The sequence below is a fragment of the Eucyclogobius newberryi genome, unplaced genomic scaffold, assembly GCF_026437365.1.
Source record: "Eucyclogobius newberryi isolate DKJ021-1_F unplaced genomic scaffold, fEucNew1.0.hap1 SCAF_12, whole genome shotgun sequence".
NCBI classification, from domain to species: domain Eukaryota; kingdom Metazoa; phylum Chordata; class Actinopteri; order Gobiiformes; family Gobiidae; genus Eucyclogobius; species Eucyclogobius newberryi.
Window position 1 is genome coordinate 6,146,799 of NW_027315746.1, and position 72,089 is coordinate 6,218,887.

Consider the following 72,089-nt stretch of genomic DNA (forward strand, 5'->3'; position numbering starts at 1 on the left):
TCATGAGGCGGGGTCATGAGGCGGGGTCATGAGGCGGGGTCATGAGGCGGGGTCATGAGGCGGGGTCATGAGGCGGGGTTATGAGGCGGAGTCATGAGGAGGAGTCATGAGGCGGGGTCATGAGGCGGGGTCATGAGGCGGGGTCATGAGGCGGGGTCATGAGGCGGGGTCATGAGGCGGGGTCATGAGGCGGAGTCATGAGGAGGAGTCATGAGGCGGGGTCATGAGGCGGGGTCATGAGGCGGGGTTATGAGGTGGAGTCATGAGGAGGAGTCATGAGGCGGGGTCATGAGGCGGGGTCATGAGGCGGGGTCATGAGGCGGGGTCATGAGGCGGGGTCATGAGGCGGGGTCATGAGGCGGGGTCATGAGCCTGTTGTCGGGTAATAGAGCGATGATTAAGCTCACGCTGTGTTTCCGCGTAAACGCGTCTCTAGCTCCACAAGACACAAATAAAGATAACCGGAGGAGGCGGGGCATCCATTCTGCTGTCAGAAAATCACAACGTTTTGACTTCCCTCAGATTGTCATTTTCAATCTGAGGGAAAAAGTTTGAGCAGCTGCTTTTGTATTCTCCTGAGCTCTGATTGGTCCTGCCCCAAAGGGAGGAGCCTGAACGTTTCAGTCTCACAGCTTGATCTGGTTCAGGCCGACTGAGGTGAGCTCTAGCCGCCTCCCCCTCAGAGCTTCAGGGGCCTCATTAGTATTGGACCGGACTGATTTCTTCAGGTTTTCTGAGGCTGTTGTAGACTGAGGGATGATTGTATGTCATTATACTTGATCGGCGATTTAAAAAAGGCTTTTCTTTGCCTCCTTCACACCTCCTTCTTCTCCTTCTCCCCGTGTGAACCTCACCTCACCTCAAACGTGCACTTCCTGACTGAAACCAGCTCGATAAAGTGCTTTGTAATGTAACGCTCAGGGCGGCGCACGTCTCATTCGCACATCTCATTACGTGAACAGCAAGCAACAGCAATTAGCCAACAAGCTGTTAAATTGTTAGAAATAGACCACCTCGAATTGTAGAAAAAGAGGGACATGGAGGACGGACTTTTATTTTAACTTATAGATAATTACAGTGCCATATGTTGATGTTGCGTGGAGCGACACATTACAAGAAAATACACCTCAAAAGTCACAAAAATGTCACGTTTTCTAAAGTAAATTCTCTAAATAAGTGGCACGACGGATGGGGATCCAAACATCTGCAGGAGAAAGGTGGTCAGTGGAAGTTCAAATGTTCCTCGAGGTCATTTGACGTACTAAATGACCGGTGAGTAATCAAGTGTCAAACGTGTTTCTGAAATGTTCCGTCTGAAACACCGTGTCCCCGTCTCTGTGTCCCCGTCTCTGTGTCCCCGTCTCTGTGTCCCCGTCTCTGTGTCCACGTCTCTGTGTCCCCGTCTCTGTGTCCCCGTCTCTGTGTCCACGTCTCTGTGTCCACGTCTCTGTGTCCACGTCTCTGTGTCCACGTCGTCTCCGTGTCCACGTCTCTGTCAAACTGAAATAACCCCGAGTGATGAGAAGCCTCAGCCCCCGTATTGTTAGAGACCGAGCTGGAGCCGTGACACGGATCAGGCAGCTAGCGATAGCATCTGGAAATAGAAGTCACATTTCTGCACAATTTTGGAGCTCACAACCTGTGGCCGGAGCCGGTGATCTGGAGGAGATAAAGTGAGACGTGCGACAGCTGCTCCTCACAGGCAAAACACTGAACACAAATAAGAGATAATAAGATAATAAGACTTTTCATCAGTATAAAACATGAAGAAGGACATGTGGTCAGTCCTCGTCCTCCAGAGACAACAGCCTCACATGAAAGCAGAGCATGAATAATAACTTCAAACTAACGTAAACTCTGAACTGTCATAACTGCAGCAACAGCAATTAAGTCAATATGTGTAATATTGTATAAGATAAGATAAGCCTTTATTTGTCCCACAATGGGGAAATTCCAGTGTTGCAACACAAAGTAGGTACAGAAGTGAATAATAAAAGAATAACAGATAACTTAATGTAAAAAACGTATAAAAAACACTCGGCACGTCTCACCATCGTCACGTCTCACCATCGGCACGTCTCACCATCGGCACGTCTCACCATCGGCACGTCTCACCATCGTCACGTCTCACCATCGGCACGTCTCACCATCGTCACGTCTCACCATCGTCACGTCTCACCATCGGCACGTCTCACCATCGGCACGTCTCACCATCGTCACGTCTCACCATCAGCACGTCTCACCATCGTCACGTCTCACCATCAGCACGTCTCACCATCAGCACGTCTCACCATCAGCACGTCTCACCATCAGCACGTCTCACCATCAGCACGTCTCACCATCAGCACGTCTCACCATCGTCACGTCTCACCATCAGCACGTCTCACCATCGTCACGTCTCACCATCGTCACGTCTCACCATCGTCACGTCTCACCATCGGCACGTCTCACCATCGTCACGTCTCACCATCAGCACGTCTCACCATCGTCACGTCTCACCATCAGCACGTCTCACCATCGTCACGTCTCACCATCAGCACGTCTCACCATCAGCACGTCTCACCATCAGCACGTCTCACCATCAGCACGTCTCACCATCAGCACGTCTCACCATCAGCACGTCTCACCATCAGCACGTCTCACCATCGTCACGTCTCACCATCAGCACGTCTCACCATCGTCACGTCTCACCATCGTCACGTCTCACCATCGTCACGTCTCACCATCAGCACGTCTCACCATCAGCACGTCTCACCATCGTCACGTCTCACCATCGTCACGTCTCACCATCAGCACGTCTCACCATCGTCACGTCTCACCATCAGCACGTCTCACCATCAGCACGTCTCACCATCAGCACGTCTCACCATCGTCACGTCTCACCATCGTCACGTCTCACCATCAGCACGTCTCACCATCGTCACGTCTCACCATCAGCACGTCTCACCATCGTCACGTCTCACCATCGTCACGTCTCACCATCGTCACGTCTCACCATCAGCACGTCTCACCATCGTCACGTCTCACCATCAGCACGTCTCACCATCGTCACGTCTCACCATCGTCACGTCTCACCATCGTCACGTCTCACCATCAGCACGTCTCACCATCAGCACGTCTCACCATCAGCACGTCTCACCATCAGCACGTCTCACCATCAGCACGTCTCACCATCACCATGTGTCTGTGGCGCTCCAGACGTGACCGCCGACACTTCCTCCAGAATCACAGTTTTTGTTCCATATTCATAAACCCCGTGATGCAAATGCCTCCCTTTGTGTCCAGAGTAATGCCACTTCCGCACGAGCGTTCCTCTCCTCGCTCTCAAAGCTCTCCACACACTTTGCATAAATAAATGACTTTCAAACAAAACAGAAGAGACAAAGGCTCGTGCTTTCAATCACCTAAATTGGGCACAATCAGAGAGTTTGGAGACAGAGCCAGATTTGAATTTAAAAATACATCAAGTGTGCAAAGCCGAGCTGCTAATGAATATGTGCTGAGGGTGAAAATGACACATATTCGTATGATTGACAGCTCAGAGGGCCACTTAGGCGGGGCGCAGCTGGGAATTCTAATGATGTCACACGTTTGAAGGCTTAAGTTAGTTTGATTGCGATGTAAAAAGGTTTCATCCGGACACTTTTAGAAACTGAGACGCTTCCACTGCCGAAAGTCATTTTCAACCTGCTGGGAATGTTTGAGCAGCACCATCCAGAGCTCTGATTGGTCCTGAGCCCAAAGGGAGGAGTTATAACTGAGACATGCCCCGTTTACAAGTCCAACAGTTTCATAAATGAACAGGACAGAGAAGATTTCCATCATAAGAATAAAGAATGAAATGCACAGAGACACATAAGTACTGTATAGATACATATAGATACATGAGTACTGTATATGTATAGATACATATAGATACATGAGTACTGTATATGTATAGATACATATAGATACATGAGTACTGTATATGTATAGATACATATAGATACATAAGTACTGTATAGATACATATAGATACATAAGTACTGTATAGATACATATAGATACATAAGTACTGTATAGATACATATAGATACATAAGTACTGTATAGATACATATAGATACATAAGTACTGTAAAGATACATATAGATACATAAGTACTGTATAGATACATATAGATACATAAGTACTGTATAGATACATATAGATACATAAGTACTGTAAAGATACATATAGATACATAAGTACTGTATAGATACATATAGATACATAAGTACTGTAAAGATACATATAGATACATAAGTACTGTATAGATACATATAGATACATAAGTACTGTATAGATACATATAGATACATAAGTACTGTATAGATACATATAGATACATAAGTACTGTAAAGATACATATAGATACATAAGTACTGTAAAGATACCAGGGACGTGCATTCAGGGGATTTTTTTTTTTAATTAAATAAAATATACAAAAATATTAATATTTTGTCATCTGGTATGTATTATAAACCCATTTTCCATTTGAATCCAATATCGAACAATATTATGTCAAATAAGAAAGTCAAAATGTTCAGATGTCGTTCATACAGGGAGGAGGCTGCAGCTGCTCAGCCGCTGGAGCACGCGCACACACACACGCACACGCACGCGCACGCGCACGCGCACGCACACGCACACGCACACGCACACGCACACACACGCACACGCACGCGCACGCACACGCACACGCACACGCACACGCACACACACTGAGCTGGTGCAATGCAAATGATGTGTCACTCTCTCTCCCTCTTTATAACTAATAAAACACCCTGACCATGTGCTCAGAGCTTCCATATTCTCGATAATGTATGAAATGTATTTCAAAAACCAAACCATTTTTAAAACTGCAGTAAAAGTTCACTCAGAGAGGCTGCATTACATGTGCCTCATGGACGCACATGCTCCTAAGCCCGGCCGTGTGTGGACAGGTTTCACTATCTTCTTCCTTATTATTGTGTGACGATTACATTTCCAAGTTAAAACGTTTCACAAATCTGGATTTTCAAGCAAAACAAGAGGTTATAACTAAATAAAGAGCTACACCGGAGTTGAACGGGTTGTTTTAGACGGAGCTATATATCTAAAAACGCTGACGTCACTCATTGAACACAGCCTAATGGTGAGCGACACGGCTCTGAACACAAGAGAAAGTGTGTTCTCCCGCTTGTCCCACTTTTTGTTTTGGTGCCTCACTCGCCCTGAACTTCACCGCACGTCACTGATAGATACATAAGTTACACTCTCAGTAGTACATCTCTGTGTACTCTCCGTTTGTTCCATTGATTTTCATTTCCAAAACAAAAGCTAAAAAAGGAAAATGTTGGTTTTTCGCTTTGATTCCCAAGACGAACTACAATAAAACAATTTGATTTTACAGTTTTTCAACTTGATCCTGAAATGGAAAGAAAACATATTGAAACACGGTCGTCCTTCATCTAATGTTGTTGATCTGTTTTGCTCTCGACACACACGTCCTGGTCGAGCGCTCAGACCCACAGGTCGTGGCTGCCTCGGGGGAGACGCCGCGCCCTCGGGGGAGATGCCACGCCCTCGGGGGAGACGCGTCCCCCTCGGGGGAGACGCCGCGCCCTCGGGGGAGACGCCGCGCCCTCGGGGGAGGCGCCGCGCCCTCGAGGGTGACGCGTCGCCCTCGGGGGAGACGCCGCGCTCTCGGGGGAGACGCCGCGCTCTCGGGGGAGACGCCGCGCCCTCGGGGGAGACGCCGCGCTCTCGGGGGAGACGCCGTGCCCTCGGGGGAGGCGCCGCGCCCTCGAGGGTGACGCGTCGCCCTCGGGGGAGACGCCGCGCCCTCGGGGGAGACGCCGCGCTCTCGGAGGAGACGCCGCGCTCTCGGGGGAGACGCCGCGCTCTCGGGGGAGACGCCGCGCCCTCGGGGGAGACGCCGCGCTCTCGGAGGAGACGCCGCGCTCTCGGGGGAGGCGCCGCGCCCTCGAGGGTGACGCGTCGCCCTCGGGGGAGACGCCGCGCCCTCGGGGGAGACGCCGCGCTCTCGGAGGAGACGCCGCGCTCTCGGGGGAGACGCCGCGCTCTCGGGGGAGACGCCGCGCCCTCGGGGGAGGCGCCGCGCCCTCGAGGGTGACGCGTCGCCCTCGGGGGAGACGCCGCGCCCTCGGGGGAGACGCCGCGCTCTCGGAGGAGACGCCGCGCTCTCGGGGGAGACGCCGCGCCCTCGGGGGAGGCGCCGCGCCCTCGGGGGAGACACTTACCTCACCCGCACATGCTTCCTTCATGTAAAGCTTCGAGTGCCTTTAAGAGGGAAAAGCGCTGCAGAAATGTGACATTTGATCATGTGCAGCTTTTCAACTCAGACATTACCAACAGTGACGTCATTGAAAATAAATGAAATAATAAAACTTGGTGCTGAAAATGAATGTGTAAAATATAATTGCATTGAATGATATAAATATTGTACCTTTATATTTTCCCATAAAATAGACGTAAAAGTCATTCTAGTTGAAGTCTAAGTTGACTTTAGTGTTCTTTTAAGTCTCTGGAGCCGGTTCAAACCTGTCACTCACAAACAGGAAATACATAGAACTGTGACGTCTGATTCGTCCCTGAAGATTCTAAATGTAAACGCTTTGATCTATTAAATCTAATTTATGGTTAACATAACACTATAAACAATGTTCCACGTGTATTTTCCTTTAAAATAATCTAGAATACGAGCTCTTGAACTCACTTAAAGCTGTTTCCAGGTCTCGGTCTCAGTGGAATCTTACCTTAAACACTTTCATTTACGGCAGAGACTGAAAGTGTTGCTGAGCCGCGGCACCGGTGGCGGAGTGGAATGCACATGTGCTCGCCGCATGGAACGGGCCGCAGCGTTGTGTAGTCGAGTCCTGCTCTCAACAGTTTGCAGCATGTCATTCCCCACTCTCATTACACTTTCACGCGACACTATCCTGCCAAATACAGGCCTTCAGGAAAACAATCTATACATGTATTTATTCTTTCCTTTTTGACAGTATAAGCCCCGCCCCTGGAGTCGAGTGGCACGCGGCGTCCTGGAGTGACCTGTGAAGTAAACGTTCTGCAGGTTTAGCGTCCTCGGCTCGTCACCGCGTGCGCTGACCCTGCACGAAAACCCAACACTGACCTCAAATGAAGCTGTTCATGTGTCGCTCTTCATCCCGAGGCAGCAACGACGACGCCTCTAAATAAACTGTTTGTGTGAAGAAAAGTGACATACGTGAGTGAATCTGTTTCATATCTCTGCATATTTACACCTTTATCTCTACTTTACTTTAAAATAAATCATTGTCAAGTTCTTTATTTTGAAAAACTTTTATTTTTTTATGCGTGACAGTTCTAATTATCCAAAAAAATCTTCAATTGGACAACTTATACTTACACAAATTGGCGTAAAACATTTAAAAAGTCTCTTGAATTTAAAATAAAAGGCAAAACTAAATGAATTGTTTGTTTTATTTCTACATTTCGTCATTTATTATCACATCACGTCGTCGCAAATACATTTTCCAGCTTGAAAAAAGTACAAAGTTATTGTTTTAAATGCTTCACCAAACAGTTGTCAACACGTCATAATTTTATTCATATCATGAGGTCGTCACAACGGAATCTAAATTGAGAAAAAATGTAATTTCTGTTAAAAAACAACATGATTTATTTGTATTCATTGGAATTTTCCCTCTTTTCCTCTGCATTTCGTTCCTGTAACATATTTTGTACCACTAAATGTATCTTACGTTTAGTTTAAGTCATTACGCCCGTTTATGCCGTTACAATCCCTCACGCCTTTCAAGTATTTATCTCCATCTCAAAACAGTCGTAAACAATAAATAGAACAAAACCCAGTACCAAAACGTAAAAAAAAGGGGAATCGGCCTCGGCGGCTTTAGTTCCGGCGCATAAAACTCCAGCGCCGCATTTTTTCTTCCCCGAGTCTCTAAAACGCCCTTGGAGAGAGGCGTGTGGATGGTGCGGATTCAGAAGATGTGCTTGAGGTGTTTGACGCCGTACGCTCTGAAGAAAACCAGCAGGATGAGCGTCCACAGGCCCAGGATGAAGCCGTCAGGAGGGTGCCAGTCTTTCTGCTTGGGCTTCTGAAGGGAAAGAGGCAGAAAACACAGAGAGAACGTGAAGACAGGAGGCGGTGCGAGCGTAACTGTGGCGACGGAGCTCCCCCTGCAGGTCGCCGGCGATATAACGCGGTGGGAAAATGTGAGAAAACGAGACGTCGAATCGCACACGAAAACATGTGACGTTGTGTCGGGAAAAAGAGTCAGGGTTTCTCAGGAAGGGTCGATGTCGATGTCGATGAATGTTTGCGAGGCGAGGTTTTCCGCCCGGAGACAGCAGGGGGCGTCGACGGACAGGAAAAACACGTATTTAACCATCACAGGGACTTACACGGGCGTTTAAAAAGGTTCTGCGTTAAGAACCACTTTTATTCCATAATTTTGGACTGGTTTGACAAAAAAATATTTAAAAAAAAAAAAAAACATTAAGCATTATTAAGCGAAAAATAATAATTCATTCCAGATTTTTTCAAATAACCCCCTTTATTTGCTAATAGTCTCTATCTAGAATCCCGTTTTGAGGACTTTACCTGAGACTCTTAACAGATTACTCACCCCAATAGTGACGTAAAGCAGCTTGAATAGTCACGAGTAAATACAGAGCAGTGGGCGGGGACAGGGGGTAGGTGAAAACAGTGAATTCTCTCAACACTCGAGCCTCAAATGCGGGACGATCCAGGATTACTCAAACGTTCCGCAATCAATAAATATTACGACTTTGAGCGCGATAACGATGAGAACCTGGAGGGATATTTTCTTTGTAGGTCCGAGCTAGCATTCGTGTCAACTTAGCATCTTTCGCGGCTTCGTCCTCCATCGCCAACTCGGGCCGTTTGGGGTTTTGGCTCGTATATTCTCCCTACAGGACGACGCCGGCTCGTACGGTGCCGGGGACGACGGAAATCTCTTAAGTGCGTCGTCAATGTCTGTCTGTAGCGTTTGTCGCCAGCGGAGGACTCGAGGGGGGATTTTTAGAGGTTGAATCCTCGTCTTGGCGAAGAATACGGCGCGCAAATTAGCATATAAATACTCCTTGTGCGATCTGTGTTTAATACCGCGGGGATTTACAAGTATAATGGTACACAAAGTGATGATGTGACAAACACGGACGGGAGGAGTGGCGTTGAGAGGCGAGCACGAGGACGGCGACACGGGAAATCGCTGTAAGCCAAAGATGCTACGAATGTGAAGGCGTGGGCCGTAGTGATGGAAACGTACATCGCAGAAGTGCAGAAATGTCACTTTATATCGTTGTTTGGGAGGAGTTTCAGTCGGTTAAACTTCGGTACGGCACTAAATATCGATCAAATCCGTCCGTAACAAATTAATTTATGGATTAATACCAAGCGCACACAATTTACTACTAACGGACGGGATTTCTTCAGCTTCTTCTGTCTTTTAGCAGCTCCTGGTTTTGTCCTGTTTTAGTCCTAATTTAGTCTTAATTTTGTCCTGTTTTAGTCCTAATTTAGTCCTGGTTTTGTCCTGTTTTAGTCCTAATTTAGTCCTGGGTTTGTCCTGTTTTAGTCCTAATTTAGTCCTGGGTTTGTCCTGTTTTAGTCCTAATTTAGTCCTGGGTTTGTCCTGTTTTAGTCCTGATTTAGTCCTGGGTTTGTCCTGTTTTAGTCCTGATTTAGTCCTGGGTTTGTCCTGTTTTAGTCCTGATTTAGTCCTGATTTAGTCCTGGTTTTAGTCCTGATTTAGTCCTGGTTTTGTCCTGTTTTAGTCCTAATTTAGTCCTGGGTTTGTCCTGTTTTAGTCCTGATTTAGTCCTGATTTAGTCCTGGTTTTAGTCCTAATTTAGTCCTGGTTTTGTCCTGTTTTAGTCCTAATTTAGTCCTGGGTTTGTCCTGTTTTAGTCCTAATTTAGTCCTGGGTGTGTCCTGTTTTAGTCCTGATTTAGTCCTGGTTTTAGTCCTAATTTAGTCCTGGTTTTGTCCTGTTTTAGTCCTAATTTAGTCCTGGGGTTTGTCCTGTTTTAGTCCTAATTTAGTCCTGGGTTTGTCCTGTTTTAGTCCTGATTTAGTCCTGATTTAGTCCTGGTTTTAGTCCTAATTTAGTCCTGGTTTTGTCCTGTTTTAGTCCTAATTTAGTCCTGGGTTTGTCCTGTTTTAGTCCTAATTTAGTCCTGGGTTTGTCCTGTTTTAGTCCTGATTTAGTCCTGGGTTTGTCCTGTTTTAGTCCTGATTTAGTCCTGATTTAGTCCTGGTTTTAGTCCTGATTTAGTCCTGGTTTTGTCCTGTTTTAGTCCTGATTTAGTCCTGGTTTTGTCCTGTTTTAGTCCTGATTTAGTCCTGGTTTTGTCCTGTTTTAGTCCTAATGTCACTATTTTTTCAAGTTGACAAATACAAATATATGAGAGCGACTTTATTTTGTTGAAATAATGTTTAAAGGGTAAAAAATTCTGTATAAACTTTGACTGGAATGAGTGTCCCTGGTGTGATGTCACTTCCTGTCCCTGGTGTGATGTCACTTCCTGTCATTTTTCTACAGATTTTTCAAAGTTTTCTCCACAAATACCTGCTTGATTGGTGTAAAACTATCATTTATATGTACAACAGGTACAAATACAGCAAATAAAGCCAGAATTTCAAAATGGTAAAACCCCGTCATACGCCTTTTGTTGTGGACTCGTCGACACGGCAGCAAATCTAATTGTTACGGATTCTGAAGCGACATCTCGATCGATCGTGGAGCCGAAGCGTCGTCCTAAACGCCAAAGCGGAACGGCCAGTAACGTTTTTTACGGCTGAAATAGTCAAATGTTGCAGTCGGAGTTAGATTTGCGAGTCATAAACCTGCAGATTCAGTTTGCGGAGCACATTTTCCAACACTTTTTATTAGAACAAAGGATTGATACAAAACTGTGACAGATTCAGTTTAGCAGTGAAATGTCAAAATGTGGAAAAACAACCCAATTCCCAGTTTTATTTTGACACGTTTGCACCGGCCGTCCTCCTTCCTTTGGCAAAACTGTTTATAACAAAAACATTTCATGACAGAATATGAAAATTACCTTTGGGAATTGAAAAACTTCAGGCCATTTGGTACAATATTGAGATTTCGGTGCATGTTGGTATCAAATATTGGACTCCAAACCGCAAATATTCGGCTAAATTATGCTCTTATTTCTATTTAATGACATTAAACAAAGCTTTTACTCGTCGTATCGTGAGCTTTTACAATCAGAAACATACCGGAGTCCAGTGTTTTTAAAATCGAACCTTTGCCAGCTTCTCGAGCATTTTTTGAGAGGTTACTGTTGTTTTTAGTTTCATACAAACTGCCGCGCTTTTCAATAAGTCAGCAGATGTACCACCTGACATGACGCCCTCTGCTGGCCTCTTCTTTTCCCCAGAAAATATTTAAAATTTAAATACAGAATATGGAAAGAAAGGAAAAAAACATGAAATGACGTTAAACTACGAGGCATCTCCAGCGTGAAAAGCTGTTTTTAATGGACAAAACTCTGTCAGGGCCAATCAGATTCTGTCTTACAGTGAGGCGGTGCAGAGACGTTGTGTGACTGCCCCCTATTGGTCAAAGTCTGATTCCACTTTTCTCAGTTGAATATCCCGATCAAAGTAAAACAGTATTTGAAAACATTTAAACAAAAAAGCAGGACCTTTAAGTCTCCAACACGGATGTATTATTGTGTACATGGGCCGTTTCCCTGTGGGCCGTTTCCCTGTGGGCCGTTTCCCTGTGGGCCGTTTCCCTGTGGGCCGTTTCCCTGTGGGCCGTTCCCCTGTGGGCCGTTCCCCTGTGGGCCGTTCCCCTGTGGGCCGTTCCCCTGTGGTCCGTTTCCCCGTGGGCCGTTTCCCCGTGGCTCGTTTCCCCGTGGCTCGTTTCCCCGTGGCTCGTTTCCCTGTGGGCCGTTTCCCTGTGGGCCGATTCCCCGTGGCTCTTTTCCCCGTGGCTCGTTTCCCTGTGGCTCGTTTCCCCGTGGCCCAACATTAGTCTAGGCTGTGCTTCTGAAATATGGGCCGCAGCTGGTTAGAGTCTTGGCCGCGGGGCTTTGGGTTTGTTACTGACAGTGGAAATGGACAGCATTAGGGTCAACATGTGGTCACTTCCTCTAAAGTGTCAGAGCTAAAAATGGGACATAACAGTCACAATATGTAACTACTTTGTGTCACTTTTGTGAGTTTAACATTTTCTTTACAACTTGGTAATTAACACGTTCTTGTCGCAACATGACAAGCGAGGAGGAGGAGCGCGGCGGACGTGACGGGCGACGAAGGCCGATGCGCCACGTCTGCGGAGCCGCGTTATTTCTGGTTATTTGAATTGTGAAGCTAGTGTCACGCTCACGACTATGACAAGCAGCACAACTGATAAAACATGTTTATCTGCTCTTTTTTCCCCACCTCATGTTTGCACGTGAAGCTTTTGTTTCGCTCAAATGAACGACGACAAAATGGAAACAAAAAGCAGACTAATTGCTAGCTTGTTTACTAACAGCGGCTGGAGATTCGGGACACTTCAACTGCCTCGACAAACAGACTCAGAAACATCTTATTTAAGGAGAGAAATGCAACCAGCTCAACACACGTGCTTTTCTACAACGGTTTATTTCATTCTCTTAAACTACAACAGAATATCTAGAACATTCTGAGCTCTGGCAGCAGGACCACACCACTGACTCACACGCGGTTTTGCCACTCAGTGCTTCAAAAAGCAATAAATAAAGACATGCGTTATAAAATATAAAATACATTGTACAAACCGTATTTTTCCGGACTATAAGTCGCACCTTTTTTCATAGTTTTGGCCAGAATCTGCACTTCCTCTTCCTCTGGAGTTTGTGGAATTGTTTTGAAGTGACACAGAGGAAGAAGAATTCAATGGATTTAGTGATTTGGGGTAAAACTGATGCTTTGGTAAACTTGTTAGCATGTTCTTTATGCTATAGTTATCTGAATAACTGTTCATATGTTACGTTAACATACCAGACACTTACCACAGTTCTGTCTGTGCCTCATGTAGCTGAAGGTGTTAGCGTTAGCATACGTCATGTAGCTGAAGGTGTTAGCGTTAGCATACGTACACCTATTCACCATGTTCTCTCATCTGTTATTATTTTAAACTGCATTTCAAAATTAAATGTCTGTTCTTGGTCTTGGATTTTATCAAATACATTTCCCTCAAAATGCGACTTATACTTATACTCCAGTGCGACTTATATACGTGTTTTTCTTCTCTATTATGCAATTTTTGGCTGGTGTGACTTATAATCCGGAAGTACATATTTTGACTCTTGTATTTTCTTATGCCGTTGGGTGAAGGACTTTTGCTGCAACAGGATTTGCATGGAGAACAAAGGCCGTCATCGAGCGGCGCGGCTAACGACTAGGCGAACGCGATAAACACATGTATTTTAAATCAGATATTGGATTTGCCGTCAGCGCGTCCTTGGGTCTTGATGGATAAATTAAGGCGGCTGCACCGGGGGAAATATCTGCTTGTAATTCAGAAATATTGCTGCTGTTCACCCTGATTGTTTTCCCCCTTCAATAGAGCAACATCTACATTTTGACCCCCGACACACTGCACGGAGCACGCGCTAATGCTAATGCTTCTTTCTTAGTTATTATTCATGTTTCTGGCTTTTAAAATGCCACTTGAAAGGCTATAGTTAAATCTCCTTATATAACAATCACATTATAGAGTTTTCTGAGCTTGAACAAAGACACGACTTGTTTCAAGGTTACATCGCAGTTTGTCTTCAGTTCAGCGGTTAGAATTCAGTCGAACAGAGACCCGCTAACGTGAGCTAGCATTGATCGCGGATGTGCTTTGACAGAGGTCTGTGAGGTTAATGCTATTGATTTATTGTCATTGAAAAATGCAGGAGTGAATAATTGCCTTTTCCCTTTGTTTTTTTATTGGGTTCCGTCTCGTGGGGTCGACGTTTTTAATTATTGAGATGCAAAAATGAATAGTTTTATAGAGATTTTTTAAAAAGTTTACTACGGGCTTCAGCACTGTTGGAATACTGTCAGCATGTAGTAATATAAGTATGTAGTTCAGCAGATCCCTAACCCTTTTACCTTCAAGGGTTCACTGTATTTAGAAGTAGTGTTGTGTTTAGGATATTAGTACTAAATAACACATAGAAATTGACTTTTGAAATGACAAATTATTACATTGGAAGAAAGAATCTAAAAAATTTTGGATTTGTGGGAGAACTCTGAGCCACTATTACAGCCCGTTGTGTACTACTACTATAATAAAAAATATACAAGTCACACTCAATATTGGGATTGTGGGCCAAATAATTAGAATATTGTGTCAATAAAAACTAGGTAAGGTTGCAATTAATGATTATTTTGATAATCTAGTGATTATTATTGGATTAATCGATTAGTTGTTAAAAGCTGAAGTGAAATGGCTTGAGGACATCGTGATCACGTCAGACAAAAGGTTTTCCATTAAAAAAACAATCTTTATGTGACATTTTGATGTAATTATCACATACAAATTAGAATTGTGTAGACCGATTAAAGATCATCTCATTACTAAGTGTGTTTTGGAACATTTCATGATTTCAGAAAGCAAAAAATATGATTAGGATGAAAATATATAGTTACATTTGTCACCCCTCTGTTTAGTTACAGTAAAAAAAGTAAAACTAAGTTAAAAAAAAAGGATACAGGAAGTATTATTTGACCTTCACTGGACACAGTGTTTCAGCACCAAGGACAGAGCCTGGCCTGATTCAGCACCAAGAACAGCGCTTTACACTGCACACTCTCTTTAAAAAGTCTTTATGTCACTTCAGCGGGAGAATCAATTAACCGCCGCGCCTCTGATTGATTAGGCCTCATTAACACGATGGCACTGAAGCTAATGGTCACACACAGGAGGTCTGGAAACGCTCTAGAGTTAGGACAACAGCCGCACAACCGCACAACCACACAGTCGCACAACCACACAACCGCACAACCACACAACCACACAATCGCACAATCACACAATGGCACAATCACACAATGGCACAATGGCACAACCGCACAATCACACAATGGCACAATGGCACAATCACACAATGGCACAATGGCACAACCGCACAATCACACAATGGCACAACCGCACAATCACACAATGGCACTGAAGATAATGGTCACACACAGGAGGTCTGGAAACAATCCAGTGTTATGACCACAACCACACAAGGGCTAAACCGCACAACGGCACAACGGCACAACAACACAACTACACAACTGATACAACTGATCAAACTGATCAAACTGATACAACTGAACGCTGCAACACTCACTTCTGTTCATTTAGGTAAATATAAGGTAGTATTTGTGTGCTCAGTGCTCAGAGTTATGAAGGTACAAACAGAGAGGAGACTTTAGGATTTTACCCAAATCAATTGCAATGTTGCAGTGAAACAAACTGAAATTGACTCGTCGCAATTAGCAAACCAGTTCTTTGGAAACAATGGGCTTTATTCATTTATGTCTCAAATGTGACTTTTACTTCTTTCAAAATTTGAAAGAAGGAGAAGTTTGTCACATTTTAGACATTAATGTTTAAATCTTCCAAATGTGAACTAAATTGCAATGTTTGTCAGAAAAATAGCAATGAAATACTTTTCCAAAATGTGTTTTTTACTCTGCACTGGTTGTTATTGTACCATTAGTAACAACAGCTTTGACAGACGGCGCAGGGGGCGGAGGGAAAGAAGAGGGAAAAGAGGAGAGTTTCTCAAATTGTGGCGCGCGCACTGCAGAAGGAACATGTGCTTCTTGTAATTAGATGAACTTTTCCACCAAAAATCTAGTTCAAGTTTGAAAAGTTGATTTTAATAACGATTTCTTTGTTAAAAGATGGTAATACGGCGGGAGAACTAATCGATTATTGATAAAACTGTCAGTTTGTTGTTTGTTCAGAGTTTGTGAGCTAATTTATTTATCAGATAATAGTTTTCTGGCCTTTACACAGACGGACACACGTTGTAATTACATTAAAATTACTTTTCTTTGTATATATACTCCATCCAGTTGTTCCTAAGCAGCATCACTTTCTCAATTCTGTACATCTCAAATTCACAGAGATTTCAGAACTTAAACAACAAGTCGATTATTGGAAAGAATAATTGCGAGATGAATCAGTTTGCAGAATAATCACTAACTGCTGCTCTTGGTCAAACATGTTAAAAGTTAGGACAGGTTAGTTTTGGAAAATGTTCAGCTTGGTGACTAATGGTGGAGGCGTGGGTCAAATGTACACTTTGAATGAGCGTCGCGCCGTTAACAACTTCTGATTTATTACAGGAGGAAAAGGGCATTTTAAAAAGGAGCCTAGGGAGAAAGCGATACTTTTCACAGTGTTTGATTCCAGTCCTCCAGAGCCGCACGGAGAGGGAAAGAAGAACAAACAATAATTTGACTCCAGGGACCGGGACTCTGCAAAGAAAAAGTGGAATTCACGAGAGACTCAAAAATAACGGGCTATTTCCAGCGCGCTCCAGATCTGAGCGTATTGTGATTAGGAGCTGGAGAGCGACCAAAACAATCAGCAGAAAAGAAAGCCTTGCGGCAAAGTCACCCAAAATGTACAATAGAGCTCGCCTACAAATGGCTATTGTCCGGTTTTATTTTTACAACATTTGACCTCCACCAAGAGAAGGATGTTTTCCATTACTGAAGTCGTTATTACTTTAAAATGTCTTGCCAGAAATGAAGCTTTAGACTAATAAGAATCATTTACTAGTGACGTTTTTGTGGTTCATGTTTTAAAAGTCACTGTAGATTAGATGACAGAAGAGGACATTTTATTTCACTGTTTTTTTTATTTATTATCCTGACGACGATTTGGACGATATTACGACAAGTTCATTTAAATGTGTCTTAAAATGTTCTTTTCTTTGGCCCCTCTGAAGAAGTAAGTGGTCAAAACGGTCAGTTATGAAAACAGAAAAAAAGAACAGTTTATGACCCTTTGACCCTCATTGGACTGACCAAACAGGGATTATCTGTTTAACAAAAATTGCCTCTTTAACTCCTCTTCCAAACCATCTTTTCTTCTGCTTAGAATCTTCACCTCACTGTCCTCAAGAGTGGTTTGTGGCTTTAAGATGAAGATGCATGACGCTCTGTGGTCCTGAACTCTAGTGTCTTCTGTGTAGGTTTCTACATTGGAACACTCCTGGACGAATGAGGGATTATACCGACTTATTGCAGTCAATAATTAGGATGCAATGAACGAATTATGTAAGTGACCGTCGCCCACGCCAGAAAATGACAGTGGGCTCCATCTACTGGCTACAGAGGGAATGACATTGTTTGGATTAACAAACGCTAGCTTGCCTCAGACATGCTAATGCAGGCGGGCAGTTGTGATGAACGTGATTTGACGACAGAAATGTTCAGAACGAGAACTGGAGATGATTAAGCGTGAAACGGACAGCGAGAATGAAAAAGCTAAAGCTCCAGGTACGTTTTTAGATGAGTGAACAATGTCATAGCATGTTTACAAGCTCAAAAAATCGAATTTAGTATAATCAGCTACAGCACCTTTTACTGTAAGTATGGAACAAAATATGAACGGAAAGAAAAAAGAACAACAAACGTGCAGAATATCACGTCATACTGTTGTTTGGACGATGTTTGTTGCAATGTTTCCGCTCTCTTTTTATGCCTGTTTCTATCATATCGCAAAACAACTCCAACTTCCAGCACAGAACAGATTGTGATTGGGCGTCGTTGGCGTCTCGACGAGCTCATTCTGTTTGCGCTTTGAGACAACGTGGACACGGCATTAATTACCTCCCTCTCACTCTGGTTGTGGACATCCGGGACACAGCTCACAGCTCTGTGCCTCCTCCGTCACTCACGGCGACATCGCTTGTCCCCGGAGACGACAAACACTAGACTCGGCGACGCAATCTAAACTCTGTGTAGACGTCTCGGGAAAGTGGTGCAAACAAAACCGCACGGGGAACAGCAGCTAATGCCGCGGCGTGATGAAGAATAAAGTCTGAACAAATGTTTAGGGCTCTTGGGAAACTGGATCGGATGATTAACGATGTCAACCAAGACCCGATTCTGAACTTCAGATGGATCGTGGCAGGACAAAATATTTATAGATCCTGTGACTGTGCCAACTTCTTTGTTGTGGAGTATTTGTCAAGAAATGGACTAAAATGACGAGTGAAAATCATTCTCAGCTCGGCATATCTATCCAAATCTTGATCAGGCCCATCACGATAACACATTTTGAAGCCCAAAATATAAAACAATGGGAAATACTACTCTATGTCACAATAATGCTAAAAAAAAATACCTTTTCTAATTGTACAATATCAGAAAAGTCATAAGCTGCAACAGATAAAAAGCAGCAAAAGCAACAATGAAACAATATGAATCCATCTGCAGCGCAAAACTTTCATATTACAAACAAATAACAGCAAAGTCTACCAGTGTACATTAGGGGTACCAGTGTACACACGATTAGGTATGTCAGGATTATTCGCTTAATCGATATTCGTGATTATTCGGGTCACAATATAATCGTGAGAGCCAAAAAATAATAACCGTGACAATTGGAAGCAAAATTGAACCTCACTCAACAGCACAAAAATAGAAAGAAAGAATAAAAGGGAACAGATGAAAAGCTTGTGACACTAAAGAGTTCTATTTTCAAAGAATCCTGTCCATTTCTAACCAATACTCCAGCTCTTAAAATGTCTTCTAATCGGTCAGTTTTTGTCAAATTTTACTTATTTTGTCATTCAGAAAGTTACATTTGGCAAAGCCGCTCACAAACTTGACTTGAATGAAAGAAAATGTTATATTTCACTGTCTCGATAACCGCAAATAATCGTTAAATCGTGATGTTTTTCCCTAAAATTAGACATGGTGACATCCCTACACACGATAAACACAAGTTGAAGCTCTTTTCAGTCAAAGATGAAAACAACATAAGCAACAAACTGAATAAATAAGAAAAGGTGCTCTTAATATTCATTGTACATCAAACATATCGCAGTATCATCACAGTTACTTATGTTTTCTCTGCCTGTACATGAAGGAATAATCAAACCAAAAGTTTGGTCTGACCTTGTGTGTCTTCGTTTTGCATCTTCCAGTCTTCTCTCTCATACAAATCTCGTCTCCACAGTTATTCAGGCTTCGTGTTCTCCGCGGGTTATTTCCCTCGTCTCGGCCCGTCTTCGAATGCGGCCTCACGAACCGCCGACGAACTCGACTCCGCGACCTCCGCCGAGGATTTCGATTAGGCCTCCTGCCGGGCCCCGCCTGAATCTTCCCTGAACCCTCTCCATCCTCCCCCTCCTCTTCTCCCATCTCTCTCCAAATCCCTCTTCTCTCTCTCGGCCTGTCCACACCTCTCCACGGTGACCGCTGACTGACGGCCTCCTCCCTCGGATTATCTGCCCGTCTTCGTTTTCGGCTCGTCGGTGATGGAGCGGAGTCGTGGGGAGAAGCATTGGAGATCTGATTACGAATAGACGTGCGGATCTGACGTGTTCGCCGCGTGGAAACATCAGATTGAACGCCTTTGACGGACACGTATTGAGCAAAATTGACTTTCTTCGAGCTTTAATTCGTCGAAAACGTACAACTCGCCGCTGCATATAGCTTCAGTCACGTACAGTATGTTCTCTCCCTCCCTCTGAGCCTCAAAAAGCACTTGGTTTCAATTGTCTGTCTGGATGTGAAATATCCCTGAAATTATCCTCTTCGAACAAACTCCTGTTAAATTTGGCATGAAAACGACTCAATGTGCTTAATCGGTGAATGAGATGGATCAGTTTAATGCCATACTGTGGAACATTCCGGACGATGCAATTACATCTCTTTGGAGACATACGTTGGACAGAAAAGATACAGTGTCCATCTCTAAAAACAATGGAATAAAGTTATTTCTTCAATCAATCAAATCCAGTTTGTGTCCGTATGAACATTAGACAAATTCTGTAAATTTACTTTTTTTTACATTTGAAAAAGGAACAAAGAGAACAACTTTTAAACGTGAACTGGTTTGACAGATCCGACAAAAAAAAAAAAAAAAGCGAGGAACATCAGGTGTTTGGGAAAAGCGTTTTTAATCTTCCTGCCTGTTTGGCCTGTGAATGGCAATCTCTTCGACAGACCAATTTCACCACAAAGAGATGGGTTTTTTGTGCGTTTTTTCCCCGTTTTACGTCAGCCTCAGAAATGGCACTCGGCTCGTTTCCAAAGGCTTTGAAAGAGTCTCGCCGTGGAGACCTCTGCTGTCCGTCTGAAGCCAAGCGAGAGCCAGTGTCCGGACGGATTCTCCGGGCGAACGGACCGCGATCGCTGGGATCCGGTCACGTTTTGTCAAGAGAAATTTCCAGCCACGCGCCAACAATCCACACGGACAATCACAGGACCGGAGAGTGCGTTACCGTGGTGATAAACTACCTCTGTGTCTCTACAATGGGACTGACCCGAGCAGCAGAACATGCACCTTCAGACTATTATAAGACTTTGCTCCATAAAATCCTAGATACCATTTACAAACCTTTCAACACTCATTCAAACGGACTAATTGAAATCTTTTTCGCTTTGTTCCCAGAGCTTTTTCCACATCTCTGTAAGTGCAATATGCTAAAGATGACTGAACTCAACACCTAAGAAGTCAGAGCAGTTACTTATTTAACCCTCTACAGTTCCAGTGCAGGCTTTTAGATAGAGACTCGTCCTGCCGTATTTTGGACGGGGTATTTTAAAATGTGGACGGGCATTTTTGAGTGCAGGGGTGGGGCCATTTTATTAATAAATCTTAGAAAAAAAGGGAATATTATCATTAAATCGGGCCAGGAAGCATTTGACAATAGTCCGCCATGACAACTTACAGTTTACAAGTGAAAAATGTGCATGCTGCGCGCTGATTGGTCGACGAAATGTGCGTGCTTGGCTCTGATTGGGTGCCGAGCCGTGGTCCAGGGAATCCCGAAGCGACTCGTTTTTTCGCCTAGTCGACCCCGGACAGAATTATTTGGACGGGGTGTTTTCAAATCCAAACCCCCTGTTCCACTGTCATCGAACTACAAAAGAAACACGAATAAGATCCGCATGGGTGCAAAGAAAAAAGGTAAATGCGATAAATATTGAGCCCCAAAAATATCGTTGTATATATATATATATTTTTTAAAATAAGTCCACAAAAATTACCGTATGCTCTTTTTTTTTTAACTCCTTGTATGATTAACAAAACTTCCCTGTTCTTCCTTCAATAAATACAAATAAAAACGTGCTGGATTCAAACGAGGAAAGAAGGAAGAACGGCTGCGGTTTTCTGGTTATTAGCAAACGTTTCATTCCGTCAGAAGTGGAAAACGGATGACGACGTTCCCCACGACAACCGTCCTCGCGAAAATGGCAAAAAAGGCAGCGCGCTATTATTGAAAGAACTGCTTGGAACGCGAGGAACTGTGACTAAAGGAAATGCGAGGTCGGCGGACTGTTATTTTGAAAAGTTCCGCTCAATGGCCCCCGCCTCAGGTTCCGAAATAGTTTTTTTTGGGGGGAGGAAATCGCTCGGGCAGGTGTGAGCGGTCGGTAGTCTCGCTCCGACGACAGTGGACCAAAATAAAAGAGCCGGAGGCCATTTTGTGCGCGGCGCCAAAAACAAGGCTTTTATTCGAGGTGGAAAAAAAGAGTTGGATTCATCGGCGGACCAGGTGTGCTCCGGCCCGCGGTGCTTAAAGGATTCTGGAGAAACCCGCGTCGTGAATAGAAATGTGTGATTGAACACGGACGAGCACCTGTACGACCGCACGGGGGCTTATGCCGGGCTTAACCTCCCCCGAAAACACGTGCATCACAAACTGAAAAAGAAACAAATGACAAAAACTGCAGCGACAGTAAAAGGACTGGACCGACATCAGAATGGACGAACGGGGAAAAAAATCACATACGGACTGAACTTGGAAATGGACTAAACTGGACTAAATGAGACTCAAATTTTGGACATGGTGTGCTTTACCTTGCACTTTACTTTCATCTGGATGCATATAACAGTAATCTCAAATAATATACAAATGAGTAAATATACAAACTATCTTCGAGTCAATTTAGCGATTTAATCTCCTTATTTTCCGGTTTATTTTTAATTGTTTTAATGGCCAATGCTGAAGTTGGTTTGGTTTTGGACTCAAAGTACAAACCATTGCTGCACATTTGTATTACTATTGTAAGCGTTGCATATGAATCCGTTTTGAAGCAGACGCCTTCTACTCCACAAGTGCAAAAAAGAAATTCCAATTGCAATCCGTGTTAATATATACGCGCTCGCCTTTCACCGGCGCTCCCCGGAGTCCACACCAAACCCGTGTTTTTAATGGCGCTGTAATGAAAAAGCCCGGGAGAGCGGCGCCGGGCTCTTTCCATGAGTCATTTGGAGGCGGCGAGCGGGCGGCGGGATCGGAGGGAAGTTGGCGTTCGATCGCGAAGGCCGCCGTGGACAAGAGCCAAAGTAAAGACTAATTACGTCGGGCGTCGCGGGGAACGCCGGTGGCTCAGTGAAAAGGAGGGTCGCCCACAAACCCGAAGGTGGACGGTTCAGTGCGAGATCAGCGCTCGGGCAAAGGCTCCACCCACTTTACCAGTAACGCCACAAGAGAAGAGCGAAGGAAACGCACAATAAGACTAATTATTATCAATACTAATCAGGAAATCATGGGAAAACCTTTTAGAAACAACAATCTAATAATTCACGACAATGAATCAACTAATCGTGCTGGTCGATTATAAAAGATAACCGTAGGCCTATTTTGATAACTGTAATATTTTTCTAGATAATACAGGCTCTAAAATACACAGCGAAAAAAAAAACGTTAAAGAATTTCAGATTTTCATCAATAATACACTTTATTTGTTTATTTTCAAGCTTTCACTCACTGTATTCAATGAGTCAATGAGTCGCCTAAGGGAAAAATAACCCTGGACTAGTCGACTACTAAAATAAATAAGTTGCAGCCCTAATTGAGTCTAAACACAAGGTCGTGTAGCAAACCCAAAACAGTCCAAAGTTGATTAAATAATTCCCTCACACTTAAAGCTCAGGAACCCAATTTTGGAACCACAAAAGGACGTATTTAAAATTCAAAATCTAATCTAAAATCAATCTAATCTAATCTGTAGCTCAAACAAACCCTTTGGCAAACGCTAATATTCACATTCTGCCACGTGAACCGCATTAGAACTACAGAGAGCGGAGTCAATCCCACAATCCCAAGTTTACGACAGATAAAAAAACATTCTCATTTACAAGGATAAACTCAGGTGCCTCAGCATTCATTTATGAAGGCATGAAATTTCCCCATGTGGGACAATAAAGGAATATCTTATCTTATTTAAGGAATAAAGGTGAATCATAGGCCAATAGAATGATTTTTTTTTGGTGTCGTAATAAATGTAAAACGTTCTCCCACAATAATCCAGAACCCCGAAATCTGACTTTCCAGAATCATAACCGGCTTTTTAACGGTGGTCCGGTCCAGATCACGGCCGCGGGGACCGACCTGTGTTTTACGGCCCGGAGCGGTATCCATGGAAACAGCACATCTGGCAAAAGCGCGGCGTCGCACTCAACAACTTTCTGCTCGAATTCAGATGTATTTATTTTGTAATCTGGGGAGAGGACGCATTTCACAGAGACACAAAAGGACGACAAAGGCTTCCGACGCACACAAGCACTAAACATGTTAGACGGGCTGGGAATCCACGGCCAAACGGACTGAAAGAACTGAACGATATCACGGTTTGGGCGGAGTCGTTTTACGTGCACAGGAAAAACATGCGATTCTGCTTTTACGCGCGGTAAAGAACAGTTTTTGCAGTATTTTGTTGGAATCAATACGAAACCGTGTCATTTAAAGGGGGCGTGTTTGAGTTAATCCTGCATCCTCCTGCATTAGAAAATCCTGGTGGTCACATACCCCCTATCCCCACCCACATCCCAGTATTTAGTTGGAATTACGTGAAAAATGAAGAGTGAAATAAGCTCTAAAGTGTCACATTATGAAAAATGCTATGGATTCACAGACAAAACGCTGTGTCCTAATCATTTCAAAACTATTAATTGACTTTAATTATCTTTTTTTTTACTAAGTGTCAATGGCTAAAATATGGAAACATAACAATCTTTACAGCTTGCGTTGACATTTTGCTGAGCAGGACAATAATGCTGCGGTTTATTCTCCGTAAAGAGCTCGTTCTTACATTACGCGGCGCCAGAGCGTGATGTAAGAGCGAGTTTGTAATTTAAATTGGAGATGTTGTACCCGTCTTGACATTCGCCGCGCGGTTTCGAAAATGCCACGCCGTTAAAAGTGGCCGCTCTCACCTGATGAATGATCTCGGACACGGGGAGCTGGTCCACGTACGAGAGCTGCTCCGTTTCTCGCTCCTCGCTCACGGCCCTGAAAAACAGAAAACACTCAATGTCTCGCACATTCCGCCCTCTGACACGACATTCAAGACATTTAACACGAAGCTACGAACGGTCTCTGAAACCAGTTAACTCTGTAGTTCAGACCTCGACAAACACGTCTCTGTGCAGAAGAAGAAGAAAAAAGACCTTTATGTAGATGAGTTCACGTCTACAATGTTGTGTTGTTTTTCATTCATTAATAAAAAAAAAAACTTAAACTATAATGTACTGTATTTTCCAAACTATAAGTCGCACCTTTTTTAAATTTTTTTGTCCAGGGTGCGACTTATACTCCAGAGCGACTTATACGTGATATTATTTGTTATTTTCACACTGACAACACAAGAGGGCGCTCTAGGCTCTGAGCGACGCAGAAGAAGAATCTGCACTTCCTCTTCCTTTGGAGTTTGTGGAGTTGTTTTGAAGTGACACAGAGGAAGAATAATTCAATGGATTTAATGATTTGGGGTAAAACTGATGCTTTGCTAAACTTGTTAGCATGTTCTTTATGCTATAGTTCTCTGAATAACTGTTCATATGTTACGTTAACATACCAGACACTTACCACAGTGCTGTCTGTGCCTCATGTAGCTGAAGGTGTTAGCGTTAGCATACGTCATGTAGCTGAAGGTGTTAGCGTTAGCATACGTCATGTAGCTGAAGGTGTTAGCGTTAGCATACGTCATGTAGCTGAAGGTGTTAGCGTTAGCATACGTCATGTAGCTGAAGGTGTTAGCGTTAGCATACGTCATGTAGCTGAAGGTGTTAGCGTTAGCATACGTCATGTAGCTGAAGGTGTTAGCGTTAGCATACGTCATGTAGCTGAAGGTGTTAGCGTTAGCATACATACACCTATTCACCATGTTCTCTCATCTGTTATTATTTTAAACTGCATTTCAAGATGAAATGTCTGTTCTTGGTCTTGGATTTTATCAAATAAATTTCCCCCCAAAAATGCAATTTATACTCCAGTGCGACTTATGTTTTTTTCTTCTCTATTGTGCTTTTTTTTTGGCTGGTACGACTTATTATCCGGAAAATACAGTAGTTTAAATAGAGAACTTGTTCATAATCACAAATTCGCAGTGTCTTTTGAACTGAATCATCATTTGAGTTCCTTTCAAACCTTTTATTACCGTGATTTTGTGCATACTACTGATCAAATGCACAGAATAAGAAGAAGCGACTTGGACGAGTGTTGAAAAGTCTTTAAAACGGAGTTATTACATTTTCTTTTGCTGTGATATTAGCATAAATCGCTTGCACTTTGCCCATGAATCTACGGAAATACAAATCCAGATGTGTTTCTCATGAACAGTGGTACGATTTGCTTAAAAGTTAAAATTCGCGGTACAATATGTGTCTTTTAAGAAGATTGTACAGTTAATAATGTCCCTAAATAACAGCAGCTAAACTAACTTCTATCCAGAGCTTTTGTGTCCGTGGACGGCGCCGGCGCTGGACATGATTGACGGCTCATTTCCGGCTCAAAGTCAATGAAATGCAAAACAAACTCAAAGACAAAATGCAAATGAAGCCGTTCCTCCGGGAAATATCAAACGTGGCCCGGGGAGACGGCGGAATCTGAAATTAGCCCCGTGATCACAAACACGAGCGACGAGCACTCATAAAGCCATAACCAACAGAAGACGATGCAAATGTGGCAGAAAATACACGGGGGAGGGGAAAAACGGTGTCCTAGAGGCTTCAAGTGGGTCTGATGGTTCTTCAACGCTAAGATCCAGGATTTGGGCAGGAAATGTTGGTTAAACTCACGACAAGTTCGATTCTCACATACAAAACGGTGCTTTGATTGTGTCGCCGTTGGCTACTTGAAATTCAGTGCCAGTTAATCTTCTTGTTCACTGGAAAGACAAACTGTGTTAGGCCAAACACTGGAATATCTGAACTTATCTACGTGAACAATTAATGCTAATAAAGCCACAGGGAAAGACGGGGCAATACGTGGACATTTAGATACAATTGGACTTAAACCGTGACAGGCGCGAGCACTTATGGATCTAGCATTTTACTTCATCTTGAGCTTTAGCCTTTTTACTTTCACAGAGTCGGATGTTTCCTGGTGGTTTTAAGTTGCATCGAATCACCAGGACTTGTCTGCTGTTTGTGAATTCTGTTCATTGACAATGGCAATAAACCCGTTCTGGTTCTGGTTCTGGTTCTGGTTTTTCCAATAGTTTTTATCTGAAAAAACCTGAACTGAACTACACTAAACACGAACTTAAGTTAAGTTATGGTAACATTACTTTACTAAACTAAACTCTAACTTAACCCTAACACCTGAACTAAACTGAACTGAACTAACAACTAAACCAAACAAACAAATAAACTCAATAAAAACTAACCTAAACTAACAACTAAACAAACAACTAAACTAAAGTAAACAAAAACTAAACTAAACTAACAACTAAACAAACAACAAAACTAAAGTAAACAAACAACAAAACTAAATAACAACTAAACTAAAGTAAACAAAAACTAAACTAAACTAACAACTAAACTAAAGTAAACAAAAACTAAACTAAACTAACAACTAAACTAACAACTAAACTAACAACTAAACTAAAGTAAACAAAAACTAAACTAAAGTAAACAAAAACTAAACTAAACTAACAACTAATCTAAAGTAAACAAAAACTAAACTAAAACTAAACTAAACTAACAACTAAACTAAAGTAAACAAAAACTAAACTAAACTAACAACTAAACTAACAACTAAACTAACAACTAAACTAAAGTAAACAAAAACTAAACTAAAGTAAACAAAAACTAAACTAAACTAACAACTAAACTAAAGTAAACAAAAACTAAACTACAGTAAACACAAACTAAACTAAACAACTGAACTAAACATAAAGTTAACTTAAACTTAAAGTGCAGTTGAAGAGCAGGTCTCTGTGGTCCTGAGCTGGAGCTGGAGCTGGAGGAAAGTCCAGCACAAACGTCTGACATGTTTAAGATCCATCACTTTGACAGTTAAAGTTATTTGTACTTTTCCTGGAGACATTGAGCAGCAGCTGCAGCTCCGTGTTTCTTTAGCTCGAGTCATCACCGAGTCTGAACCAGGACCTTTTGATCAGACTGTGATTCAGGGCTCAAGCGTACACACTTCTCCTTTAAGCCCATCTCTGTCACGCTCTGAGTGAGTGACAGGTGGATTTAACCAATCACAGTGAGTGAAGCATGAACTCTTAAGAAGCAGCTGATGTATTTAGTTTCCCGCAGGGCTGTGGACGAGACGTGCCGTGTGCCGAGGGGAAAAGACTAAAATATCTCACACAAACGAAAACCACATCTTTGTGAGTCAAAAGCAGCTTAAACTGTCCTGTCACTCAAATCACTCACGTTAACTCACTTCACTCTTTCTCCTTTCTGCTGCCGTTCTTACAAATCCCTTTAATCAATCCCTTTAATAATTAGTCGACTAATCAAATATTTGGTTGACTTAAGCCGTCTGCACCCAAGAGGAGTTTTGGCCCTGATTTTCCTGATTTCTTTTTAATTGCTTCAGTTTCTACAGAGATCCTTTTCCATATTTTAATCACGCGTCTGTGAATGAAGTAGATCAACTGCAAATAGTGCAGTTAAAATGGACCCAGGACGACCTTAACGAGGCTCACAACAAACAAAGCACAAGGTTTAGTCGTTGGAACAGGTAAAGAGTTCTCGTTTTGTGCGACTCCTTCTCTCAGGAAGTGACATCACACACTAGTCACTACATCCCAGGTTTATTGTAGAAAGATTCAGTCGTATCATCTGGACTCTGTTTTTTGGAGAGAAAAAAACAAGATGTTTCGAGTCTCATCCAGGAGTCATTCTCAATCTGCGAATCGAGTCTGAGAACATCAATATTTATGTTTGTGTGTGTTTTTGGTTTCATTAAAAAAAAAAAAAAAAAAGAAATTATAAAATTATTACTATTGTAACCTGACTTTGGCTCCCTCCTCTCTGAGTACCTAATAAGCATCAGAATGGCCTGGGTGTGTCCCGCTCCAGGGTTTCAGATACTATTATATGCGACCGGAAGGTTGAATCTTAAACCTCAAGGTCTGTTTAAGGAGGGATTTCTTTTTTAACAAAGATTGTCTCTTTAACTCTTCTTTCAAATCATATTTTCTCCTGCTTAGGATCTTCTCCTCACTGTCTTTTATAGAGTTGTTTGTGGCTTTAAGATGAAAATGCACAGCGCTCTGTGGTCCTGAACTCCAGTGTCTTCTGTCCTAATAAAGCCTCTTGTGCAGTGGCTGTTTAATCTCACTATGTGGCGCTCTTTACAACTTTCTTCACTGCATTGGACAGAATAAACTACATTGTTCTGTTTTTGTGTTGCATCTTGTCCTTAGGATGAACCAGTTTGTGTCTTAAAGTGTTTCCTGGTTTGAAATAAACAGGGATTTCATGTTGTCTAAAAAATCTTCCGACAGACAGTTCCAGGCAGAGCAATAATGTCTGAATGGAATGAAGCAGGTGGTCAAAATGAGCTTTACATTGACGCATTTCTCACAAACCTGTTTAAGTCGCCGCGGCATTAATGGAATTTAAATTTCAATTAAATGGACAGTCCTATTCTGCGTAAAACTACAACCCGAGTAATTTAAATCTGTTAAAAATGCAGTTTGTCAGTTCATACTTCAGTCTTGGTTCATTCTTCCGGAAGCATTTAAATGAACGTGAACTTTGAACAGAATCCGATCATTCAAACGTGTCCGAAGGGAATAACAACCCGGCGCTTTTACACTCTTAAATGTCTTGTGTGTTTAATGAAGAGGTAAGTGCATTAAAAGCTCTCGGCCGCCAGCAGCAATCGCCTTAATGCAGTAAGTAAGGGGGCAGGAAGTAAGGGGGCAGGAAGTACGCATGCAGGAAGTATGCGGGCAGGAAGTACGCATGCAGGAAGTACGCGGACAGGAAGTGCATGCGCAGGAAGTGCACGCATCTATGAGTGAAAGAACGAGGATTTATGCAGCTCTATGTTTGATAAAAGTTCTCAGTGAGAACTTTAAAGAAATTTAAAAGTATAAAATGTAACTTCCTGCTCGTCTCCATGGAGATTTAAGTTCTTTGCCTGAGATTTTCCGCAGTATGAAAAGGGCTGCAATGATTATTATCGGAATAATTGTCCCGTAAAATAACTTGTAGAACATTGCCATTATTAAATCAAAATGTCATCTATAACACATTTTACTTTTAATTATATGTTCTACCAGAAGCCTTCAGACTCCATATTTCAAAAATGATTTAAAAAGTCTAAATGTACAATGGAAATAGTTCACTACTAAAATAATTGTTAGTTGAAGCCCTAAATCTGACTTTAAGCAAGTCTCTGACAATTATTTTATAGGTGTTTTTATGTTTAAGAAAATAACAATCATTCAGTAGTAGAAGTTACCCTGGTGGTTTAGTCCCGGTTTAGTCCCTGGTTTAGTCCCTGGTTTAGTCCCTGGTTTAGTCCCCGGTTTAGTCCCCGGTTTAGTCCCCGGTCTAGTCCCCGGTCTAGTCCCCGGTCTAGTCCCCGGTCTAGTCCCCGGTCTAGTCCCCGGTCTAGTCCCCGGTCTAGTCCCCGGTCTAGTCCCCGGTCTAGTCCCGGTCTAGTCCCGGTCTAGTCCCGGTCTAGTCCCGGTCTAGTCCCGGTCTAGTCCCGGTTTAGTCCCGGTTTAGTCCCTGTTTAGTCCCTGTTTAGTCCCGGTTTAGTCCCGGTTTAGTCCCTGGTTTAGTCCCTGGTTTAGTCCCGGTTTAGTCCCGGTTTAGTCCCGGTATAGTCCCGGTATAGTCCCGGTTTAGTCCCGGTTTAGTCCCGGTCTAGTCCCGGTCTAGTCCCGGTCTAGTCCCGGTCTAGTCCCGGTCTAGTCCCGGTCTAGTCCCGGTCTAGTCCCGGTATAGTCCCGGTATAGTCCCGGTATAGTCCCGGTATAGTCCCGGTATAGTCCCGGTATAGTCCCGGTTTAGTCCGGGTTTAGTCCCTGGTTTAGTCCCGGTTTAGTCCCGGTTTAGTCCCGGTTTAGTCCCGGTTTAGTCCCGGTTTAGTCCCGGTTTAGTCCCGGTCTAGTCCCGTTCTAGACCCGGTTTAGTCCGGGTTTAGTCCGGGTCTAGTCCCGGTTTAGTCCCGGTTTAGTCCCGGTCTAGTCCCGGTCTAGTCCCGGTCTAGTCCCGGTTTAGTCCCGGTTTAGTCCCGGTTTAGTCCCTGGTTTAGTCCCTGGTTTAGTCCCGGTCTAGTCCCGGTTTAGTCCCGGTCTAGTCCCGGTCTAGTCCGGGTTTAGTTCATTCACTTCATTTTAACTGTAGTGTTTAGTAGAAACTAAAAAGGTAAAAATGGGACTTTTGTTCACAGAAAACAATAGTGGTCATTTTAGTAACATGAAAATGTAATTTACCTCCTGCTGATGTAAAGTGCTCCTTTTAATTAACAACCATTCTTTCTTAATGAAATGACAAAAATGTTGGAGAAACCTTTGTTCATTAAATGTAATGAATGTAATGTAAATTACCCCCAAAAGATAAATATCACTTTAAATCCCTGTTTCAAAGATTAAAATGTGTTTAATCAAATCATTTTGAGCCAGTTCTTTATGATACACAATATCTTACGTTTTCAAAACGACATTCACATATTACAAGTAATTCAATATTTTGCCGACTCAAACAGGATTATCACTTCCATGTTTATCTTTGTTTAATCTGCTTCTTCATGTCGAGCAAACTCATGCTGTGATTTCAGGTGCCACAAATAAACTGAAATATAATCTTTGTTAACTACGATCTCAGTTTATTTGGTCCGGTTTATTATTGGATGGACTTTACATTTCATTTCTTAGGGTAAAGAGTTATTTGTTAATACATTTGTCTCGTAGTGTTGTGTGGAGTTTGCATGTTCTCCCTGTGTCTTTCCTGGTTCAGTAAAGGTCATTGAGAACATATTGAGGCTGTAGTGGAATAAAATATGACATGTACATTAAAAAAGTGGGCGTGGCACAGGAAACACCTCTCAAATTTCTCTTATTAGATTTTATATATATATATATATATATATATATATATATATATATATATATATATATATATATATATTATATTATATATATATATATATATATATATATATATTATATTATATATATATATATAATATATATATATTCTATATATATATATATATATATATATATTCTATATATATATTCTATATATATATAGAATATATATAGAATATATATATTCTATTTATATATAGAATATATATAGAATATATATATTCTATATATATATATATTCTATACATATTCTATATATATTCTATATATATATATATTCTATATATATATATATATATTCTATATATATATATATTCTATATATATAATATATATATATATATATATAATATATATATAGAATATATATATATATATATATATATATATATATAGAATAAATATATATAGAATATATATATAGAATATATATATATATATATATATATATATAGAATATATATATATATATATATATATAGAATAAATATATATAGAATATATATATAGAATATATATATATATATATATATATATATATATATAGAATATATATATATATAGAATATATATATATATATATATGAATATATATATATATATATATATATTAATATATATATATATATATAGAATATATATATATATATGAATATATATATATATATATTATATATATATATATATATATAGAATATATATATATAGAATATATATATAGAATATATATATTCTATATATATATATATTCTATATATATATATATTCTATATATATATATATATATTCTATATATATATATATATATATATATATATATATATATATATATTCTATATATATATATATATATTCTATATATATTCATATATATATATATTCTATATATATTCTATATATATATATATTCTATATATATTCTATATATATATATTCTATATATATTCTATATATATATATATTCTATATATATATATATTCTATATATATATATATATATATATATATATATATATATAGAATATATATATATATATATAGAATATATATATATATAGAATATATATATATATATAGTATATATATATATAGAATATATATATATATATATAGAATATATATATATATATATATATATTCTATATATATATATATATATTCTATATATATATATATATGTATAGAATATATAGAATATATATATATTCTATATATATATATATATATATATATATATATATATTCTATATATATATATATATATATATATATTCTATATATATATATATATATATATATATATTCTATATATATATATATATATATATATATATATATATATATATATATATATATATATTCTATATATATATATATATCTATATATATATATTCTATATATATATATATATATATATATATATATATATATATATTCTATATATATATATATATAGAATATATATATATATATATATATATATATATAGAATATATATAGAATATATATAGAATATATATATATAGAATATATATATAGAATATATATATATATATATATATATATATATATATTCTATATATTTATATATATATATAGAATATATATATATATATATATATATATATATATATATATTATATATATATATATATATATATATTCTGTATATATATATATATATATATATATATATATATATCAATTCTTTACTTCGATTAATCAAGTAGTTGGTTCATTTTTTTTGTACATTTGTAAACTATCTAAAAACATATATTTTTTTTTATTTTAAATAAACATTATAGTTCATAGTAATAAACAAATAATAAGATTCTCCTTAAAATAACACATTTTATTCTTAATTTCACATAAGTTTGTCCCCAAAAACAGCAACATTTCACTTCAGTCCAAACTGTTCTGTTTGTATATAAAGAATGTATATAAAGGATTCATTAACTTGCTCCCAGACTGTTTGTAGACAGTTACAGGAGCGTGTGCTGTTCACTTTAGCCTCTGCGTCATCGCCTCGTCATCACAGACTTTCCCTTTCATAATCGCAGTCCTCCGTGCCGTTTCCATGGATACATTGGCTGTTTCAAATCACAACAGAGAGAGAGAGCGGCATATTTTAAACTCACGAGTGTGACTGTGAAGCAGAGTTTGTGAAAGAGCTCTGAAGACCGGGAGTGTGGAGTGGGGGGCGTCTGCGGAGTCACAGCTCAGACACCGTGTTCTGTCACAACTAAACTCTTCCCAGTCGCACTCGGGAGTTTAAAACACTCTGTCTGTTGAGCTTCAGCTGCTGCAAGTCCGGAATGAGCGCCATGTGAAACGAAAGCACCACAAGTCGTTCCGTGCGCTCAGATTCACGCGTTTTTAATGAAATATGTGAATCAAACGAGTAATCAAGGCAATAAAATGATAAACTATGAATCTTTTTTGTCATTGAATTATTGGATTTACTCGAGTAATTGTTGCAGCCCTAGTCCAAACCTCTTGGATCAATCTTGTTTTGCGTCTTGTCAATATTTGTCAAGTAAAACTCCTGATATACAGTATACCAGGGCTGCACAATATATTGCAAAAGTACGGACACTGCAGTATTGACTAACACCAAGTAAATGCATCACAACACCACCAAGCTCCTCCATCATGTTATTTGTACAGGGTTCAGAATAAGCGGTATCACATCGCAAAATGCGACGCAATTTCTCTCAAATGCGATGCATTCGTCATAAAAAAGTGTTTTTGTATCGCAGCTTTTGCGATACAAAAATGTGTGTTCAATTGTATCACCAAAGCGCCTAAAAGCACTGATCACTCGTCAATCGATCGTCAATAACAGCATGACACATGTAGGACGCTGTGTTGTCATGACGAGTCCCGCTGCTGTCTCAGATCGAGTCTGAAAGTGGGAGGAGCCACGTGCGGTAAAGTTTGCGTCAGATTCAGACTTCCGAGGTCAATAGCTCCTAAACGCAAAAGTCTTTGCAGATCATTCACAGCCAAAATATTCATATTTACACTGCCAAGTGACACTACCTCGTTTTTAACAATCAGATGCGTATTTTGGGCGCAGTGAATGAGGCTCAGTGACTGATCCAAATGTGCAGCCGGAGCCGAGACGCGTGCTTAGGGACCGTCATCAAATGTGAAGCCGGAGCCGAGACTACTTAGGGACCGTCATCAAATAACAAAATGGAATGGAAGGTCAAATAGAGCGGTACAATTTGAATAACACATAAAATACACCATGATGGACGCCACAGCAACCTTTATTTTTCCATCAGAAGCTTAACACATATTTTTTGTGAGTGTAAAGACAATCAATATGTAAATGAGACTCCTGCAAATAGTCATCTGATTGATGATATGGAAGAAAGTTGTAAATAAGACCATCTGACTTTGTGTTGAATAATTTGTTCAACAACTAATTTTATTTGCAAGTTTTCTGTTTTATTTAAAGAAAAAATGTTTAAAAAGTGTTTAAAAGTGAATTTGTTAAGAGTTTTCTTTAATTGAAAGTTTACAAATACATTTAAATAAATGATCGTGTTATATCTATGGAAAATATTGATTGTTAGTCACTTTCATGTTTTGCTATGCAATTATGAAATTGCTATACAAATTTCGAAAAATTTACGGATTGTTTAGCAGCTGCTGTACAAGTGAAAATTCTTAATCTGAACCCTGATATGTATGTATATTTAACCAGTGAAGAGTGATACAGAAGCGTACTGTATTTAAAATGATAAAAGGGTACATTTTATTTGTTTGTTTGACCCTTCCATCCCGGCGCTGCGTCTGTAAACAGCGTGAGGATCACAACGTGCAGATTGCCGCTCTCTTACATCAGACCCAGAGATAAAAGCTCCTCCTCCAGGACTAAATTAGGCCAGTATTTCCCCGACACCTCGCCGTCGGCGGCAGACGTTGTGTTTACCACGGATCGATGGCGGCGTTAAAGGGTTAGTTCTGTTCACCGCCCGACCGGAGCCTCCGGCGAAGCAGCCGTAAACATCACGTCGGGAAATTGCCTTTAATTACTCGTTAGTGTTCAATTACTGGGAACACAACACGCCCGCTGGTTCAATCAAAGCATGGTTAAATTATACGTCTTTGGTTAGAGGAAAGGAATAGTAAAGCAGAAAAAATACTAATAATTTAGTTTTAAACAAAAAATACAAACTATAAACAATAAGTGTGAAATGCAAACTGGCTAAATGGCTCTTTAAAACTGGCTCAGTGGCTCCATCTGGTGTTCAAACATCTCAATCACGCCATATTTGCTGTTTTGAGACGACATCGTGCACTGGAACCGTTTGGACACTAGATGGCACTACAGGACACATGTAAATTACTACATTATATTATAAAAGGAGGTTTGGATTTGAGTTTAAGTTCAGAACGTGTGAATGAACTTTAATTAAAGAGCATTGGTGAAAAGTGTAGGTAAAGAGAATATACCATCGTCTATGTTTTAGTTTTGATGAAATGCTGTGGTCGTTAAAATGAATAAACAGGAAAAGGGATGTTATTAATTAAGCTGCAGTAACCATCTTTTCACTAAAATTTTCAAATTTTAAAAACAAAAGCATGCCATGTAAATGCCATGTATGTCATAAGCTTGTAATTACTACTATTTTTAATCGGATATATGACAGATGGAGCAATATTTACCTTGTATTTTCTCAGTATTTGTGGGGATATTTCATTATTTCTCTGTGTTGAATAATTAGACTTTTTTTGACAAATCATAGAAAGAATTACGTACATTTATAAAAGTGTTGACTGGGACAAGGCTGCAACTAATGACTATGTTCTATTAAATTAGTCGAACTTTCTTTTGATTCGTCCAATAGTTGTTATGACCGCAACATTTTTTTTTTTTTTGCTAATTTGATCCAGATAAAGCTAAAGTGAAGTCGCTGTGGATGTGGAAACACGAAATATAAGTATTTACAGTGTCATTTTGATGTAATTCTTGCTTTACTTGAGCCATAAAACTCACTAAACTAAATAAATTGACCATTATCTCAATCATTTGCTCACTCGCTTCAGGCCTACACTGGGATAATACTCGTTAGTCTGCCTTTAAAAGGTCCACCTCTTCTCCACTTATTCACCTGTTTGAGCTCGTTAGCTGCATAAAGACACGTATCCACCCCCAAATAAGGCACATACTTACTCTCCTCACTGTGAGGATCCCAGGCATTTCTTGTTCACAAAAGTCTGTTATAAAAGTAGTTTCAATACTTTATCATGACGTATTTCAACCTGTGTTATTATGGCCCTTCTAAATCATATAAAAACATCCTTTTGGTTCAGTTTTGTTGCACTTGGCCAACATATAAACACGACTACAGTATCATTACGTTCTATAACCGAACCGAAAGCCGGACTCACGTCTCGTCCCGGCGCCTCGCGGGCTCCGTCAGGTCGATGGCGTCCGTGGTGATCTCCACTTTCCGGACGCTGCCGAAGAAGTCCGTGATCAGGACGCTTCCCGGGTCCCGGAGGAAGAGGTCGGTGCGGTGGCCCGGAGTGGACACGCACTGGCTCTTGGGACACACTCTGAACTGAGGGAATAAAAAAACAGCACATGGACGATAAGGACTTTTGTTTCACTGTCAGAATGCAGATTCATGCAGATTTATGCTTCACATCTCTGTAATTACTGGGCTTCGCGTTGTTGTTTTGGCGCTATTTTTGCCGCCGTTAACATTTGTTTTTATCCCAAACGAGACAATGATTTTTTTTCCCATCCCTTGCTCTCGTTTGTAAGCGAAAATACGCCAGAAAAACGGTTCAGCACGGCGTGTCTTTAGCTCGTACGGCGCCCGCACGGATCTCAATTAGAGACTCGGTGGGAGGTGTTGGAAAGAAAAGGGGGAGACCATGAATCACGAGGCGTTTGGGCTGATCGTTTAAATCCCTTAGGCCTGTTACTTTAGCGACTCCAGTGCAAACACTGCTGCGCTAATCCTATTAAAAGCCCAATAAAAGGGCTCTTAGGGGAGCACTTGCTTTATGCCCGCGTTAGGCTGAGTGAGAAGGATTGAATTAGATAGAGTTGACTGGAAATGGGTATTATTGAATCTTAATAAATGCTCTTGAATCAGTGGTGCTCGGGTGTTGAGACCAGGTGAAGTCCTGCTTCGGGGCTGTAGTTGACTAAAGACGAGCTCTGTGCTTTGGTTATCGACTGAAAAAGGGGCGTGGCGCTGGCAGAAGCGCTCAACATGATCAAGAGCTCGCACCAGGACCAGTGCGTAGAGAGAAGTATGAGTAAACACCAGCTTCAAAAAGGTGAAAAGGCAGATTTAAACTGTCCAGTCACTCCCAAAGCTCCAGAGAACTCACTCCAGGCGTTCTCCTCTCTGTGGTTTGTATAAATGCTTTTAATACTCTAATCCTCTAATCGACTAAACAACAGCCCTGGTTCTGGTTTAGTTTAGGTTCAGTAGTTTGCTAAATGTTTGATGCCAATGGTTTCAGGGGTCTTGGAGATCATTAAGGGGGTTAATATCAAATCAATGAACAAAGACCTATTGTTTTTTTATGTTGTAGAAAAAGATTCAGTTATTGCACACCATTTTAGAAAAACAAGAAGATTTGGCTCTCATCAAAGAGTAATTCTCAATCTGTGCTTCTAGTCTGGGCGGAGCCTCCTGATGATAGCTTGTCCCGTTTAGGGCTTTTGTACAATATACTCCACATATTCCCTTTGACTTAGACTTTAAGTCTCCCTCAGACTCAGATCGTTCAGATCCTTTACAAGTTTAGGCTTCTTTAGAATATCTTTGTTAACTATAATATATAATATAATAATGTACCTGACAATGTTCCCTTGAAATAACTTGTCTGTAAACAATCTTGCTCAGTTGAAAAAGACTGACATCTCAGGGGGTTTTCCATGAATCAATTCAAATAAAACTTCAAAACGCACTGGTCCTAAGGGACTTTCCTTTTGTACTCCATCTGGTCCGAGGGCCAGGTCCACAGGCCCTCAATGTACTTTCATTTATACAACATATTTATTGCCATTTTATCACTTTGCATTCATCCGATTGTAAAGTTTTAGAATTAGTACGATTAATTTGACCATTTGTTCCTTTTCCTTAAAACTGACTCTAACCATAATTACTACTAACTAACCTTATCTTAAACCCAAACCTTAAACTAAATGAACATCATGTTGATCTGATTCTGAAGGTTTACCTCATGTGGAGCTGAACTTTGGTCCCCACAAAACACACGGTCCCTAAAGTGATTGTACATAAAGACATTGCGCCTGAAATGTTAGAAATCTGCCCATATCCAAGAAAAGTCAGTCAAATACGTTTATAATACAACAGTTCATTATGAAGTACTTCTTGTCATCTTTCACGGTTGGTTCGGTGTTTGTGGTCACTAACGGGTGGCCCACGGGTGGCCCGCGGGTGCAGAAGGTTGCAGATAAAACACAGGGCAGTACAAAGATCTGCGGCGGGCTTTGATGTTTGTGCATTAAAACTATTTAATGTTTCAGAGTCAAAGGGCACGGGGCGAACACATCTGACGGCCCGCTTTAAGTGCAGTTCAAAGGGAGCGGCTTTTATGTCCATCCGGGCGTCCCACTAGGAGCACGCCGGAAAATACGTAGAGCAAAGATTAATTTAAAAAAAGATAAATGAAAGTCTACGTGGCGAGTCAGAAAACGAGTCACTAAAATGTAGTGAACACAATTATATTTTTATCTAATTATTAGATTTGACTAAACATTTTGCTTAAATTGTGCCCAGTTTGACCATTTTTGTAAAGGTTATAATTGTACTTCCTGTTTGGACATGTGCAGCGGTAATTCCACAACTGTTACGTAGCAACCAGACTGTAAACAAGAGCCAAAATCGACATGAATGACACAAAAGTTATGATTGGACAATATTTACTACCTGATGACACCTTTATTTTGTGGAACGATGGTTTAAACTGTCAGAAAAGTGTCAGTTAAGCGTAAACTGTCTCTGCGTCGCACACTGATGACATCACAGAGGGATTCAGCTCTACTTCCTGTCATTTTAAAGTGTTATTTTTTTCAAATTTCTTTCACAAACTGCAACTTAGTGACATAAAACTTTGATATATTATATACAACAGGTTCTACACCACCAAACTAAGACATAATTAGAAAAACTGGAGAATTTAAAGCTTGAGGTACCATTTCAGGATGTCAATTTAAAACAAAATTTAAATTAAATCCGACAGCAGTTGCCTCGATGGGCAAACACGAAATAGAGACGCCGATTAAACAACGTTCACGGGGATTCAGCAGCTTACGAATGTCACCCTGATAGTTTTGTTGCGTAACTACAGTCAAACTTGCGTGAGTAAATAATAATTATCATTTCACCAGAGTCATTTTGCACTAAAATGTTAAAGTTTCATGCGTCTCGGGCCAAACAATTACAGAATAATGAACAAACCATAAGTCACATGTCGTGGAAGCCGTTTAGAGAGCTTGTTTGACCGTTAAAAAGTATAGTGTATTGATTTTCTGCATTTTGAGGGCATGCGGTGCCGAGTGCGCCGGTTCGATGGGCGCGGTGCCATTACCAGGTCGTTCATGTTGGTTTTGCTGGCCGGGTGGATGTCCTCCAGGAACTCCAGCAGGTAGAAGGTGTAGCGGTCCATCAGATGAACCCCGATGGCCAGATCCGGCTGGTGCTGCGACAGGGACAGCAGCAAAAAAAGTCAACAAATAGGACCGTCACCAGATTTACAATTAGTTTTTGGTTGAGCATGTAATAATGGTGAAAAGTACATCTTCCAGAAGCAAATGTAGATTGTTTAAATGCAGTGCAAATACAATGTCAGGCGTAAAAAGCTGTAAAATGATTAAAGAAGACCTGGACGATACATTGGCATAGTAAAAATCACACTTTGTTGCCCATTGTGCTGTCTTAAACATACAAATAAAACCGTAGGATGTTTGCGCTGTTTAAATGGGCACTGTGTAACTTTCCTGCTCGTCGCCGTGGTGATGTTCATGCTTTGCCGGGAATACCGTACGACATAAAGCGAGGCCAGTTCATATGTAGAGCGCAATTTGTACAAAAAGTGACTCAAAGTGCTTTACGGAACAAGAAGAGATGCATCAAAATCACAAAAAACAAAACATAAACAATCCTTTTAAATGTACTTTACGCTACATTTACTGTGTACTTTATTTCAAACTTAATTTTGATACAAAGGAATGTGCTTCATACTCGATACCGATTCGATACCACAGTAATATTTGAAAAACAATTACTGTCAATTGTCTTTTTAAGAGTACTTTTATCATCTTACAATACGGAACTATTCTAATTCTGCTGAATTCAAGACCGTAATAAAAGTGTTAAGAAAAGTCTCAATTTGTTCTGTTTTAGTGATTTAGTTTGTTTCGTTTGTTCGTTTTAGTAGCAATTAGCATCGGATGTAGCAACCAAAGCTACATTATTTACATCTCATTTACTTTCTTTTCTTCACCCAAATAAACCTCAAAAATCCTGCGTTTTCTGTCCGACCAGAGTCACCTCTCCAAAGATCTGACCTGACATCTCTTTGCAAGGCCCAAAGCGCCCCCATTGAGGTACAAATACTCCACCGACTAAACGCTACTCGCTCTCTACCTCTCTCGACGTCATCATCGGCATTATTCCTCTCGGTTTGGCCCGTTCCTCCACTCGGGACTGAACTCAAACTTTGTGATTGACGCCTTCTTTTAAAGTCACAGCGTGCGTCTTAGAGTTATCGGCGTGGCAGAGGAAGGAAGCGGCACCCCCGGGTCCCATCACTTACAGCGGTATTATGATATTCAAATGAGCAATTAGGACGACAAGCACGAGCCCGGAATGACAACGCAGACCCAGTTCGAGGGCGGGAGACGGCGCCGGGCCGAGAGACGACTTGAGACGGAGGAGTCGGCGCCGCACTCTCGACGACGGAAACACTCGGGGAAGACACGAAGCTGCGAGACGAACCGCAAGCTAATCGAAATTTGAATGGCGGATCGCAAAAACTGCAATTATGAAAAGACTTTTGTGAACAGCTAACGAGCTCAAACAGGAGCCTCTAATTTAGATGAATAAGTGGAGAAGAGGTAGACTTTTTAAAAGCAGACTAGCATGTCTTTGAGAGCCAGACTTCATGCTGATTGGCAGGTTTTCGAGTGCTTATTTTTTCATAGTTTTGGCCGGGGTACGACATATACTCCGACTTATATGTGATATTATTCGTTATTTTTACATGGCAGCCACTAGAGGTCGCTCTAGGCTCTAAGCGACGCAGAAGAAGAACCTGCACTTCCTCTGGAGTTTGTGGAGTTGTTTAGAAGTGACACAGAGGAAGAAGAATTCAATGGATTTAGTGATTTGGGGTAAAACTGATGCTTTGCTAAACTTGTTAGCATGTTCTTTATGCTATAGTTATCTGAATAACTGTTCATATGTTACGTTAACATACCAGACACTTACCACAGTTCTGTCTGTGCCTCATGTAGCTGAAGGTGTTAGCGTTAGCATACGTCATGTAGCTGAAGGTGTTAGCGTTAGCATACGTACACCTATTCACCATGTTCTCTCATCTGTTATTATTTTAAACTGCATTTCAAGATGAAATGTCTGTTCTTGGTCTTGGATTTTATCAAATACAACCATAAAAACTATTACAAATTCTCAAATCTAATCGCAATCGGCGGATATTGTTGTCGTTCAGTATTCATTTATTGCACCGATTTAAAAGGCAAGACTGTGTCGTTACGCAAAACCTCAAACTAGAAATGCACTTTGCAAACCGCCGTCGTGTTCTGCAAATGTCAACGCACGACTGCCTTTTAGAGCAGGACGCACACGGTTATTTTTGATCTAGTAAAAAAAAAAGTTAAAAGCCTGATGGACGCGCTCTTCACACAGCCCAGACTTCGGCGCATTGTCGGTGATGAGCGAGCAGAGAGTAAAAGGTGAGGCCTGCTACTGTCTGATTTTGAGTGTGCGCTTCCTTAGATGCGAGTCCAAAAAGCAGCAGCAGCAGTATTTATTTATAACAAGTTGTCAAGTAAAGTTTCCGACCAGAGAAAATGCTTGTGTCGTGTCTAAAGTGTTAACGTGAAAAAGACAAACGACCATTGCTGAATATCAGCAAAAATCTAACACAGCTTCACATTGATCGTCGTAGACAAAGTTTCAAACCATCTGGACAGTGTTTGTTTACCGTATTTTCACCAGCCAAAAATGCATAATAGAGAAGAAAAAAAACATATATAAGTCGCACTGGAGTATAAGTCACATTTTTGGGGGAAATGCATTTGATACAGATGAGAGAACATGGTGAATAGGTGTACGTATGCTAACGCTAACACCTTCAGCTACATGACGTATGCTAACGCTAACACCTTCAGCTACATGAGGCACAGACAGAACTGTGGTAAGTGTCTGGTATGTTAACGTAACATATGAACAGTTATTCAGATAACTATAGCATAAAGAACATGCTAACAAGTTTACCAAAGCATCAGTTTTACCCCAAATCACTAAATCCATTGAATTCTTCTTCCTCTGTGTCACTTCTAAACAACTCCACAAACTCCAGAGGAAGAGGAAGTGCAGATTCTTCTTCTGCGTCGCTCAGAGCCTAGAGCGCCCTCTTGTGGTTGTCAGAAAAGAACGAATATTATCACATATAAGTCGCTCCAGAGTATAAGTATTTAAGTATAAATATAAGTATAAGTCGCACCCCGACCAAAACTATGAAAAAAGGTGCGACTTATAGTCCGGAAAATACGGTACATCCAAACAATTTCAATCTGATGGAGCCAAACAGAGCGTAAAACACCACAGAGTCGTCATAATAAGCGCAGAGATCTCACTGACTGAGAAGGACGTTCCTGTGCTTTTTCCGAGGTCTCGCTCCACGCCGCCGCAGCCGCACGTGCCCCGGGGCTGACTGAGATCGATAACGTTCACGTGAAGCTACCTGGATGCACCGCTCCATCTGAAGCTTTGTCACTCAAGCTCGACTCAGATCTGACCGTAAAGCGTTGGTTTAGTCGAAGCTCCAAACGCGGAGGTGACGTGTGCAGGTCTGTTGAAAGTCTAAACACCTAAACAGGACCGTAAACACTGGGTTTTAATCATTTTTCGGACCATTCCTAAACACTTCTGTCTGTGTTTGCCAACCTAAGGGACCTGAACCCGCGCTCTGATGGCAATGACTTGTAGTGTGAGTGTAGAGCGTTTCTTTGTAGAGCTTTTTGTTTCTGTGCGTCTTTTCTCAGGACTCGGTTCAGGGTTCAGAATAAGCGGTATCGCATCGCAAAATGCGACGCAATTTCTCTCAAATGCGATTCATTCGTCATAAAAAAGTGTTTTTGTATCGCAGCTTTTGCGATACAAAAATGTGTGTTCAATTGTATCACCAAAGCGCCTAAAAGCACTGATCACTCGTCAATCGATCGTCAATAACGGCCTGACACATGTAGGACGCTGTGTGGACATGACGAGTCCCGCTGCTGTCTCAGATCGAGTCTGAAAGTGGGAGGAGCCACGTGCGGTAAAGTTTGCGTCAGATTCAGACTTCCGAGGTCAATAGCTCCTAAACGCAAAGGTCTTTGCAGATCATTCACAGCCAAAATATTCATATTTACACTGCCAAGTGACACTACCTCGTTTTTAACAATCAGATGCGTATTTTGGGCGCAGCGAGTTACACTGGTCCGAATGTGCAGCCGGAGCCGAGATGAGTGTTTAGGGACCGTCATCAAATGTGCAGCCGGAGCCAAGACGAGTGCTTAAGGACCATCATCAAACGTGCAGCCGGAGCGGTGACAAGAGTACTTAGGGACCGTCATCAAATAGCAAAACGAAAAATGGAATGGAACGTCAAATAGAGCGGTACAATTTGAATAACACATAAAATACACCATGATGGACGCTAGAGCAACCTTTATTTTTCCATCAGAAGCTTAACACATATTTTTTGTGAGTGTAATGACAATTAATATGTAAATGAGACTCCTGCAAATAGTCATCTGATTGATGATGATATGGAAGAAAATTGTAAATAAGGCCATCTGACTTTGTGTTGGTTAATTTTTTCAACAACTCATTTTATTTGCAAGTTTTCTGTTTTATTTAAAGAAAAAAAAATAAAAAGTGTTTAAAAGTTAATTTGTTAAGTTTTTTTTTTTTTTAAATAGAATGCTTACAAATACATTTAAATAAATAATCGTGTTATATCAATGGAAAATATTGATTGACTTTCGTGTTTCGCTATGCAATTATGAAATTGCTATACAAATTTCGGAAAATTAACGGATTGTTTAGCAGCGCCGCTATACAAGTGAAAATCCTTAATCTGAACCCTGCGGTTATTGTCGATGGTACTGAGCGACTCCTGCTGCCGATTTTGCTGCCGATTCCGATGATTTTAGCAGCAGAGCGTACGTTTTTTTTGTTTTTCCATCAGTGCCCGTATCAGGAGAACTTAACATGAGCGTTCATTCCACGTGTCCGCCCTCCCGTTTCCCCCGGCGCGGCGTTTGTACTCACAGACAGCGAGTCCTCCCCGATCTGACTGCTGGCCAGGGCCATGAGGTTTGGGGAGTAGAAGCGCTCGTACATGGAGGCACCCTGGCACGTGTCGATGATGAACAGCAGCTCGTTGTATCTGAAACACAAGCACGGAGTTTGCGCGGATCAAAAAGGTTGCGCCGCCGCACCGTTTAAATCATCGCCTCAAATGAATCTTTTCTCTTTCCCGTCGCCCCTTTGTAAACAGGGTCAATCAAGTGCGTCGTACGGGACGTTACGCAGACGAGGTGACAGCCAGACGCACATGTTTTTAATAACAACTGGACAGATACAACACGTCTGACAAAGAGAAGACCGTTACAGCAGGTTTCATCTGTTCAGAGGGAATTAACTGAACAATTTAGGACAAACATATGTTGCAAAGTGTTACATTTGGGATTTACAGAATGAAGTCACATTAAAAACATACTGACATATTTGACTACTTCACTAAAGCTACAACGCATATGTCAGGTCTAAAACTGGATATTCTGTTACCTTAGCAATCAATCTAAATGTAATATTAATTCAATTGAGATTAAACTGCCGTGAAAATGACTTTAATTTTAACTTCATTTCCGTATTTTAGACTACTCTAGGTCCATCAAACTAATTAATTTAAACTATTTTTAACTTTAAATCAGTATAGTTTTTACTATAATTTAACTTGAAATGAGAAGTAAAAATCTTTTCTTACTTCTCATTTCAAGTTAAATTATTTTCATTTCCATTATTTCTGGCTAAATGATATAATTATTATTAATTTCATTTTAATGTATTTTATTTAAATGTATTAAATGTATTTAATTGTATTAATTTTATTTATTTATTATTATCTGACCTTAACGTCAAATATTAAATCCATTTGAATAGTTTTGTCAAGTAATTACAAGTAAGGCTAAATATTTAATTTGTGTAATGTACTTTAACATGTAGAAAATGTAAATAAAGTATGTTTTTGAAGCAGCCGTTGTATTTCCTGTTCAAAAGTCACTGGAGCTAAACACAGGAGCGTTTGTCCCTCACTTCACCCTAAAGAGGACGCGCCACTGTCATAAAACACATTCATTTGTCATATTAGAAGCAGGTTTGTGCCGAGGCCCATCAGACGCCAGTTTCCATGGAGACGGGAGGAAATCCACGCGCTCACTGTGAGACGCCCACGCTCCCCCTCTGTCACTTTCTCCCTTTGATTTTAAGGTCACAGAAAACTCCAGAACGCAAGCGGAGGAGCCTGTGACGGCTCTAAAAACACTCTCTAAACGCACTCTAAATGCTCTAAAAATACTCTCTTGAAACACTCTCTAAACGCTCTAAAAACACTTTCTAAATGCTCTAAAAACACTCTAAACGCTAAAAGAAGAGAATCTGAAGCTCTTTGTAAAGTGTAAATACCTGTATAAAGCTGTGACACCTGTAGTTCAGACCTTTACAAACGTGTTCTGAACTGCATGTGGTTCTGTTCAAATGTTCAGTCTGTTTTAAGTGGAGGTGAAACACTTTGGCCGACACAGCTGCATCAGAATGTAGAGCTTCCAGAGCCCCGACTGTGGAGGCCAATTAGTGTGTGCAGCTTTTTCATGTTCTTATAATGAAAGAGATGGAGCAGAATGTACTTTAAATGTACTTTAGATGTACTTTAGATGTACTTTAGATGTACTTTAGATGAAGCAGAACGTGAATATGAAGATCAAACAAGAGAAAAACCTTAATATACAGCACCATTACAGGACTAAACCAGGATTAAACCAAGACTAAACCAAGACTAAACCAGGACTAAACCAGGACTAAACCAGGACTAAACCAGGACTAAACCAGGGCTAAACCAGGGACTAAACCAGGGACTAAACCAGGGACTAAACCAGGGACTAAACCCAGGACTAAACCCAGGACTAAACCCAGGACTAAACCAAGATTAACCAAGATTAAACCAAGATTAAACTGGGACTAAACCAGGACTAAACCAGGGACTAAACCAGGGACTAAACCAGGGACTAAACCAGGGACTAAACCCAGGACTAAACCCAGGACCCAAGATTAACCAAGATTAAACCAAGATTAAACTGGGACTAAACCAGGACTAAACCAGGGACTAAACCAGGGACTAAACCAGGGACTAAACCAGGGACTAAACCCAGGACTAAACCCAGGACTAAACCAAGATTAACCAAGATTAAACCAAGATTAAACTGGGACTAAACCAGGACTAAACCAGGGACTAAACCAGGGACTAAACCAGGGACTAAACCAGGACAAGACTAAAGTAAATAAATAAGGACAACACTAGCACTAAACCAAGAATGAACCCTTGAACCTGGACTAAACCAGGACTAAAACCAGAAAAAAACAAGGACTAAAGCACAATTGAACATGGATGAGACTAGAACTACACTGGACATGGACAACAGGACTAAGAGTTGAGCCACGATTTAATAAAAACTAAATAAGGATTAAATCTAGATTGAACCTCGACTAAACTAATATATCACAGCTGAACTTGAATTTAAAGGAATAATAGAGGTTTTTGGAACTCAACTGTTAGCCTCGCTGCTACTCGTGCGTTTGTTTATTAGCACGGCGGATCACATCCATCGCTTCTCTCGTCTCGGTAGATTCCCGTCTCTTCTCAGCTCGAACACAGTCTTTCTCTGTGTCATGTTTGTACTGTAACTGAAGGAACTCGCTAAACACACACCGACGTATCCACCATGCATGTGCAGCCATGGAAACGTGGAAACAGCAGCAGGGAATGACTGACATGTGGGAGAACTACTCGGCTGTCCACGCCACCAGGAAATGAGACACCAAAAATCCTCAGTGTTTCCTTTAACTAGGACTAAAGTGGAACTAAACCGGGAACAGTACTGACTCCGCCTCCTCCCTCTCCTGCATTTAAAGCTTGTAGAGAAACATTACGCGTCACTTCAGAAATAAAAAAAAAACGCACCTCCTTTTCTGCCACATCTGCTCGAAGGCGTCGGCCAGCTCCACGTTACTGATCTCCTCCGAGTCCTGGAACTTCAGAAAGCCGTTCCCGCCGTGGCCTGTTAAAGAGACGGACGCGCAGCACATATATTATTCATTTGTTGTTCAAGGCGTTTCAAAACACAAAGTGAGAGAGAGAGAGAGACCACCGGGACACAAAGAGTCTGAGCGGGAGGAAGAGGCTGGAGAGGAACGCCAGCAAGTGTGTCAATGTAGAAAGGAACGAATGTAGAAAGTCAGTGTAAATTATTATTAGTCAGTCAAACGGTAAATTTAACCACGATCGAAGCAAAATCACAATTTAAATGGTGTGAATCGCCAAATTCCTAAAACTGAGTGACGCATGACAGGTTTCTAAGATTTTCTCATTTTGACTTTATTCTGTGTATTTATACCTGTTGTACATATAAATTATAGTTTTACACCAATCGAGCAAGTATTTGTGTAGAAAACTTTGAAAACTGTGTAGAAAAATGACAGGAAGTGACATCACACCAGGGACAATCCAGTTCCAGTCAAAGTTTATGCAGAATTTAGACATAGAAACTACTTTTTTGACTTTCTAAACAAAAATTCAACAAAATAAAGTCACTCTCATTTATTTTTAATTGTCAAATTAAACACATTGCGACATTAGATGAGTTTTGGCCCAGTGTTTGCTGGGTAATTTCCTAGTGTGAGGTCATCAATTACAAGCAGGAAGTGAAATTAAGCCTAAAAAAATTGCTTTTTTTATATATTTTTTTAGCAAAATTGTAAATATATTTATCCAAACTGCATTTTGGTGCAGTGAGTGGTCCGGCCTGTAGGGGGCACTTTAAGTAACATAATTTCATTTGCAAACATTGGTTGATTTTTCAGTTTTCTCTTGAAACCTCATGCTCCCGAGCGCGTCCCAGGATGCTCCTCTAAATTGGATCAGTTTAGGGGTTAATGCTTGATAATGTGATTCAGGCTTAGAACAGTGGCTCTCTTGTTTCTATGGTTACAGTATATTTGTGGAGTTCTGAGATGATTAGGTTACTTTTGCCTGCGAGTGATTGTTGCTGTTTTTTGTCCTGTAGATGTCGACCTGCTCAGGGACACGAGCCGCGCAGGCTGCAGTCTTTATATACAGTGTGTTTTTGTCCTGAAAAGACATCAATTACTCTCAAAATCCAACACCAACATCTGTTCTGATTATTGGTTTATCTGATCATTCCAGCGATCGTTTTTTAATTGGTCTGGACGTGTAATTGTACCTCCTATGTGTAGTTTGGTCCCGGTCTAGTCCCGGTCTAGTCTTAATCTAGTCCCGCTCCAGTCCCCGCTCCAGTCCCCGCTCCAGTAGCGTCACTTACCGGTCAGATAGATGAGTATGTTGCTTCGATCGTCGGACAGCAGGCGTTTGGAGCGAGGGGTGCTGGGGGGTAATCGCCCCGTCAAAACCCGGAGAAAGTTCTCCACTGTCACCTTAAAAAGACAGAATTTATTATTCAGTGACTCGGTCAATCGCTGAGGTCATCTCCACTTATCTCTTAATGAAACTGCAAAAATCAATGGTGCATGTGGCAATTTCCCAATCAATTGTCCCCACGATTCCAGCGTGGCAGTGAGATCAGGTGAACTATGGCAACCGTCCCGACACCGAAGCGTCAGAAAATGAGATAACTGTCAGTTAAAGATGATAAAACAGCATTTATTAGTTCTAATGATTCACAATTCTCTGAACTGGAGGCAATTTCCATGTAATAAGTCAAATCTGTTTATTCCAGTCCAGATAAAATGTGAACACAGCTCTTAAAACGCCCCCTACAGGTCGGACGGGTCATTGAACTAAAAAGGCAGTTAAGAATTTAAGATAAATAGAGAATTTTGCAAATTTTTTAGGTTCATAATTTCAGTTCCTGTTTTTAACCGATGATATCACACTAGGAAATTACCCAGCAAACACTGGGCCAAAACTCATCTAATGTTTTAATTAGGGCTGGGCAACGATTACAATTTTTAATCACGATTAATCGCATTTTGACGTGCAAAATTCAAAATGAATTCAAAAGAAGTGTAAAGTGCATCAGCATTTTTATTCAGTAGCAGTTAAATAAAATATTAAGTATTCACTTTCCACAAAATCCTGAGCCACAATCATTAAAGATGAACAGGCCACTTCAGAGGTAACGTCAGAAACATTGTAATCTCATGAAACATTAGACACTCAAAACACATTTTAGGAGCAGCAGAACCAGGAAACACTTCAGTACAGTTTGTACATTCTTAGAATTCTTAGACACTAAAGCGCCAGAACATTAGTTGTGCCAACGAACACTTAACCAGTTCAATTCAAATAAATACATTGTGTATATTTTAACTTTAAAGGTGGTATGGACGATTTTTTTCAGCAAATTTTTTATCGTATTTCCTCGTGGCGTGGATAAATCATTAGTCTTGCCACGTATCAATCATAAAACGCACCTATCGCTCACCTGCAGCCGCGTCAGGTTCCTCCTCACGTTTCCACGTGCCTAAGCGCATGGATCTATCATAATATAGTTCCCTCAGTGTACGGTGCAAAATGAAGACGGAGAAAGACATTTCGAGCTGACGCAGAAGTGGACAGAAATCTACAGGAGACGAGCGATGTGATGCGCTCCGTTGCGCTAATAAACAAACGCACGTGTGTGTTGTATCGGTCCGCACGGGGGAGTGCGCATGCGCACTTCGGCCTGCGTTCTCAAATCGCCGAAAAATCGTCCATACCGCCTTTAAACAATGTTATCAAACACAAAACTAAAGCTTATTGCCACTGTCAGGGCGTTGAAAAGAACCAGAAAAGTTTGTAGATTCCTAAAACTGGGTGTTTTTTTACTCCTCTGCACTAAGCCAGTTGCTAAGGCACCAGATTATTCACGTTTTCAGATGATAGACGCGCACCGGCCCTTCTCGCGGATCTCCCCAGCTGCGGCGCCCGTCGGGACCTGGTCACGCGGGCCCCCGGCGGGCCCCCGGCGGGACCTGCTCACGCGGGCCCCCGGCGGGACCTGCTCGCGCAGTGAGCAGTTTTTCCCAAAAATACCTGCTCAATTGGTGTAAAACTATAATTCATAAGTACAACAGGTATAAATACACCAAATAAAGTCAAAATTAGAAAAGTCACTTTAAGATCAAAATTAGACCACTGTGCGCCGTCTGCTTCGAATTAAAGAGACATTTAATGTGTTCTTTTACATTTTTATCAACTCCCAACTCTTTTACAGCTTTTTGAAAGTGACGTACTGAAAGTATCCAACAAACTACAGAACCGCTTTGTATAAATAAAAGCTTGCACACGTGTTCAGGGCAAACAAAAGCCAGTAAATTATTATATTACATCAATTTACAGGTCGTCTCTTTGGACCAATATCCCAGAACCGATATTCGATCCGGCAAAGTTTTATTGGTACGTTCCTATTCTTTGAAATTCTTTTAAATAGACAACCCAACATTCTCATTTTGCACTTCTAAACAACAATTTGGATATTATCTTAAATAAATAAAGCAATAGATCTTGTGTAAATGGCAAAACATGTTAATGCAGCATCCCTAAGATAAGATAAGATAATCCTTTATTGTCCCACATGGGGAAATTTCATTGGTGCAACGCAGGTAGATACAGAGGTAGATACAGAAGAACAGATCACTTATAGGAAGTCTGAAAAACACTTTCAGTAGAAGATCTCCTATAAATAAATAAAAACTCCCATAGACAAATAAATAAATAAATAAATACCATTGCATGTGATCCCGACAGTAATTGCACATGAATATGTGTCACGACAGCACATAGATTGCACATGAATTTCACAGCAATTGCACATACGACAGAATGGCACATCAGTATTAGGTTAGGTCAGTATTGCGCCGGGATAACGTGACGATCTCCGGGTAAGACGACTGTTCTCCGCAGTTTCATGAGTTCCTCCTTTGTGGAAACGCGGTACGGCGCCGGCCGGGGGGCGGGGCCGGAGCCGGGGGGCGGGGCCGGAGCCGGGGGACTCAGAGCCAAGACACATCGCCACGACACGACGAAAACACTCAATCCAGCCGAATAAAGTCAAAACAAGTTAATTTAAAGCGATTCCAGTGCGTGTCCCGATCGTTCGTGAAGTTCCTCTTTCATATAAACGTGTATATAAACGTGTACCGACGACACGCCGTACTTTAGCGCGGCCGGAGGGCGCGGGGGGGGGCTGGTGGGCTCGCTCGGAGCTAGCTCACGTCACAACAACACAACGAACGCAACGAAAAACGCTCAAATCCAGCCGAAAAAAGTCAAAAACAGTTGAATTAAAAAACTATTCCAGCGCGTGTCCCTATCGTACAGTAAAATAGAAAAAATATACTAACTATATTTACAAAATATAGGAGATAAAGCACAATAAGTGTGAGAAAGAAGAGAGAGCGTTTACACCGGGCTGCCAGCTGTACCAGCGCCTTATGACATAATAAGTTATTAATAAGTAATAAGTTACTTGTTATGCAGTGAGAATTGAGCATAATACATCACTAATTACTGTATCATTTTTGTTACGATTTTCACATCAAATGAAAATAAATCATTCTTATTTCAGTTGTTTGTTTCTGTTCCATAAATAATGAGCTGGTTTTGCAGGCGCCTCACCTCGTAGCCCCTGTAGTCCACCTCCACGTCGTCCCCGTACACGTTCAGCTCCATGTTCTTGTGACTGAAGACGGTGGCTGGTTTGGGGTTTCTATGGTTACACGCCATGTCGTCCGCCAGCATCAACACTATGTGGCTACAGCGACAAGTACAGCGTTATTATTAGTACGCTGGACTGTCATGGCAACAGTTTTTACACTAGGTTAGTCCATCGGCAGCACATCTCTCCTTTTGAGCCTTGTTTTTCTCAAATCGCTGAGTAAAGAGACACAAAAGTTACACTTTTCTTTCCCACTGACTTGACCGCAGGTTTTTATGATCGCTAATATGACTTTTAGTAAATAATGGACAAGAATGAAAAGCATAATTTATAGCATCTGGAAAAGCTGTTGATAAGACTAATGCATTATTATTAGGTATGTTCTTGTTTGATAATGCGGTTTAGTAAAAAGGGGATGGATTCTTTCCACTCCTTTTCGGAACCGTTTATGAGAAGCATAAATATATTGCCCTTAAATATATTTGTTATTTTTTGGAAATGTACCAGTAAGTAATTATCTAAAATATCTGAATAAACTTCCATCTATACATTTTGCTTGCAATATCTCATGAACGTTGATGTCGTCATGTTTGAGCTACAGACGTAATTAAAATAATGATGTCTGGCAGCTGTATGTGGCATAATAAAGACACATCGACAGCTCACAAACCTGCCCACAGAAATGATCGTCCTATGATCGTCCTATGATCATCCTATAATCGTCCTATAATCGTCCCATAATCGTCCTATAATCGTCCTATAAATCGTCCTATAAATCGTCTTATTACAATTCAGGTTGAAAACAGATCCGAGTATCTAAATGTGTAACAAAACCAAACGCCTGAAAAGTTTCCCTTTCACCAATCATCTGCTTCTTCACGAGTATTAACAAACAGATGATCAGAGAATCACGTGTGCCATTAAACTGATTTACTGACACAGGTCATCAGAATCTGTTCAAAATGATAATAATAAAATTAATAATAAAAATGTGATGCAGGCGACTGAAGGTGAAATGAAGAAGACCATTGCACCACTTTCAATTATTGGAAACAACAAATTTGAATTTCCAGGGTAAAAATGATACTTTTCCAATTAAAAAGGATGGAGAGGGAAATGTAAAGTTTCCTATAGCCTCAATTATGTCATTTAGATTCACAAAAAGTATAATCTGTGGTTATCTAAGTATGTAATGTGCCAAACTACCCTTGTTTTATGATAATCTCATATAAAACCACATTAATATGCTACACTTCACTTTAAACTCCAGCTGTCTCCATTCCGTTTAGAATTTAGAATGGTTCTACTTTTTAAAGGATCAATGTCACCATAGTTACCTGTCAGGAATGCCCAGTCTCTTGACACTTCTGTACACAGACAGAGTATTGGCCACGTGACGGTAGTTGAACCAGAATCTGGACGTACAAACCTGCTCAACAAATACATTGACAACCAGCCACAGCCCAGATTAATGCTCCTTCAGTCTTTCTGCTTACAATCAATCAATAAATCAATAGTCAACTCACCAGAACAGCCCAGTTATTGGTGTGCTGGCTGCTAAAGAAGTTCCCCACATGTTGCTAGAGCATAAAGACAAATGCATTGAGTCCAAATGTGGAAATAAGGCGTTGATTTCGTTTATAAATGCATTAACAGCCAATCAAAACAAGTACAAATGAATGACAGCTAACGCATGCTAACATACCGCGAACGCGATATCAGGCTAAATTAAAAAAACTCTAATTTGTTTTTATGTTTGACAATAACGCTTTTGCAATGTCATCGGCCTCACCCCAATGTGCGCGGTCCCCGGAGGAAGATGCGTGGCGAAAATTAAGAGTAAAACGGGTAATTTCATGGTGCATTTGTTGTTAGCGTAGCTTAGCACCGGGGCAGAACAAGGAAGTGACTCCGGAAGCGCCACCCATGCTTCCGGTGTTTGGATTTTCAGAATAGAGCTCAAGATGGAACGTAAAAAAAAAAAAAAAAAAAAAAAAAATGGATCTATTAAAATATATTTTTTAAACGTCCAGTACCATGGGAATCCGCCATGTTTGTTGATGGTGTGCTAAATAGAGACATAAGCCAGCCAAAATATTGTAAAATATTAGAATCAACAAAACATAAAGTCTTATAAATCGTAACCATTTGAGCAGGTTTCACATACAAAACAAAATAAATAAATACAGAAAAAAAGGATCCAGAAAAGGCCATTATTCGTGTCTAACAAAATTGTAATTGTACTTCTGGTCAAGCGGGAACTCCGTTTGTTTGAAATGGAGAACGAGGAAAAAGTCTTGCAGCTAAAATATGCTCAAAAGTAGATTGATTGGTGTAAAATGGCCAATGTTTGCGTCAAAAATGCACTGATTCCCATGTGCAGCCGGCCGCAGTGTTGTGAGTTTAATTTACTTCCCTCTCATCCCCCATTTCTCACTCATCTGTCCTGTCTAATAGAGCCTGCGGGCCAGAAAAACTCTCTTAAAAAGAAAAAAGTGAATACCTACTGATATGTGATGTCCCTAGCTGCTTTAAAGCAATTGGAAAAAATACAAAAGGCAATGCAAAAAGGCAAAAATGCTCTCAGGCAAACATGCAAGTAGCATTCAGTCATGTTCTAGATAACATTTGTAACGGCACCATCAGGGATTAACAATACACAGCAGACTGTTTTTGAATCCCGCCATCACACTCTATTTTAGAACAATGGATTTGGGCCTTAAAACTCCTGCCATGGACACAATCAACAGATACATTTGGAGCATTAAAAAAAAAAACTTTAAAAAATGGATCACTCAAACCGAACCTACAATCAAGGACAGGACCTTCATTATAGAGAAACACAGAAAATGGAGAAAGAAATTGGGACCAAATTGGACTCATACTATGGACTACAACTGAATATTTTTCTTCGGTGGTACACTCCTGGACAGATGAGGGATTAAACCAAATTATTTCTGGGAATTAAGGGCAGAAAACCTTGGCTCTGGTTTGGAAACTTAAACAAAAGTAAACAACAAAGAGGATAATAACAGAATTAAGAATAGCAATTAGGTACAGTCAAGCTTAGGAGCATGCGTGGGGGCAACGTTATTAGGGAGGATAAGAGAGAGGACAAAGGGGAAGAATAATCTGTGTTGTGATGGTGGTGGAGCTGGGCAGGTTATCCAGGGCGATGTAATCCAGCAGGAGGTCTTTCCAATAAGTAATATGCCTTGTTTTCCAGTCTATGAGGATTGTTTTTCTGGCGATGAAAGGACTTTAGTGTTGCTATCGCTAAGGTTAGCTCTAGATGTATCATGGAGTTTGCAGAGGGACGGAGATCGAGGGATGTGTGGGGATTCTGTGACCTTTCTCTGCAGCACCAGAAAGGGTCAACGTAAGTCATGTTGCAGATTCCAATTATCTAACCCCACGTGTCGTGCTGGGCAAAATTCACAGGTCGAAGGAATATGGAGTGAGTCGTTTGCTTTTGAAATACTTTTCGTCGAATAGAACTCCAGCTTGAGACATTCTTTTTTTTTCTTACTATTTATTATTTATTTCATAACACAAACTAACCTGTATAAAGAAATAGAGAAGAAAAAAGATCCATATATACGTTCAAATAGCCACATAAATCATGTACACATATACCTCAGGTGATGTATATATATATTTATATATATATATATATATATATATATATATATATATATATATATATATATATATATATATATATATTTGCGTATACATATATACACACACACACACACAGTGATTCTCTCTTATGCTTGTATAGTAATAATGATCATAATAATAAATATAGCCGCAAGCGGCAATGATCGGCCCCTTGCCACGCCACCGCCGCCACGCCGCAAGAGGAGGGGGCGCTAACGCGCCCCAATTGTCCTTTTATTACATCTACTGCTGAATCTGTGACGCTGTCACATCTTCTCCCCTTTGTTTTACCATCAAAAAGCAATTTTATTTTGAATTCTTGGTAAAATGTGCGGCTTTGCCGCACAGACGCCGTGACCCTTTGAATAAAAATGTGGATAACTTTTGATGGTCCACCCCTGAAGATGAGTCTCACCAAATTTCAGGTTAATAGGGCTAACGCCCTGGGAGGAGTTCGTGAAAATATAAAGTGTAAACATGTTCTGGTGATTTCCCCATTGGAATAACATGGGAGGTTTCGGTCATCGCTACAGCAAAGCCGTAACAATTATGACATGGGTCTCATTTACTTTTTTGATGGGGCCAAAATTGAGTTTTGTGTCAAATTTCAGATAATTTCGCAAAACTAAACATTTAACCTCCATATAAAATCTGTAGGGGGCACTGTGGCGCCAAATTAATTAATTTCACTTGAAGTAGGTTTATGGCAAAGAGTTTAACAACTGATTCTAATTTGACGCAATTCGGACTTTATCTGCGCAAACGTCAGAAATGTTAAATTTGGGAGATTTCTGAAATTCTAGCTAAAGTTTGCGGCTTCGCCGCACAGAGACCTTGACAGGTATCAATGTAATCTGAATAACTTTTAATGTCCCACTCCTTAGTAGCATTTTCACCAAATTTCAGCTTTTTAGAGCCAACGCCCTGGGAGGAGTTTGTAAAAGTAGACGTTTGGAAAAACTCCTGAGTCACGCTTAGCCATTTTTGAACCAATATGGCCGACATTTGGTTGGGTGGACGGCGTTGCCGTGATAATATTTTTTACTTCTCTTGTCACCATCTACCTCTGTGCCAAATTTCATGATTCTAGACTCAGATTTTTTTTGGGTCATTTCCTATCTCTCAATGCTTTTTTGGTACATTTGGGGGCGCTGACGCGCCAATTTTTTTATTTTAGAAAAGGGAAATAGCCAGAATGTAGAGAGGCACGATTTTTAGAGGTGTGCAAATTTTTGTGACTTTTCGTCAATGTTCACTGGGTGAAAAATAGGAGGGTTGGTCCCGAGAAGAAAGAAAGAAAGAAGAAAGAAGAATATTCCGATGCGAAAACAATGTTTCCCATTTTTCAAAAATCATAAACTATACATTTTCGGAAAGCGCTCGCGCTTTCCTACCTCATGGTGTGGGTCCCTGGTCACTGACGGGTACTTTCGTTAATTTTGAGTGGGCTCCGCCCACTTTGTGTTTTTGGCCCTCTAAACAGTAATAATGTTCAATTTTTGCATTACATGCTTATATGCACGAGATTAATAGGCCTCTCGCCAGCTTGTGGCGCTCGGGCCTAATAATAAAAATTATAATTAAAAATAATAATAAATATAGCTGCAAGCGGCAATGATCGGCCCTCGCTACGCCGCCGCCACGCCGCAAGAGGAGGGGGCGCTAACGCGCCCCAATTGTCCTTTTATTACATCTACTGCTGAATCTGTGACGCTGTCACATCTTCTCCCCTTTGTTTTACCATCAAAAAGCAATTTTATTTTGAATTCTTGGCAAAATGTGCGGCTTTGCCGCACAGACACCGTGACTCTTTGAATAAAAATGTGGATAACTTTTGATGGTCCACCCCTGAAGATGAGTCTCACCAAATTTCAGGTTAATAGGGCTGACGCCCTAAGAGGAGTTTGTGAAAGTCTAAAGTGTAAACATGTTCTGGCGATTTCCCCATTGGAATAACATGGAAGGTTTCGGTCATCGTTACGGCAACGCCATAACAATTATGACATGGGTCTCATTGACTTTTTTGATGGGGATGCTAAAATTGAGTTGTGTGTCAAATTTCATATAATTTCGCAAAACTAAACATTTAACCTCCATATAAAATCTGTAGGGGGCGCTGTGGCGCCAAATTAATTTATTTCACTTCAAGTAGGTTTAGGGCAAAGAGTTTAACAACTGATTCTAATTTGACGCAATTCGGACTTTATCTGCGCAAACGGCAGAAATGTAAAATTTGGGAGATTTCTGAAATTCTTGCTACAGTTTGCGGCTTCGCCGCACAGAGACCGTGACTGGTATCAATGTAATTTGGATAACTTTTGATGTCCCACTCCTCAGTAGCATTTTAACCAAATTTCAGCTTTTTAGGGCCAACGCCCTGGGAGGAGTTCGTAAAAGTACGACGTTTGGAAAAACTCTGAAGTCATGTTTAGCCATTTTTGAAGCAATATGGCCGACTTTTGGTTGGGCGGACGGCGTTGCCGTAATAATATTTTTTACTTCTCTTGTCACCATCTACCTTTGCGCCAAATTTCATGATTCTACGATCAGATTTTTTTTGGGTCATTTCCTATCTCTCAATGCATTTTTGGTACATTTGGGGGCGCTGATGCGCCAATTTTTTTATTTTAGAAAAGGGAAATAGCCATAATGTAGAGAGGCACGATTTTTAGAGGTGTGCAATTTTTTGTGACTTTTCGTCAATGTTCACTGGGTGAAAAATAGGGGGGTTGGTCCCGAGAAGAAAAAGAAGAAGAATATTCCGATGCGAAAACAATGTTTCCCATTTTTCAAATATCATAAACTATACATTTTCGGAAAGCGCTCGCGCTTTCCTACCTCATGGTGTGGGTCCCTGGTCACTGACGGGTACTTTCGATAATTTTGAGTGGGCGCCGCCCACTTTGTGTTTTTAGCCCTCTATACAGTAATAATGTTCAATTTTTGCATTACATGCTTATATGCACGGAACATGCAAGAGATGGGGAACGTATTCGTGAGCTACTTAGCGCAAATGAGTGCTTTATATGGGCGCTTGTGGCGCTCGGGCCTAATAAAGTAATAGAAAAAAGGGTAGGGTTGGGTTGGACCTTAAGGAACTCATAATATATAAAGAGTAAGGTTTAGCATCTAATGGAAAAAGGAGTTAGCGCATCTTATGGCAGGAAGTACGAGTCCCATTTGTTTGAGATTGAGATTGTTAATTAAAATCTTTTTTTTTTGGGTCGTATGTGGCTTGGACTGCTGATTTGAGATGAAAATAGAGAAATAGAAATTGGTTGCTGCTGATGTTGTACTTTGAGGTGGCTGAAAGGAACAATTTTGTTATTTCGACCCGCGTGTCGTAGGCATCTCTTTGTTCATGCTGAAATCGGGATCGTGCCGGAATGAAAGGTTACGGGAGTTTTGAGGAGGTTCGGCTGCGGTTTGTAATCTTGTGATATTCCCACCGGGCTCAGAGCTGATGATGTTTGTCCAAGAATTGTAGCACTGCTGAAGATGTGATGGATTTCAGGAAGCGGATTTCAGATTTTCAGATATTGTTATTTGCGTGGCGTGGGTGTATCCATTTGGTATGTATGTCGCGTAATGGGAGAATAGAGGATTTTTTACCAGTTAATTGAGGGAGAATACGGTAGGCAGTAATACAAAACCACATGCAGATAGAATCAAAATCGGAAAACAAAAACTGCCTGTTGCATGATCAGTGTATTTACTGCAAAAGTAGCTGCTCCTTGTCCTGAAAAATGTGCAATCCAAAGTGATATGATAAATCTATATGCAATTTCTAAGTGAAAACCCAAAATCGTTGCATTATAAAATAGTACAATCAAGCCAAAAACCTGCCAAATTATTTTCAAGTAATTAAAGGTCATAAAAGCGACCTTTCTCTGCATTTAAAAGTTTACTATAATTCACCAGACCAAGGCCAGGGTGCGACTTATACTTATATTTATACATATATGTGATATTATTTGTTATTTTCACACTTGCAACTGCATTTCATACTCCAGTGCAGCTTATATATGTTTTTGTCTTCTCTATTATGAATTTTTTTGGCTGGTACGACTTATACTCCAGTGCGACTTATTGTCCGGAAAATACGGTAATTTACGTCGAGAAGTCTGTTTGCATTCACCTTTCTTCATGACCGTTCCTGCCGTTTCATGGGTTTTGTCCAATCTCATCCTGACACTATAATTACTACGCTATATCTGTTAAACAAACGCATCGTGCCGGCACCGTACGGTTATCATTTATCGCGGTTGGTAAGCGGCTTATCTCCCCGACACCAGATCATTCTTTGGAGAAATAGGCTTTACTTAATCCAATTTTAACTCTATGGGAACCAGGGCCACAGCTCACGTTACACCTTTAAAAAGGTTATGTTCCACTCCGTCTGAGCGCTGCGCCTCCTGCAGCATGAAGCATATTTAGATCTGTACGTGGCTTTTAGTTGATTGCGAGATTAAAGGTCCACCACCTTCTCGTCGCCATGGAAATGTTATCGCTTTGCCCGGAATGTTCCACAGTACGACATTAAACATATTTATGATGGAGACAAGCCACTCGCAAGAAAGCAGGTTATCTTTGCTGTACCTTTTTATTTAATTTGACTCTAGCACTTATAGTTTTAATACTGCTCTGTGTAGCTTTGTATGAATAAAATGTATTATTAGGCCCGAGCGCCACAAGCTGGCGAGAGGCCTATTAAACTCGTAAGGCCGTTCGAAGCACGGCTGCGAAAGTGCGCACATAGTGCACGAAATCGAGCGCGAAGCGCTCGCCCACTTCCAAACACTCACTAACGCACTCCTTCACTCACGCACGCCCCGTGCATACTAATTAGTAGTAGGAAAATGAAACATTACCGTTGTAAACGGGCGAAGCCCGTGCAAAAGTGCGCACTAAACGAGCACTTTACACCCTTATAAAGCACTCATTTGCGCTAAGTAGCTCACGAATACGTTCCCCATCTCTTGCATGTTCCGTGCATATAAGCATGTAATGCAAAAATTGAACATTATTACTGTTTAGAGGGCCAAAAACACAAAGTGGGCGGAGCCCACTCAAAATTAACGAAAGTACCCGTCAGTGACTAGGGACCCACACCATGAGGTAGGAAAGCGCGAGCGCTTTCCGAAAATGTATAGTTTATGATGTTTGAAAAATGGGAAACATTGTTTTCGCATCGGAATATTATTCTTTCTTTCTTCTTCTTCTTCTTCTTTCTTCTTCTTCTTCTTCTTCTTCTTCTTCTTCTTCTTCTTCTTCTTCTTCTTCTTCTTCTTCTTCTTCTTCTTCTTCTTCTTCTTCTTCTTCTTCTTCTTCTTCTTCTTCTTCTTCTCGGGACCAACCCCCCTATTTTTCACCCAGTGAACATTGATGAAAAGTCACTAAAATTTGCACACCTCTAAAAATCGTGCCTCTCTACATTCTGGCTATTTCCCTTTTCTGAAATAAAAAACACTGGCGCGTCAGCGCCCCCAAACGTACCAAAAATGCATTGAGAGATAGGAAATGACCCAAAAAAAATCTGATCGTAGAATCATGAAATTTGGCGCAGAGGTAGATGGTGACAAGAGAAGTAAAAAATATTATCACGGCAACGCCGTCCACCCAACCAAATGTCGGCCATATTGGTTCAAAAATGGCCAAGCAGGACTTGGGAGTTTTTCCAAATTTCGTATTTTTACGAACTTCTCCCAGGGCGTTGGCTCTAAAAAGCTGAAATTTGGTGAAAATGGTACTGAGGAGTGGGACATCAAAAGTTATTCAAATTACATTGATACCTCTCACGGTCTCTGTGCGGCGAAGCCGCAAACTTTAGCTAGAATTTCAGAAATCTCCCAAATTTAACATTTCTGCCGTTTGCGCAGATAAAGTCAGAATTGCGTCAAATTAGAATCAGTTGTTAAACCCTTTGCGCTAAACGTACTTGAAGTGAAATAAATTCATTTGGCACCACAGCGCCCCCTACAGATTTTATATGGAGGTTAAATGTTTAGTTTTGCGAAATTTTATGAAATTTGACACACAACTCAATTTTGGCATCCCCATCAAAAAAGTCAATGAGACCCATGTCATAATTGTTATGGTTTTGCCGTAGCGATGACCAAAACCTCCCATGTTATTCCAATGGGGAAATCACCAGAACATGTTTACACTTTGGACTTTCACAAACTCCTCTTAGGGCGTTAGCCCTATTAACCTGAAATTTGGTGAGACTCATCTTCAGGGGTGAACCGTCAAAAGTTATTCACATTTTTATTCAAAGAGTCACGGTGTCTGTGCGGCAAAGCCGCACATTTTGCCAAGAATTCAAAATAAAATTGCTTTTTGATGGTAAAACAAAGGGGAGAAGATGTGACAGCGTCACAGATTCAGCAGTAGGCGTAATAAAAGGACAACGCGCCCCCTCCTCTTGCGGCGTGGCGGCAGCGTGGCGAGGGCCGATCATTGCCGCTTGCGGCTATATTTATTATTATTATTATTAAATGTATGTTTCCTCCTCACGTAATCTGTAGCTCAACGCGATGAGAATTTACCCTTGAAAAAAGTTGTGTTGATTGCAGTGTTTTGATTGTCTCATTTTAATGAGACAAGCACGCTTGTTACGCTCAAATTACGAAAGTAATAACTTTTTATAAGTCGAGGTGGAAATTATTGTCTCATAAACTAATTAGATTGGGGCCTCGTTATATTCTCTGCTCTCCACTTAATGAAGCCGTGACGATGAGGCGGACTTTAATAAGACAGGAAGCTCCGAGGTGAAATAAACACAGAAAAACTAGCTGTGATCGAGCTCACGGTTTAACAAGTAGAGTTTAGGTACAATTTTGGTTACAGGTCAGATCTGTGGAGAGGCAGCACCGCCAACAGTAAGAGTGCATGTCTGCAATGTATCTTTTTAGCACCAAAAACATATGTAATTCTATAAATGTGATTAAGTTCTTGTTATATATTTTTGTCATTTGTCTGTCTATTTATTTATCATTATCTATTTATGTTTTCTCGACATTTTATGACTTTTCTTTCTAGAGTTATTACTTTATCTTACGCTCTTTTTTATCAGAATTTTCCTTTTAGTTTATAGATGCCATTTGCAGTACACAGAAAGAGAAGAAACAAGTGTTATAAACCCAAAGTGCACAACCTTCACTGTTGAAACGTGACATGAAACCATTTTTGGAAACGCAAACCACATAAAATATTTGAGAGCAAAAATCAACACTCTTGAAACACAATTTAGCAAAAAAAGATACAACAATTAAAGTGCCGGTTGTTACTCTGGGGCGAAAAACTGTCTCATCTCATTTGAAAGTGAGATCAAGCTTGAAGTGAAGGCTTGTGGGTAAGTTTAGTCTCACAGCAGGTTTTCTCTGCTTCGCTCTTGAATCCTCTGGACACTGCCTCGCTCTTGAATCCTCTGGACACTGCCTCGCTCTTGAATCCTCTGGACACTGCCTCGCTCTTGAATCCTCTGGACACTGCCTCGCTCTTGAATCCTCTGGACACTGCCTCGCTCTTGAATCCTCTGGACACTGCCTCGCTCTTGAATCCTCTGGACACTGCCTCGCTCTTGAATCCTCTGGACACTGACTCGCTCTTGAATCCTCTGGACACTGCCTCGCTCTTGAATCCTCTGGACACTGCCTCGCTCTTGAATCCTCTGGACACTGCCTCGCTCTTGAATCCTCTGGACACTGACTCGCTCTTGAATCCTCTGGACACTGACTCGCTCTTGAATCCTCTGGACACTGCCTCGCTCTTCCCCCTCTGCAGCTTCACTGACCGGTTCGCTTTAAGTCGTTTGAGACGAGTCGAGCGCTGAATGACAACAGGCTAAAGCTACGATTGCGTGCACAGAACCTGTGGGAGCTGCCGACTGTCACGCCGAGCGCTTTACACATTAAAAACAGTCTCATGAAACCACAATTCAATCGATTTTTGCTGTTTTGGTGAAGGTCTTTCTAGTCTGTAATTTCACCCCATCACACTGACACACACTGACACACACTGACACACACTGACACACACTGACACACTGACACACACTGACACACACTGACACACTGACACACACTGACACACACTGACACACACTGACACACACTGACACACACTGACACACTGACACACACTGACACACACTGACACACTGACACACACTGACACACTGACACACTCTGACAGACACTGACACACTGACACACACTGACACACACTGACACACACTGACACACACTGACACACTGACACACACTGACACACACTGACACACACTGAAACACTGACACACTGACACACACTGACACACACTGACACACACTGACACACTGACACACACTGACACACACTGACACACACTGACACACTGACACACACTGACACACACTGACACACTGACACACACTGACACACACTGACACACACTGACACACACTGACACACACTGACACACACTGACACACACTGACACACTGACACACACTGACACACACTGACACACTGACACACACTGACACACACTGACACACACTGACACACTGACACACACTGACACACACTGACACACTGACACACACTGACACACACTGACACACTGACACGCACTGACACACACTGACACACTGACACACACTGACACACACTGACACACACTGACACACACTGACACACACTGACACACTGACACACACTGACACACACTGACACACACTGACACACTGACACACTGACACACACTGACACACACTGACACACACTGACACACACTGACACACACTGACACACTGACACACACTGACACACACTGACACACACTGACACACTGACACACACTGACACACACTGACACACACTGACACACACTGACACACTGACACACACTGACACACACTGACACACACTGACACACTGACACACACTGACACACACTGACACACTGACACACACTGACACACACTGACACACACTGACACACACTGACACACTGACACACACTGACACACTGACACACACTGACACACACTGACACACTGACACACACTGACACACACTGACACACTGACACACACTGACACACTGACACACACTGACACAAACTGACACACACTGACACACACTGACACACACTGACACACACAAAATGTACAGTTAAATTTACATATGTCAGATGTTGCAGAAAGTGAACAGTGATGAAATTATGTTTAAAGAGACAATGTTTAAGAAGTGTTCATGAGTCCAACGGCAGAGGGAAACAAACTGTTCTTGTGACGGCAGGTTCTGGTCCTGATGGACCGTAGCCACCTGCCTGAGGGGAGTGGTCTCCTGCCTGAGGGGAGTGGCCTCCTGTCTGAGGGGAGAGGCCTCCTGTCTGAGGGGAGTGGTCTCCTGCCTGAGGGGAGTGGCCTCCTGTCTGAGGGGAGAGGCCTCCTGCCTGAGGGGAGTGGTCTCCTGCCTGAGGGGAGTGGCCTCCTGTCTGAGGGGAGAGGCCTCCTGTCTGAGGGGAGTGGTCTCCTGCCTGAGGGGAGTGGCCTCCTGTCTGAGGGGAGAGGCCTCCTGCCTGAGGGGAGTGGTCTCCTGCCTGAGGGGAGTGGCCTCCTGTCTGAGGGGAGAGGCCTCCTGCCTGAGGGGAGTGGTCTCCTGCCTGAGGGGAGTGGCCTCCTGCCTGAGGGGAGTGGCCTCCTGCCTGAGGGGAGTGGCCTCCTGTCTGAGGGGAGAGGCCTCCTGCCTGAGGGGAGTGGCCTCCTGTCTGAGGGGAGAGGCCTCCTGCCTGAGGGGAGTGGTCTCCTGCCTGAGGGGAGTGGCCTCCTGTCTGAGGGGAGAGGCCTCCTGCCTGAGGGGAGTGGTCTCCTGCCTGAGGGGAGTGGCCTCCTGCCTGAGGGGAGTGGCCTCCTGCCTGAGGGGAGTGGCCTCCTGTCTGAGGGGAGAGGCCTCCTGCCTGAGGGGAGTGGTCTCCTGCCTGAGGGGAGTGGTCTCCTGCCTGAGGGGAGTGGCCTCCTGTCTGAGGGGAGAGGCCTCCTCCCTGAGGGGAGTGGCCTCCTGCCTGAGGGGAGTGGCCTCCTGTCTGAGGGGAGTGGCCTCCTGTCTGAGGGGTAAGGCCTCCTGTCTGAGGGGAGTGGCCTCCTGCCTGAGTTGAGTGGCCTCCTGCCTGAGGGGAGTGGCCTCCTGCCTGAGGGGAGTGGCCTCCTGTCTGAGGGGAGTGGCTTCCTGCCTGAGGGGAGTGGCCTCCTGCCTGAGGGGAGTGGCCTCCTGTCTGAGGGGAGTGGCCTCCTGCCTGAGGGGAGTGGCTCAAATGGTCCGTGTCCAGGGTGAAGGGTCGGCTGTGATCCGACCTGCTCGTCCCAGAGTCCTGGAGACGTACAGGTCCTGCAGAGATGGAAGTCTGCAGCTGATCACCTTCTCAGCAGAGGCACAATGCGCTGTAGTCTCTGTTTATCTCTGGCTGTGGCTCCAGCGTACCACACGGTGATGGAGGAGGTGATGGAGGAGGTGAGGATGGACTCGATGATGGCCGTGTAGAACTGCACCATCATCTCCTCTGACAAAAATGGCTTTCAAAATGACTTCCCTGAACACAAACCAGATAAACGTTTCACATTGGATTATCAAAACAAACAATGTTGCTCGATTACAAGGACCAAGACTGATCACTGACCATCACACGTCACTGCATCTCAATCGCAATTAAAGTTCAACTGTCCAGACCTAGGTTGACCCGTCCTCCCGGGTCATGAAGATTCCGTGCACATTGGCCTCAGCGGCGTTGAGGGAAGGCTCAATGCAGAGGACGAGTCAAATCTCCCCCGTCATCGTCGTAAACCACATTACGTACTTTGCAGACGCAGCGCTGAGCTGTGACTTGGCGAGTTTTGAGTCGCCATACTGATTCAACGTTGGATAAACTCCTGAATGAATCCAGTGGCATAAGCTGCACGGGGCGTGGTCATCAGGATCAGAGAGCGCGGCGGGCGGTCAGTCCTGGAGAGAAACTAATAAGAAATCAAACTGACCTGGATCTGTGACAGCTGCAGTTCAAACTCAGAGTGACATAGTGAAGACTTTGAGTTTTATTTGGGCTGGAGATGGTTCTAGTATCTTGAGCCTAAATAAAACTGGTGTTAATTCTACAGTGTGCGCAGAACAGATATATCTATAGATCTATATATATATATATATATATATATATATATATATATATATATTTTAGGGCTGTCAAGCGATTAATATATTTAATCGCGATTAATCGCATGATTGATCATAGTTAATCACGAATCAGTGTTGAACTTCACATTTGATCTATTCATCCCCATTTAACACAAAAGAATGTCCCTCATTGCATTGCAATTTGCATCAAATTCAAAACAAATATAATAATACTGATCGGCCTGCACGCTGTAGCCACCCATTTGGCGACTGCTTTTGTGAGTTTCCGGCTGGTAGATTTGTCCAGCTGTTTCCCTTTTAAATTATCCAGCGTAGTTTGCGTTAAGCGAGGAGGGGGCGCCGGGCACTCTGCATCCGCCGTGTGCTTGAACGACAAGTGGTACTTCAGACTAGACGTACTCCGGTGGTAACTTAATTCAGCGCGACAATAAATACAAATGACCTTTGTCCTGTCATGACAAGGCTTTGAATCTGAACTTGCCAATCAAAACACCTTTCTTTTCCATAGTTGTAGCTAGTTGTAACGGGGTTGTATTTTTCTGGCGGCATCGACCTCAGTGTATTGCTTCCGGATTTCCCGAGCTACGGAGTGGCCCGAGGTCAAAAATGTCACTGCGTTAATCGCGCAATAAAAAAATAGTGCCGTTAAAAGCATGTTGCGTTAATGCATTAATAACACGTTAACTTTGACAGCCTTAATATATATATATAAAAGTCTCATGTCCATCGCGCTCTTATTTCCTGGTTTTTCGGTATCGGATAGAACTTCTCTCCGTTTATTTTCCCGGTTGCTGCATCAACTGCCACATAAACCTTCACCATTGTGATAATAGTAAAGAGTGCGATATCATTAATGACGTTTTGGGCCTCTTTGAACCGTGTTTCCTCGTAAATCGAAGCAGAAAAACTCTGGTATAGAATTAAGGGCTTGTATGGGGAGACACGGGTTAGCCTGGAGGAGCCAGCGTGGAGCCGGGGGGCTGGAGAGGGGGATGGGGGAGGGTGAGGGGGGATGGTGACGCGTACCTGTGATTATGACGCGGTCCTATGAACACCTCCCGTCAGTTTGGAGATTCGAGGAAAGGATATAGTCTGTACTATGGTACTAAAAACTGCGGGAATCAATCAAAAAACACTCTGGGTACATATATGAAGCACAAATAACAATGTAAGAAGGTCAAAAGCTCTGAAAAGTCGATTTAGCATGTTATGGGACCTTTAGGGCTCTGTCCACATGAAGCTGAACTCAGGCGAATGTGAAATGTACTGAGTATAAAACACATATTATCCACATGGAGCGTCTGTTTCAGGACGTCCCAGAGGACAAAGATCTCAGATCACAGGTGTGATCTGAGGTGTCTATTACAACACGGCTGTTAAGCCGTGTTGTAATAGACATGCAAGCACCCAGTGTGTGGATGCACCCAGTGTGTGGATGCACCCAGTATGTGGATGCACCCAGTGTGTGGATGCACCCAGTATGTGGATGCACCCAGTATGTGGATGCACTCAGTATGTGGATGCACCCAGTGTGTGGATGCACCCAGTATGTGGATGCACTCAGTATGCACCCAGTGTGGATGCACCCGGTGTGTGGATGCACCCAGAGTGTGGATGCACCCAGTATGCACCCAGTGTGGATGCACCCAGTGTGTGGATGCACCCAGAGTGTGGATGCACCCAGTATGCACCCAGTGTGGATGCACCCAGTGTGTGGATGCACCCAGTATGTGGATGCACCCAGTGTGTGGATGCACCCAGTGTGGATGCACCCGGTATGTGGATGCACCCAGTGTGGATGCACCCGGTGTGTGGATGCACCCGGTGTGTGGATGCACCCAGTGTGTGGATGCACCCAGTGTGGATGCACCCGGTATGTGGATGCACCCAGTGTGGATGCACCCAGTGTGTGGATGCACCCAGTGTGAATGCACCCAGTGTGTGGATGCACACAGTTAAAGACATAGTTTTGTGCCCGAAGAGTGTATTGTATATCACAATTAATCACAAATCATTAGATAAAAGAAAACCATCTGCTTGTAGTACCTGTAATACCTGTAATACCTGTTGAACCTGTAGTACCTGTAGTATCTGTAGTACCTGTAGTACCTGTAGAACCTGTAGTACCTGTAGTATCTGTAGTACCTGTAGTACCTGTAGTACCTGTAGTACCTGTAGAACCTGTAGTACCTGTAGTACCTGTAGTACCTGTAGAACCTGTAGTACCTGTAGAACCTGTAGAACCTGTAGTACCTGTAGAACCTGTAGAACTTGTAGTACCTGTAGTACCTGTAGTACCTGTAGAACCTGTAGTACCTGTAGAACCTGTAGTACCTGTAGTACCTGTAGAGCCTGTAGTACCTGTAGTACCTGTAGAACCTGTAGTACCTGTAGTACCTGTAGAACCTGTAGTACCTGTAGTACCTGTAGAACCTGTAGTACCTGTAGAACCTGTAGTACCTGTAGAACTTGTAGTACCTGTAGTACCTGTAGAACCTGTAGTACCTGTAGAACCTGTAGTACCTGTAGAACTTGTAGTACCTGTAGTACCTGTAGAACCTGTAGTACCTGTAGAACCTGTAGTACCTGTAGTACCTGTAGTACCTGTAGAGCCTGTAGTACCTGTAGTACCTGTAGAACCTGTAGTACCTGTAGTACCTGTAGAACCTGTAGAACCTATAGAACCTGTAGTACCTGTAGAACTTGTAGAACCTGTAGTACCTGTAGTACCTGTAGAACCTGTAGTACCTGTAGTACCTGTAGAACCTGTAGTACCTGTAGAACCTGTAGAACCTGTAGTACCTGTAGAACCTGTAGTACCTGTAGAACTTGTAGTACCTGTAGTACCTGTAGAACCTGTAGTACCTGTAGAACCTGTAGTACCTGTAGTACCTGTAGAGCCTGTAGTACCTGTAGTACCTGTAGAACCTGTAGTACCTGTAGTACCTGTAGAACCTGTAGTACCTGTAGTACCTGTAGAACCTGTAGTACCTGTAGAACCTGTAGTACCTGTAGAACTTGTAGTACCTGTAGTACCTGTAGAACCTGTAGTACCTGTAGAACCTGTAGTACCTGTAGAACCTGTAGTACCTGTAGAACTTGTAGTACCTGTAGTACCTGTAGAACCTGTAGTACCTGTAGAACCTGTAGTACCTGTAGTACCTGTAGTACCTGTAGAGCCTGTAGTACCTGTAGTACCTGTAGAACCTGTAGTACCTGTAGTACCTGTAGAACCTGTAGAACCTATAGAACCTGTAGTACCTGTAGAACTTGTAGAACCTGTAGAACCTGTAGTACCTGTAGAACCTGTAGTACCTGTAGAACCTGTAGTACCTGTAGTACCTGTAGAACTTGTAGTACCTGTAGTACCTGTAGTACCTGTAGTACCTGTAGTACCTGTAGAACCTGTAGTACCTGTAGTACCTGTAGAACTTGTAGTACCTGTAGAACTTGTAGTACCTGTAGTACCTGTAGTACCTGTAGAACATGTAGTACCTGTAGTACCTGTAGTACCTGTAGAACCTGTAGTACCTGTAGTACCTGTAGAACTTGTAGTACCTGTAGTACATGTAGTACCTGTAGAACCTGTAGTACCTGTAGTACCTGTAGAACCTGTAGTACCTGTAGAACTTGTAGTACCTGTAGTACCTGTAGAACTTGTAGTACCTGTAGTGCCTGTAGAACCTGTAGAACCTGTAGTACCTGTAGTACCTGTAGAACCTGTAGTACCTGTAGTACCTGTAGAACCTGTAGTACCTGTAGAACCTGTAGAACCTGTAGAACCTGTAGTACCTGTAGTACCTGTAGTACCTGTAGAACCTGTAGTACCTGTAGAACTTGTAGTACCTGTAGTACCTGTAGTACCTGTAGAACATGTAGTACCTGTAGTACCTGTAGTACCTGTAGAACCTGTAGTACCTGTAGTACCTGTAGTACCTGTAGTACCTGTAGAACCTGTAGTACCTGTAGTACCTGTAGAACTTGTAGTACCTGTAGTGCCTGTAGAACCTGTGGTACCTGTAGAACCTGTAGTACCTGTAGAACCTGTAGTACCTGTAGTACCTGTAGAACTTGTAGTACCTGTAGTGCCTGTAGAACCTGTAGTACCTGTAGTACCTGTAGAACCTGTAGTACCTGTAGTACCTGTAGAACCTGTAGAACCTATAGAACTTAAAGTACCTGTAGAACCTGTAGAACCTGTAGTACCTGTAGTACCTGTAGTACCTGTAGAACCTGTAGTACCTGTAGAACTTGTAGTACCTGTAGTACATGTAGTACCTGTAGAACATGTAGTACCTGTAGTACCTGTAGAACCTGTAGAACCTATAGAACCTGTAGTACCTGTAGAACCTGTAGTACCTGTAGAACCTGTAGTACCTGTAGTACCTGTAGAACTTGTAGTACCTGTAGTACCTGTAG

At 41.6% G+C, this 72,089-nt stretch overlaps 1 protein-coding gene across 1 annotated transcript; it reads right to left on the reverse strand.

Annotated features, from left to right (window-relative positions):
• Positions 1 to 7,959: 7,959 nt before the first annotated feature.
• pigk (phosphatidylinositol glycan anchor biosynthesis, class K) lies at positions 7,960 to 54,738 on the reverse strand. Its single transcript, XM_072440664.1, has 11 exons — positions 54,628 to 54,738; positions 54,362 to 54,415; positions 54,173 to 54,264; positions 52,796 to 52,931; positions 49,500 to 49,611; positions 48,122 to 48,218; positions 45,154 to 45,271; positions 40,181 to 40,291; positions 36,992 to 37,164; positions 24,449 to 24,524; positions 7,960 to 8,122 (listed from the first exon to the last, which is right to left on the reverse strand). Exons 1-11 carry the CDS (start codon positions 54,691 to 54,693, stop codon positions 8,006 to 8,008), a joined length of 1,152 nt encoding a protein of 383 aa, XP_072296765.1. The 5' UTR covers positions 54,694 to 54,738; the 3' UTR covers positions 7,960 to 8,005.
• Positions 54,739 to 72,089: the final 17,351 nt, after the last annotated feature.

Coding starts and splice junctions, on each gene's coding strand:
- pigk (XM_072440664.1), bottom strand. CDS start 54,693: ATGAAATTACCCGTTTTACTCTTAATTTTCGCCACGCATCTTCCTCCG. Junction 54,265..54,361: donor CCAATAACTGGGCTGTTCTG/GTGAGTTGACTA, acceptor TTTGTTGAGCAG/GTTTGTACGTCCAGATTCTG. Junction 48,219..49,499: donor CATACTCATCTATCTGACCG/GTAAGTGACGCT, acceptor TCTCTTTAACAG/GCCACGGCGGGAACGGCTTT.